Consider the following 72,089-nt stretch of genomic DNA (forward strand, 5'->3'; position numbering starts at 1 on the left):
AAGCTTCAATTGGTTAGTAGAATTTAGTTCTTTTTACTTGAATTTTATGTTTTTGGAAACCCAATAGCATGAACTAGCATGCTCATGTTGAAATTTTTAGAATGATTGTAGTTAATAGAAATTACTATGGTAGAAAATCTAAGTTCTTAATATTATTTTGGTAGATTTTTAAAGTTGGAAGGAATGTGAGATGATTTGTAAAGTCAATTCATGAAATTGTACATTGAGGACTAAATTATGGAAAAATTTGAAAATATGGGGGGGTTAAATTGTTGAATTATGTGAAGTTTAGGGACTATTTTGGAAGTGTTCTTTGTGCTAGAAATTTTGGGTTGGATTACTAAGTTTTGTGAGCAATTAAAATATTTTGTACCATGAGTTTTGTTAGTATTAGCTTTTAAGGAATTAAATGCTATAAATTAAATTAGTGTGGTGTTAAGTTATAAAATTCAAGAATGTAGGGATTGTTAATAAATTATATGTATGTTTGATTAGCTATGGAAATTAGATAAAGATGTGATTAAGTTAATTTTGATGTTAATGACGAAATTGTGTAATTGCCAATTGTTGAGGTTTAAATGTATAAATATGATTTAAGGGTAATTGATTAAATTGAAATAAAAATTATGCTATTCAAATGGAGTAATTGAATTAAATTGTTATACTTAGATCAAGAGAAGAGTAGATCATGTATCAACCTAAGGGAAGGAAAAGGTCACTGAATAGCTATCTCCGATCCTTAGCATTTGTCGTATTTTGGTAAGTTCGCGGTCCTAGAACTCAAACATAATTTATTTAATTTAATTAGATAATTGTTAATTATTATTGAAAAATGTTCTTAATTGTGTAATTGGATAATTTCTATTGAATGAATATTCATAAGATTATATAATTATATATATGAAATGTGACATTATGGAATTAATCAATGTATGATTAGTAGTTAATTGAGGTGAATGTGATATTGAATTATGTAATGTGACATTATGGACTTGCAAGGGTGTAATTGATATTTTCGGTAATCTGACTAGCGTTGGGCACAATTATCTGTCGATTATTCGACTAGTGCTAGGCACAACTATTGTTGGTTATCCGACTAGCGCTGGGCGCAAAACTCTTGTAACACCCCTAACCTATCTCCGTCTTTAGATTAGGGTTAAGGAGCATTACTGTACCATTGAAAAACATTTAACCTTAATATATATCAATACAATAATTAAACATTACTTAATTAAATCACATTAAAATACAATCAAACATATGCATTTGTTCTCTAAATTTTTTATTGAGCCTTTGAGGCCCTAAAAACAGCTTAGAAGCAATTCAGGACTAATTTGAAATGAAATAGAAGATATGGGAAAAAGTTGGAAAAATTGGAAAATAGGGGTCACACGACTGTGTGACATAGCTCAGGCTGTGTAACATTCGAACAAAGGGACACACGGCCGTGTTCCAGCTCGTACCCTCACTTGTGTAACTCACTGGGTAGGGTCACATGGTCGTGTTGCAGGCCATTAACTCTTTGAATTACCACATACGACCGTATGCTAGGTCGTGTAACCCACTGACTGGAAACACTTAGAAATTTTATTTGACACACGGCCATGTCGCCAGGCCGTGTATGCCACACGGCCGTGTGACAGCCCACGTCCTAAGCCGTATGATCCATAATTTAACCCTAAATTCAAGCCATTTCAAGTCAAGTTCATACCAATCCATCCATACCATTTGGGCGTACATTCAAGGGATCAAAATATCATTCAAACACACCTAAACATGCCATTTCAAACATCCTAATTCATCTAACCAATATGCCATTCAAAGGCACCACAATTGTATCAAACATTATTGTAAAATCACACATTTACAACCTATTTCCATGAACTAACCTAAACACCAACACAATCATAATTCCAACTATTTCAAATATTATATATATGCATTACTTATCATATTTACAAGCATAAACACCAAAATATCAAGCCTATCATACAAACATCAAAGTGACCATTTATAACATCTAATTCCACCACAAAATATCACAATACTACAAGAGTTTTCTTACTACATGCCACCTTTAACCAACAACAAAACAAGCACAAAATTATTACCAAGGTATAGATGATAGTGTGTAAGCTTCCAAGTTGATCCAATCGATGCTACGATTCTAAGAGTCCTACAAAATCAAATAAAATGAATAAGCACAAAAAAGCTTAGTAAGTTCGATAAGTCAACTCATTTACTATCAATTACCAAATTTCCAAGGTACGTTAACATTTACTACACCGACATCAAGCTTGCTACGCACTAAGCCTGAATAACACCAGCACTAAGCCTGCTAAGCACTAAGCTTGATTAACATCGATACTAAGCCTACTAAGCACTAAGCTTGCTAGACACTAACTAAGCCTAAATAATACCGCATTTGAATATATAGTAGGATTCAACATTTAAATAACAATATAAATTAGAACTAAAAGATTAAATCATTAACATGGAATTGAATATAACCATGCATATACATAAAACGAACTTACAGGACTGGTTTGCAATAATCACAAAAGCACATGAACTACTCCGCAATCTTTTCTTTTCCACGATCATCAACACGTTTGTGATCTAAAAGAATAGTTTCATTTAATTAAGTAGTTCTAGAATTCAATGTAATCCATAATTCATATTTATGCAAAATTATGAAATTTCCCCTAACATATTAACTTTTCCCAATTTAGTCCTTAAGCTTATAACTTGAAATGTAACCATTTTAACCAAAATCCAATTTAACCAATGTTACAAGGGACCTTGAAATAAGCCATTATTACCAACATTTCACAATCAAACCCATGGATTTATACTTGTAACAATTTAATCCTTATTTCAAAAATTCATCAAAATCATTTAACAAAACATGTTTATTTAACAATCAAGATTACTAATCCATCAAATAACTTCAAAAAAAATTTAAAAATTCCATGGAAAGCCCTTCAATCTTTAACAGTTTTGCAAATTAACCCCCAGGCTAGCTAGATTAAGCTAAAACAAACTCAAAAACATAAAAATCATTAAAAATGGAGATTGAATACATATCATGCAAGGGAGAAATAAAGCTTGAATAAAACCCTAGCTAAACTTCTGTGAAGAATCAACTTTGAAGAAAACAAAAATGAAAAAGATGATGATTTTTAGCTTATTTGATTTTATGCTTATTTACTATTTTACCATTTTAACCTTATTACTAATCAAAATTTTGAATAAAACCTTGTCCATAACTATCCAATAACTCTTTAAATGGTATAATTATTATCTTAGTCCATTATCTTTCTTTTCCCTAACCATTTAGCCCTTTTAACTAATAAAATTCAACTTTTACAATTTTTGATTTAGTCCTTTTCACCTAAATAACTATTTAAACTCCAAAATTTCTTAATGAAACTTTTAAACGACCTTAATATAATCTTGTAGGAATTAAATAAATAATAAAATAATAATTTACTTGTCAGAATTGTGATCCCGAAACCACTATTTTTGACACTATTAAAAATAGGCTATTACAACTCTATTACGGTCAATCCGTCAAGCACTGGGTGCTAATAACAGGTTGTTTAATATTGAAAATGTTTGTCTGATCCCTTGATGATGGTTAGTAAATGAAAGATGGCTTGAATTTGTATATGAAATGTCAAGAAGACTTATTGTGCACTACGTGGTAATAACCAATATAAATATATTAGATATGTAAATTGGTGTAGTATTAACCTCTTATGTAGCTATTTAAATTAATCTATAGTTGATCATTCCATTGTGTTCAGGTTAGGTACTTATTTCGATTGCCAACTCAGCATCCAACATCAATTTCAAACTCAATGTTGGTGATGTATTTCTTTTTGTATTTCTTGGCATGTACCTAGGATAATGATATTTGAGTAATGGTATTTCGATATATGGTTACTTGCATAGAATGTCATATAAACTTTTGAGTTATGTTTGTCTTGAAACAAAATTTTGTAAATGGTTATGAACTTGATTATTTTGAATGTGTATGAATGTTGATGTGAATTGGTAAATGTTTTGTATATGGCAACTTGGTGATATTGGTTATATTTGGCTATTTGGCTGAAGTTTGATTGAGTATGAATGAGTGGATTATGTCATATGTTCTTAACTTTGTTATGAAATGTTAAACTTTGTTTGAGGTGCATTTACATGACATATTGGTTAGGCACATAAATTGTAGGAAATTGACTTGTTTTACTTGTTTCGGAAGTGTTTTTGGTGATGTTTATATGGATGTTTATGCTTGGTTTGTTACTTAAGATAGGTGGGATTTATGCCTTACTTAGGAAACAAATTTGGGTACACATGGCCTAAGACACAGGCTGTCACATGGTCGTGTGACTTACACAACCTACCCACACGACCGTGTGTCTTAATGATTTTAGGTGTAGGGTATACACGATCTGGCACACGGCCTGCGACACGACCGTGTGTATCAAAACAATTTTGAACATGGTCAGGCACATGGCCTGCGAGACGTTCGTGTGACCTTAATTCGAATATACATATGGGCAGACACATGGGCTGGCGCACGGCCATGTGTCTGGACTTCGAATGTCCACACGATCTGGGTTGTGACACACGACTTGGTCACATGGGCGTGTGTCTCCTGTTTTCAAAATCTTTAACTTTTTCTAACTTTTCTATTTTGTTTCGAATTGACCCCAGAATGTTTCCAATATATTTTTAGGGCCCTGTAAACCTGATTTAAGGCCCATAAATGCATCTTTAATGTAAATGGATTGTGATTTGATAATTTGTAAATTCAATTGAATATTTTTTTGTAAGTAGTTTTAAATGTTAGAAAAGTTATCGTAATACCTCGTGACCTCAATTCAGCGATGGAGACGGTTTAGGGGTGGTACATGTATAGATAACACATTGAATTAAGGAAGATATGGGAGAACTCTGTGTTAAGTAATGGGTGTAGTCTACCTTTCTAGAAGGTAGTGGAAAAATCAGTAAGTATGAAATAAGATTTTAAGTCTACTAATAAGGTAAACGAAATGGTTAAGGATTATGTAAAGATAACATTTAAGAAGGGACTTAGAAAGTGAAGAGATTTTAATTATAGTACGCTCAAAGGAAATAAACTGTCATTTGAGTTTGGACCCCGAATTTGGAGCTTAGAAGAGTGAAGGCTTAATGAATTTGAAAGGAAGATAAGTCCTTAAAAACACTGTAAGAAAGACATAAGTCTAAAATAAAAAAGAGTAATTACAGATTGTTAAAGGAAATCTATAACACCCATAACTCGATCCGATCTAAAATAAAAAGGAGTAATTACAGATACAGAATGCTACAGTCATAACCGGAATAAAACACATTCAATTCACATTCATTATCTTAAATAAACATAGAATACTTTATAAATGCATAATTATTATTAAAATATAACAAAAATTGTCCAAACATAGTCAATTCAATTTATGATTAACAAATCGCCATTTCTCAAATCAAATACAAGCTTATGTATGCTCCACTACCATCCATAATTTAACTAGGAGTAATTTGCTACATTCTCAAATTTTCAATTCAATTATAAATCAAAACAATTCAGAGTTCGATGTAGTTATCGTAAGTCAATATTCAATCATTAATCATAGTATATATGTGAAAATATAACTTAAATCAGGTTTATGGAACCTTAAAATTAGTTTCGAAACAAATAGGGACTAATTCGAAAAAAATAGAAAAATATAAGAAATCTAAAAATAAAAGTCACACAGCCATGTGGCTTGGACGCGTGATAGAGACCAGCCCGTGAGGCCTCAAATATGGTCGTGTGGCTATTTCACACGCCCATATTGTCAGACTGTGTACAATTCAAAATAGAGTCACATGGCTGTGTCATCAGGCCTGGGTAATACACTAAACTTGTGTGGAAAATCTTGCACCTAAAATCAATAAGACACATGACCGTGTGGAGTGGCCATGTGTGGCACACGGCCATGTGACAGCCCTTGTGCAACCAAATGACTTTATTTTCAAGTCAAACCAACCACCATCTCTTAAGTATTAAACCCAACAATTTCCTACCATTTTCACCTATTTAAATTACATCCAAACATGAAAAAAACATACAAAAAGTATACAACCTAAGTGCCTAACCAATGTACCCTCATTGGTACCACAATTCAAACATTTAGAATCTAAATCACATACATCATTTCCCAAATCACAAAACATGCATCTATCAAGCATTTCATAACCTTAAACGACAATTAAAACCAAACTTGCAAGGTATGGATCTTATCACTTATATATATATATATATATATAGTCAAAACATACCAAAAGAGCCAAATAAACACAATTACAACATCACCTAACTAAGCATGAAACAACATGCCTAATAACAAGTAAATTTAAACTCTTAGTACATGTCACCTATAACCTAATTCAAAATAACCACAATTTATACTGAGTCAAATAACGGATAGTGTGAGCTCCAACTTGAACTTCCAATCGACATAAACTTTTGACAATCTACAAAAAAGGAACAAACATAACATATATAAGCAAATATTTACCTAATAAGTTTGTATAAACTTAAAATTTAACTCACTGAATAAAAATCAACTTAAACAAACCATGTCTAACCACACTAATTAGCTCATGTGTTTTAATTGTCTCCTACACGCCACAAATTAGCTCATATGTTTTAATTGTCTCCTATACACCACAAATCTCTCAAGTTAGTGACGTTACAAATAGAACTATGTAACCGTTTCAATACATAACACTTATAAGTAAACACATATATCACTTCAATTCATCTGTCATATGTTCATTTAACACACATTAGAAAAACAACATCTAATCAATTTAACTAAATTACGAACTTACCTAGACAGAAATGATTACGAACACGAAACTTACGACTATTTTGCTACTTTGGCTTTCCACGATTTGAGTTTGATTGATTTGTTTCTTGACCTAAATAATAGTTTTCATTCAATTAATTCATTCAAAAATCTCAAATAATTAAATTTAAGCATATAAGCCATTTCATTATAAATTTACAAAATTACATCACATTTTACCCTTTGTGCAATTTAGTTCCTAAACCCGAAACTTTCAAATTAACCACATTTAATCAAAACCCATGCTAGCTGAATTTCTTAGAGACTCATTACAACCCATATTTATCACAATTTCACTAAAATTCCATAAATTTTATTATTTTAACAATTAAATCCTTAAATATTAAAATTACCAAAAATCACTTAACAAAATACTTTTATTTAACTATCAAATTCATGAGTCTATCAACTAAGTTCATAAACATATTTAAATCATTCATGTTAGGTCCTTAAACTTTTAATAATTTTATGAATTAACCCTCAAGTTAGTTGAACATAATTGCAACGATATTAAAAACATAAAAATTACAAGAAAAGAGTGAAAAATGGCTTACAATGCATAAAATTAAAGCTTGGCCAAAGCTTTGTTTATTTTGGCTATGGAGTTTCAATTCACACAAAGAAAAGAAGATGATGATGCTTATGTCGTTTATCTTTTTATTCTTTATTTATATTATAACATTATATCTATTATGAATATCTTATTAAGTGGATGTCTATCATAATCAAGATAAAGTTTTGATGTACTTTAAATTCTAATAGTTATTAGAATTAGATCTCTACTTCTTTTATACTTCTTATGCTTATAAATAGAGACTCAAGAAGCATTGTAATTATTCTTTTGATCAATAAAACACATTCTCTATTACTTTCATATTTTCTTTATTCTTTATTCTCTCATCTCTCTTTATTTTATAACATGTTATCAACAGATCTTGCTCAAAGTGATAGTTCCTTTTATCAACAATAAAATTTATCCTCCATGATTTCCAATATCTTTGACGGCAAGATGCAAAGGTTTTACAAGAAGTTTCTTTTATTTAATATTTCATATCTAATTATTATTTTTCATTCTTATTTCATTATCGCTACCATTGTTTTGATTTTTGATTAAGTTATTTTACTTTTTGTTCTTAAGGATGGTGAAAGATTTGAAATCGTTATCTATCTGAAATCGAGAAATAAGATCCACTCTCAAAGTCTGCTTTTTATATTTGCTTAGGGATGATATCTTTCTCTTCATTACAAAGGATGTTTATAATCATTACTTCTCATCTATGGTAACGTAAGTCAATCTAATCAACTTCTTTTGAAATTTGATTTGATTTCTATTAAAAGTTCAATTTATATAATTCACTATTCGTATCTCTATAAATTTATAAAACCATTCACGCATTTAGTTATTGGGATTTTATGTAGAGATAAATATTTTTCATTTTAATAGAATTGATTGGTTTAATTTTGATTTTATTAAGATATATGATTATTGCGGAATGTGAGTAAAAATACTTGTCATGAACTTTGTGATATTCACCACATGTGATAATTTCATATCATTGTAAAATTTGAAATGAAATTATGTCATAAAAGGTGGAGGTTAGAAAATGTTTATGTTTAAACATTTATAGCTATAAAGTTATTTTAATTTGACATTATAGTATTTTGTATTTTGTTGTGTTATGATATATAAAAATATTATCTAACCACAATGATTTATTAGTAATATGAATTTATTATTTGTTATGTTTAATATATGTTTTATTTATACTTATTCATTTTCTTTTATATGAATAAATAAAATTTTAGAAGATCGAAATTTTTATCATTCATGTTAAAATGAATTGCAAAGCTGTATATTAAGCATTCATTAAGGTTATATAATAAAATGAATAATAGCTCCTAAAGAGCTAGTATTGCCACAAACTATATATATATATATATAAAAGCTCTTTAAGAGCTAATATTTTACCTTCTTGTGATGCAAAATTTTGTAAAATATAATATTACTTTTCGATCAAGAAGATATATGTTGAAGAAAACTTTCATGTGTTTTACATTAAAACCATATTTAGAAATAACATGAGATACTCATATATTTGTATTATATATATTCCCTAAAGGAATACAATACACTATTTGATTGAAATATCTAATGTGCTCTTGCAGCAGCAATATTGTGAAAATGACTTTAATAGTATTTTCGAACAATCTCATACCTTCTAATGGCTAAGCAGAATAATAAGTTACTAATGAAAAACTATGAAATTCTCCCAACTAGTTTTGCTTCATTCCCTGAAATGAATGTAGCAGTACACAGCGATTATGAAAAATGAAAATATAAAGATCATGGTTGTTGTTGTAATTGAGGGAGTGATTGAAGAATAATCATGACAACATGAATCCACGCATGTTTTGCGATGGTGATTATGAAATAAAAAATCAATGGAGGCGTTTAGAAGTCTGTCCTACTAGATTTATTGCATTCCCTGAAGTGAATGCAAACATAAAGAAAATAAAAGATATAATCATGGACCACTAAAAGTGGGAATATTGTAATAAATAAGAGAACAATGAGAGTTCTCAATATAACTCTTCAAAGGGTAAAGATAACTTATATTATCAATGTGATATGAAGATTATTGGCCACATATGTGGCATATGAAAGATAACTTAATATTCTTTGAGGAAGGATATAAGAATGCAGTAATAAATTCTATCATTATAGATAAAAAAATATTTATCTTATTTGGTGCTAAAACAAACAAATATTATTTCAATATTTGATAGTATAAAATTAGTCGAAAGCTCTAGAAGAGCTAATAAATTAATAGCTTGTGACGATTAATCCATTGGTTTTAAAAGATATTTATAATGGATCTTATATTGAGATTGTGAATGAGGAAAATATTATATTTCATATGAATCACTATTGCTATAAATATCTATTTTGAAAGGATGAAAAGAGAGGATTAGGTTATTTATTTTATTTATTTTATAATCTTTGTGATTTTCTTTTGTCATCATCCCCATTAAAGGGTTGGAAGCAAAATATTTGACTGTGAAAGATCTATTTATGAGCAATAAAATATGATAATTCTATCTAAAGCTCGTTATGGTTGGATGCACTTGAAGTTGCAAAATTTTTTTTAGATATTTGAAAATTTTGGCATATTCCCTAAAGAGAATATTACATATAATCGTCTGGAAATTATATTTATTTTATTGACTTAGTGACATTATAATTGTAACACCGCAAATCTGACCTAGACGTTATGGCTGAATTTGAGAATGTTACGAAGAAGGGTTTTAAAACCAATCTTATCATGTTAAATTTCACGTATTAATTGTTACCAAAGGAGTATGTTTTAGGAAAACATATTATTATACTCTTTAATATGACCATCATTTGTTTGTCCTTTTAAGTAAAACGATAATTTGTAGCGGAAGTTTGAAAGTCATTTCATTTGAAAATCGAGCTTGTATTTTCAAAAAAAATTGTTTGCGTAAAACCATGATTTTGCCAAACGTCGCAGAATAAAAGTCAACAGTGCATCCCAGTACAAAAATTTAAAACAGACAATCTAGAGAGTCCCAAAACTACAAAACTCCCAAGAAAAACCATAAATTTAAAACCGTTAATTAAAAACAGTTCATGAACTAGTGATCGCCACTGAGTCTTCGTCGCACCAACCCGCCTATGCCTGAAGATTACGTGGACAGAACAAAAAAAATAGATGTGAGTTTTCAAAAGCTCAGTGTGTAACCCAACGGAAACCAATATGCATATTAACCCAGATTATCACATAATAGATCAGACATGGACATTAGTCCTTAACAGATTCGGATTATCAGAAACATATAGATATGCAAAGTCCTACCCCCATCCTCTACACACCATCTCCGACCATCCCAACAAACCATGTGGGGTTTAAAACACTCATCCATCCCTACACACCACATAGTGTCTATACGACACTTATCAGAATAATTTGCAGCCAAGTTGCCAGTATATCGGTGAAATGTCGCCTCACAGAACACTTCCTCCACATATACAAATCCAACCCCATATACAAATAAAAATAACAGATAAAAAGATATTACAGAATTAACATATCAAGCATGCTTATATACAGATAGCATACATTTTTATACAAAATAGTCAAATCATACATATCGATTTTCTTAAAACTCAAATCAGTGTATCAGATTAGCAGATTTAATGCATTAGGGTTTGTTTTGCCCTTACTGGTCCTATGGAAGGCCTACAATCGATCAGAATGACATGTCTGGCCCTAGCAAAAATTTAAAAATTTTGGGCACACATGTCCGTGTGGGCCCAAACGGCTTGGCGTACGGCCCACACGCCCATGCGACATGCTCGTGTAGGCCCACATGTTCGTATGGCCCACACACCCAAATCAGCCTAGGCTGTGTGACCCACACGGTCACACATACTCTCGTCACACAGTCGTGTGTCGCACACGACCTATCACACGGCCGGGCACACGCCCGTGTGGCATCAACAGGCCATTTTTCGGCCTTTGCTAAACCTCATTTTCTTGCATTTTTGTTACACACCTGGTTCGTTTTCGATGCAAAAGCAATCCTAAGACCACGAGAACCTATAATTCGATTAAGGATACTAAGTGAATAACCGAAACGATTTATAAAACTAAAATCCCCAATTCACCGAAGTGCTCACCTTTGATGAACAATGCTTCCCAAAATTAATTCGCCGCAGAATTGAACTTTTCCAGCCCTTCTCCTAAACAATCAACCAATTCCAACGTTTAAATCCAACATTTATTAAAATTGCAAACTAATTCCCATAATAGAAAATCTCCAAAATGCAACGTAAAGAGTAAAAATGCTACTTATGAAATGCTCCGAAAATAGAACAAACAATCTCAAGCACCCGTACAATGAAGCAAAATTAATGGACTAACAAAGCCACCATTTGACCAAAAGAAAGAGAGAGAAGGGAAAAAGAAGAAGATATACGAGAGATGGGAAAAATAGAATGAGAAATTCGGAAGGGAAATTTTGGAAAGAGAAATTAAAATTAATTTAAAAAATAAAATAAAATAAAATCCCTACACAATCTCCCAAATTAAGCCATGATCTCTCATTCAAACCAACTCCAACTGCCCACCAACTCATCCACTATCACAAACTTTCAATTCCATCCAACCTCCACCACATAACCAGTACACTCGCCTAGAAGCAAAAATAACATCCTTCGCTCACACGGGGGTTCAAACACGAGCCTTAGGGCAAGCTAACACCTTACCACTTAAACCAACAGACTCATTCTAATATGATTTGACTAACAACAAAATATAAGCCAAACCACCAAGGGATAGGCTAGGATAAAAAATATAAATATTTTCCAAAGGTGGGACTCGAACCCAAGACCTCAAACACACGATCAAAACACTTAGCCACTGAAACAGATACTCAATTATGACAAAATTCACTGAAACAAAATTAAATTAGTCAGGGCGTTACAATAATCTTCACATTAATTTAGACATTTCTAATAGTAAATGTCATAGTAACACTTATATGTGGATACAAAGTAAAAGGAATGATAGTAAAATTATTAATGTCACACCCCAAACCTGGCCTAGATGTTATGGCCGAGTTATAGTCACTGGAATGATAGTAACACATTGAAGTGTTTTTCGAAAACATAGTTTCAATTGTAAACCCGCTCTATATTAATTCTCGTTTATTGAAACTCAAGTTGTCTTTAGTAGTTTGTTGATCATATTAGTTTGTTACTATATTTAAAACATAGTTTGATGCGGAAGCTTTTACTTTATGGTACGAAAGCGTGGTGTTTTGAAAAAAAACATACATCTTTTTAAAACCCGCGTCCTACTTCTATTAGATATGAATTAAAATAAGTAAAATCCCAAAATTTAAAAGTTTAAAGAAAAAATTTAAAGAGGCCTTATTACAGAACAAATACCCAAAATAAATTTCTTATAAATAAAAAGTCAAATATAAAAGCAGGTACAGTTGTGTGGCCACCTTAGAGTCCCTCGCAACACCAGTCCCTAAAATTGAGGATTACCTGTAAGATAAACAGAGGGGTGAGTTTACGAAAACTCAGTGTGTAATCCCATATAAGAAAATAGCCAATGCATTTACAGTCTGGGCTTAAGCCCAATTTAATAACAGTTCAGTTCAGTTGGGCCGTTGCCTATTATAGTATCAGTATTAGTGTAGGCCTTAGCCTATTACAGTGACAGTAACAGTTCAGACATGTAATTAGAAATCCTACCCAACCAGCCTCTACACTCTACTCCATCCAGCCCAACACTCCATGTGGGGTTAATATCACCTACCCATCCCTACAGTCCAAAATTAGCCTCAGTTGCGGCACTAAATAGTATATGCAGCAGAGTTGCCAGTACAGTACATTTCCTCCAATAATAATCTCATTCCTATGCAACATATCATAAATGTATGCAACATATATATATCGTGACATGTTTATATATAGTCATACATAACATAGAGCATGCAGTTATTTTATAACATAGGGGCATAACAGTTATTTTACCACGTGGGGGATAACAGTCATTTTATATCAGTTTCAGAGTCTAGGTCTACTTGCCGATCCATCAGTAGGTCCATAGTTGTCTTGGGTGACCTGTGCAACCTTAACAGTCAAAAAGTGAAATTGGGCCCAAGGTCTATAATGCGGGCCCATGTGGGCTCATACACTCGTGTGGCCCACATAGCCCAGAATTGGTCTCGGTCATGAAATTACACAGTGTGACCTAATTTTCTACACATGCTTGTGTGGTTCACCCGTGTGGGGCCTACAAGCCCATTGGGCTCACACGACCCATTTCGGCTCAACATGGCCCAAAACGGCTAAAGACCACGATTCACTCATGGTGGCCTCAACAGTCTAATGTCCACGTTTTATGCATTCGGATTACCACACGAGTGAGTGTACGCTCGTGTAGCGTCAATTGTCATATTTTTCAGCTTTTACTGGTTTACGATTTGGGCAGTGTTTACACACTTGGTACGATTTTTGGTACGTACACGCTTCTGAGACAAAAAGCACCTCAACAATGACAATTCCATGTCTAAAATCAGTCGCGCTTAAAACTAATACCATTAAAACATTAATAATCAAACTCCAATTATGTTGCTTACCCCTACTGCTCCAAAAGATGTAGCCTACGGTTCCGAAGGTAGACCAAGTTCGTTGCGATTTGATGCTGCCAAACACAATTCGACACCATAGAGTGTTAGGAACTTAACAAATTAGTAAATAAAAATTCTCCAAAACGTTTGAGGCATAACTTCTCCCCCTTATCAAAAGACTTACCAATCGAATGCAGCCCACATTAAACCAGAATATCAACTTAAAGGAGAAGTCGACAGAAAAGAGAGAAAGAGGGGGAGTCAAGTATTCGGTTAAGGGAAGCAAAGAAGAACCAACGCCAATTTTCCCTTCTCAGAGAGAAACCGCAAATTAAGAGTGAAGAAAGAACAAGAATTCAGTAAAGGTTTTAGGGAAAAAAAAGAAACTGAGACGAGTAAACCAACGAAAGAAAACGAATCGGTAGGGATAGGAAATATAAAATCGGTAGCACAATAGTGATGTTAAGGAATGTAACGGTGGCAAAGGGAGGAGTTTGGGGAGCAAATAATTCGACAGAAAAAAAAAACAAGACTAAGAAAAATGGAGAGAAAGCCCTTCCAAGCCAAAATTTTGAGAGAAGAAAAGAAAAAATAAAATAAAATAAAAAGTATTCAAATTCAGCACCAAGTCTCATCATATCCCTAAAACTTCTCCTCAAAATCCTCACTACCAACCCAGCATAATTCTCTCAACAACTGAAACCAACCTTCATTCAAACACTTCAGAATTTCGGCTAGACCAAAATACCTACCTGGCACAAGAAATAAAATAAAACACTCCCTCGCACACACCAGGACTCAAACTCAAGACCTTCAATACTTGCCACTCCACTTATCCACCAGACTAGTAGGCCCATTCTGACATATTTCACTAACATTTATTTATAAGCCTACTGGCTAAAGATAGGGGTTTATTCAATTAAAAACAAAATTTGGCCCAAGCTAAGGCTAGAACTTGGGACCTCTCAAACACTTACCAAAACACTTAACCACTGAAGCAGACATGTATTTATGTCACAAACATACAAAAATAGATATATAAGGGATTTTTAGGGCGTTACAATTAATTTGTTACAATTGATTACAATTGAAACAGATGTTAAAGTAAACCAGAAGTTTACTAATACAAATGTATTTATTACTTGGCGTGACCAGTTAGACCATCCTGGATCATATATGATGCAAAAATTAATTAAAAATTCATATAGACATTTATTAAAGAACCAGAAGATTCTTTAATTTAAAAGAATTCTCATATGTTGCTTGTCCTCAATGAAAATTGATTATTAGAAACTCATTAGCTAAAGTTGAGATTTAATGTCTTACATTTTTTAAACGAATATGGGTCCATTCATCCACCATGTGGATGGTTTTGTTATTATATGATTTTGGTAGATGCATCTACAAAATAATCACGTGTGTTGTCAATTTGTAACCTGTCGTTTGCAAGATTGCTTGTTTAAAGAATTAATTTCAGATTATGCAATTAAGACAGTTCATCCTGCTAATACTAATGAGTTTATATCTCAATATTTTATTAATTGAGTTTGAAAACTTTTGTAAAAGTTTACGCATAATGGTTTAGAGAAATTATTGATTGAACACCTTTGATTAATGTCTAAACCATTACTTATGAGAACTAAACTTCCTATTTCAACATGAGATTATGTTGATTTACGTGTTGTACACATCAAGCCAATAAGTTATAAATACTCCCATTACAATTGGTTTTTGATAAAGAGCTAAATATTTCTTATATTTAAATTTTTTATGTGCGTATATGTTCCAATTGTTCCACTACAACACACAAAGATGTGTGAATCCTCAAAGAAAGTTGGACATATATATTAATTACAAGTTTCTTCATATTATTGGATGTTTTGAATGTATTCAAGATTTAATTATGACATTATTTGTGATTACAATTTTGATTCAATAGTTTTCTCGACATTAAGGGGAGAGAAATAATAACTTATAATGAGTTAGGGGGAGAATAATTTGAACCAAAAGTTCAACAAGGATAACTCATTACAAGTTAACTGTCAGATGTATTTACAAACTTAACGAGAATAACCAAGTTTATATTTTAATTTGAATCAAAGTCCCAGTAGGATAATCAGTTAGAATAAATAATAGATTGATCGGCTCCAAAGACGAATTTTTTTCTAAATGGTCATATAGTAGAGGCCGGTGCTCTAGAAGAGACCCAAGACATAACTAATAAGTAAAACTTCAGAAGAGATTCAGGTACCTGAAATTGAATTTTAAAATAATGAAGATAAGAGATCTCGATAAGTTATGTCAATTCGAGAAAATGTGGAACTGAATAATAAAAGTGGTCGACAATGATTTTGCATGCAATATTATTATTATTGAAATAATGAAATAAAATGATGATCTTGAATAAATCTAATGAGAAATATTAATATGAAATAAATTGATCAAAATAGAAAGATGCAACTCAAGTACAATTAAATTTGTGGAGTTTTTGGACCAGTAGTCCAAATATCTAAAGGTATAAAGCCAGTGAGGGTGCAATTGAAGTAGTTTTGCAAAAGCGGAATAAAAATATAAAGTTTTTTGTTAAGTCTTGGCATTGATTATGAAAAGATATAATATTCTTTTGTGGTGGATGCAATAACCTTTAGATATATTATTAAATTGACAATTCATAAAAGAGTTAACTTGTGTCTAATGGTTATTGTTACAACCTTTTATGAATCATTATATAGTAAAGTTTATATTAAAATCCTTGAAGGATTTAGGATGCTAGAAGCATATTGAAATTCTCGAGAAATTGTTCATTTATATGAATTGAAATAATTTGAACATATATGGTAAATTTGACTTAGTGAATAGTAGTTGAAGGAGGATTATAAAATTATCCAAAATACATATTTGTGTTTTATAAAAGAATCATGATTAAAGTTTGTTATGATTATTGTTGAATCTCCAGAAGAGATCAAAATATATTTCTCCCAAATTTCCCTCACTCATGACTTTTAAAAGAATGGTAATATAAATGCTTATCAAATACATTCAAATAGTCATCTGAAAAACTAGTATTCAAGATTGAATACGTAGAATATGAGAAAATATGTGATGTTTTCATGAGGATGAGTAAATATGCGTCGCACTCTTTTTCCCTTAACCGAGGTTTTGTCCTATTGGATTTTCCTGGTAAGGTTTTTAATGAGGCAACATGTTGTGTGTATTATAGATATGTGTACTCTTTTTCCTTCACTAGGAATTTTTTCCCACAAGGTTTTTTTTTTCTCTTAGTAAAGGTTTTAACGAGGCACATTATTTACCAATGGACATCCAAGGGGGAGTGTTATGAATATCTTATTCAGTGGATGTCCATCATGATCAAGATAAAGTTTTGATGTATTTTAAATTCTAATAGTTATTAGAATTAGATCTCTAGTTTTATACTTCTTATGCCTATAATTAGAGGCTTTGATGAAGCATTGTAATCATCCTTTTGATCAATAAAGTACATTCTCTATTGCTTTCATATTTTCTTTGTTCTTTATTCTCTCCATCTCTCTTTATTTTATAACAATATCTCTTAAATTAAAACATTTTAATCATATAATTATAAAATTTTCTACCCATTAACCGTCCACACTAATTAATTATGGTCAATTTACCACATAAGGCCTTCCAATCATGATGCTATAGCAATTAAGCATTAATAAACTCATCGCGATTAACTTTTGTAGCTTTTATGATGTAGTACTTTTACTTAATTAACTATCTAAACGTTAAAATTTTTAGACCAAACTTCAATACCTATATAGTCACTCCATAAATATGTAATAAAAATATTTATTCCCTTGGTTTACAGAAATGAGGTCTCGATACCTCATTTTCCAAAATCAACTGACTTTAAGGACAAACCACTTGTACCTAACTATTTGTTCACTTAGCAAAACTAATCAAATCAAAATTCAATATATTGCTATATTTAATAATAATGTTTATTGACTCACTTGTTGGATTTGTGACCCCAAAACTACTATTCCCTACACCACTGAATAATGAGCTATTACAAAATCTTTAGTGAAGTATCCCCAGAAGGAATAACCCAAAGTAAAACTCTAATATTTTTTTAAAATTAACATATATGCCTAATAATATTTTTTTCACACATTATAAATGTACCATATTCTAATATATAACATACTCAAATCAACCAATTAACTCTCACTATAATTCTTAATTCTAATACTCAAACTCTAAATGCTAAATATTAATGTACCCAACCTTAAGTCTTAAAATCCTAGAACTGCATCTCTAATGATAAAATTATTAAATGTTTTACGCTTTTTAATTTAAACATAATTTTAAATACATTTAAAGTTCACACTTCTATAAATAAAATAGATGATAGATAGCGTAAAACCAATTTAAGAATTTTCCATAATTAATTTACTAGTTCTGTATTCATATATAGGCAAAATTTGGTTACTTCGTCGGGTATACCTTTGGAGACGTATGCTCCCAAATAGTAATTGCTTATTAGAAAACAACGGAAAATTTTAAGATTAATTGCAATTATAAAATGATATAATATCATCAAGAATTTTATGTATGAGGTTCAGTTTTATTACTATCTAATAATGGAATAGTAACTTATTATTTCATTGTTTTAAGATTAGTAACTTGTATAAGTTAGTGTTAGGTTTAACTTATTACTTTCTTTTCGTTAATTACCATTATTGGAGCAAAGTATTCGGAATTACGATGGTGAAGATCTATGGTTCTAACTGATAGGAAGTTTGAAACAATAAGAATTGGTTCTGGTTTTTGAGACCAAGAATACTAAAATTGAAAAAAAAAGAAAACGCAAGAGTAAGAAGCTTGATGCTGTTTATGAAGAAACCTAAAGTTATAAATAATTATGACTTCTTGTCTTCATTCAATCACCAACACTAATAACACAATCCTTTGCGGATTCCCGTCAATATCTTTGTAGCTTGTAACACCCAACAGGACAACCATGGCGAATGGTAATTCAAGCTCCTACACCACAGGGATGGAGGGAACGAAAAGATCAGAAGAGATTTGCCTTAAATTTCCTCCCAACGTCATCTCTCCAGGGTTGGCTGCATTGCTAGCTCAAAAAGATAAGCATGAAAAGTTGATGGACTATTCTGGGCCGAGGCTTCATTTCCAGATGGTTGTCATTTTTGTTCTCACTCAAACAATTCATAGTCTGCTAAAAAAATTGGGACTTCCATTGTTCATCTCCCAGCTTCTCGTAAGTGCATGCATGCATGCCTCAAAATGATAACATTACTTTTTCTTTTCTTTTTTTCATTTTTAGGAAATCCAGGATTGTCTTTGACAATATTTTTCTTAATGCAGGCAGGGATATTACTCAGTCCTATGGTTTTCAGTGATCAACATTCTTTGGTTAACATATCAGAGGAGAGTGTTTCAGTTCTGGGGACAGTGGGAGCCTTTGGTTTTGTGTTCTTTTTGTTTTTAAGTGGGGTGAAAATGGACCTTAGCTTAACACTGAAATCTGGAAAGAAGGCCATATGTATTGGTTTGCTTACGGTGGTGGTACCTCTGGTATCTTGTATGACAACAATTAAGTTGCTTCACGAAGAAGGCAATGAGTTTTCAAACAAAAGTTTCTTTCTCGCAGTAACATATTCTGGAACTTCATTCCCAGTCATACATTGCCTTCTCAGTGACCTGAAAATCTTGAACTCGGAACTCGGCAGGCTTGGATTATCAGCAGCACTTATAGGTGACATGCTGACACTATTTCTTACGGTGTTTAGCCTATGGGTGAAAACAGGATTTGAAAAAGGAAGAAAAGAGGCTCTAATTGATTTTGGACTAGCTATGCTCTTTATTGTAATCGTGGTGTTTGTGTTGCGACCAGCGATGAAATGGATGGTGAAACGCACGCCAGAGGCTGGCCAAATCAAAGATATATGCTTTTATCTTGTCATTTTGGCATTCATGATGTCACCTAGGTTCACTGACCTATTTCGTATATATTTTCTATACGGTCCATTTATTTTTGGTTTGGCTGTCCCAGATGGACCCCCTTTGGGATCTGCTTTGGTCGAAAAGTTAGACCCCGTTATTTCAGGATTGTTTTTGCCTATATTTGCTACAACTTGTGGCCTGAGGTTTGATCTGTCTTACTTTAAGAACTCAAACTTATTTGCATATCACCAAGTCCTTGGAGCTATGGTAGCACTTATTATTAAATTTGGGGTCTCTCTACTAGTGCCCTTATTATGCAAGATGCCCACAAGGGATTCTTTGGCACTTGCATTTATAATGATATCCAAAGGCATTGTTGAGATGGGTTCTTACAGCATCATGAATGACAACAGAGTATGTATTTCTTATATTAATTGTTTCTGGTCTTCATTTATCTATATGTGTCTAATAATTTCTTGTTTGATTCCCTTAAACAAGTTCAGGTTATATCAGAAGATATATTTGCTCACATGACTATTGTGATCATTTTGGTTGCAAGCATCGTGCCAATACTTGTGAAAAGGCTTTACGATCCATCTAGGAAGTATTTATGCTTCCAGAAAAGGACAATCATGAACTCTAGGCTCAACCAGGAGCTTCGATTGATCGTTTGCGTTCACGTGCCGGGTAATGTCAATTCTATTATTAACCAATTGAATGCCTCCTGTCCAACTAGAGAAAGCTCCATTGCTTTGGATGTCCTTCACCTTATCAAGCTCAGTGGACAAGCCACACCACTTTTCATTACTCATGATAAGCAGAAGAAAACACTGTCCAGCAAATCATACTCCGAGAATGTCGTGGTCTCTTTCGAACAATTTGAACGGGACAATTGGGGAGCTGTATCAGTGACCGTTTTCACAGCAGTCTCTCCGCCAAATTTGATGTACGAGGATATATGCAACCTCGCCATGGACCGCCTCACATCCTTTATACTACTTCCATTTCATCGGAGGTGGTACATTGACGGGAGCATTGAATCAGAAGATCAAACTGTAAGAACCCTGAACTTCGATATCCTTGAAAAGGCGCCTTGCTCGGTAGGGATCCTTGTTGAAGGACGCCGCAATCTAAAAGGCTCAGGTATTAGAGATCCATTATCATCAGATAACTCCTCATTCTACAACATTGCTGTGATCTTCCTGGGGGGTCAAGATGATAGGGAGGCTTTAGCGTTAGCTAAACGCATTTCCCAGGACAAAAGTGTTCGCCTCACCGTAATCCATCTCAAAGCCGCGAATAGCTTAGGCGTCATCTTAACGGAGAATGATCGAATGCTTGATAGTGCGGTGTTGAACGATGTCAAACAAAGTGTATGCTTCACATACATTGAAGAACATGTAAATGATGGACCGGAAACTTCAAATTTTCTCCAATCCATTGTGGAAGACTACCAACTTATCATTGTTGGGAGACGATACAAGACTGAAGATCCTCAAACCTTAGGTTTACAAGAATGGTGTGAATTTCAAGAGATTGGGATTATTGGAGACCTACTCTCATCTGCAGATTTTATTCGCAATTATTCTCTGTTGATTGTGCAACAACAGCAACAAAGGACTGTTTAAGCCCCAATGCAGGTAGGAGAGAGCGTTCGATCGAATCGAGTGAAAAAATTTCGAGTTAATCGAGTTGATGACTCCTATTTTATCATCCTAACTCGATTTGAAATTTTCTCGAATCAAGTCGAGTGAGATATAATTTGAATCGAATCGAATATATTTGTTCAAGTTAAATTTTAAAAAATAACTTTGGCTCCTTGTAACTACTGTTACCAACCGTAATCAAATTTGTTATTAACTTTCATAACCTCATAATTTATTTATATACCAGTTAGCGTCTTTTCTTGCTAGTTGGTTCTAGGGGTGAGCAAAACTCGATTCGACTGAAAAAAATTAAAAAAAAATTCGAATTTTGAGTTAAACGAATCGAGTTATTCGAGTTAATCGAGTTATTCGAATCAACTCGAATTTTTTTTCAAATTTCGAGTTCGAATCGAGTTGAGTTTTCGAATTCGAATATCTCGAATAATTCGAATAATTCGAATATCAAACTATAATATTTTACAATTTTACCCCAAACTCTCAAACCTTTTTACTTTTCCCTCAAAACTTTTACTCCTTCTCACTTTTCCCCCAAAACTTTTACTCCCCTCCCCTCCCCTCCCAACCCCCCAATCTACCCAAAATCTATTTCCCACCAAAATTTTATTCTCCCATTTACTTTTTCTCAAAATTTTACTCCCCAAAACCCTTAAAACCTTTTATTTTTCTCCAAAATTTTTACTCCCTCTCACTTTTGCCCTAAAACTTTTATTCCCTTCCCATCCCACCTCCCATCTACCCCAAACTCTCCCCCCTCCAATTTTTTTTTAATATTTTCTCTCTAAAATTTTACTCCCCCTATTTACTTTCCCTCAAACTTTTATTCCCCAAAACTTTTTATTTTCCCCCTAAACTTTTACTTCTCACCCTTTACTCTTAAATAAAAAATCAAAATTATCCAAAAAAAATTACTAAACATAAATAGTAATAATTTTATTTATATCTACTATTTATATTATTAAATTAAATTTCACATTTTATATTATTTATATTATTTAATTGTTTAGTCATATTGAATATTTATATTAAAATTGAATTATTAATTATGCCATAAAATATTAGTGTTAAAATTTTATATTGGTATCAATTTCACATTTTATTTTAAAATAACTTTTATTAAAAATCATATTTTACATTTAATATATTTTTAATTCCAAAATACATAGTGACAATAATTGAAGATAATTGAAACAACTAAAGAAGCAAAGAAGCTAACCAAGATATAAAAAATTAATAAATAAATTATGAGGTGATGAAAGTTAATAAAAATTTGATTAAGGTGGACAAATTTTATTACGATGGGTGATAGTGGTTACAAGGACCCAAAATTATTTTTAAAATTTAACTCGAACAAATATATTCGATTCGATTCGAATTCCATCTCACTTGACTCGATTCGAGAAAATTTCAAATCAAATTAGGATGATAAATATGATTCGTCAACTCGATTAACTCAAAATATTTTTATTCGATTCGATTCGATTCGATTCGATCAAACGCTCACCCCTAGTTGCTTTTATTATCTTTTGATCATTGTCACTATGTATTTTGAAATTAAAAAATATATTAAATGTAAAAATATAATTTTTGATAAAAGTTATTTTAAAGATATAATGTGAAATTGATACCAACATAAAATTCTAACAAGAATATTTTATGATATCATTAATAATTCAATTTTAATATAAAGATTAAATATGATTAAAAATTCAATAATAAAAATAGTAAAAAATTTTAAATTTAATTTAATAATATAAATAACAGATATAAATAAAATTATTACTATTTAAGTTTAGAGTTTTTTTTGGATGATTTTAATTTTTGATTTATGGATAAAGTGTGAGAAGTAAAAGTTAAGAGGGAAAATAAAAAGTTTTTGGGTAGAGTAAATGGGGGAGTAAAAGTTTGGAGGGAATGGAATGGGTTTGGGGTAGATGAGAGGGAAGTAAAAGTTTTAGGGAGAAAGTGGGAAGGAGTAAAAATTTTGGGGAAAATAGAAAGTTTTGAGAGTTTTGGGGGGTAAAATTTCAGGGGAAAGTATAGGGAGGCTTAAAATATTCAAAACAAAATGGGAGGGGGGAATGGTTTTGGGGTAAATGGGGGTGGGATGTGAGGGGAGTAAAAGTTTTGGGGGAAAGTGGAAAGGATTAAAAGCTTTAGGGGAAAAGTAAAAATATTTGGCGGTTTGAGGTAAAAATGTAAAATATTGTAATTTGATATTCAATTTATTTGAATTATTTGAGTTATTAGAATTCGAAAACTCAACTCGATTTGAACTCGAAAATTGAAATAAAAAATTCAAGTTGATCCAAATAACTCGATTCGTTTAAATCGAAATCTTTTTCGATTTTTTTGAGTCGAATTGAGTTTTACTCACCCTAAATACAGGGGATCAATCTGTAGTAACATTTTTTCATTGTCACTAAGGACATTGAATGGGATATATGTGATGCTATAATTAATTTTACTTTAACTTTACATTTAATTATCATAAAATTATGTTTTTCATCTTATACTATATTCAACTAAAGATTCTAATTTGGTATAATTTAATTTTCTACTATTATTAATATTATTAATGGTACATCTTAAATTCAAATTACCAACATCATAAAAACAAATCTAAAATAATAAACTAGTAAAAAAACCATTTTGAGAACCATAATTTTATCTTTTAAATAACATAGAAAATTTTGAGTTTAGAGGTTTTCTTTTAAAAGAAAATTCATAGTAGTTAAATAATGATTTTTTAACAAGTGTTATTGATTTAGAGTGAGGTACAAGCTTAATAAAAATATTAAGATAAATTATATTAAATTAAAATAATAAAATTAAATCCTCAAGTTAAATATAATATAAGATTGAAACCATAATTTGACCTAAATTATTATGTTCCTTTAATGAATTGTAGGAAGAAATATAAAGATTGAACTTTAATATCAAAATTATGCGTTGAGGTAAGTTCTTAAAGTGGCGTAAATGTCAATTGGAAGTGGCCACTTCCATCATCCTTACCACAACTTAATACTTGCCATATTTGGAGTTGAAAATTTAGTGAAACAAAATCTTTAAGATTTGAATTGTTTTGATATTGTTGATGTTTGGAAGCTTGACTTTAAAAGAAACTATCTTTAAAGATTAGATTGGTTCGGAACAAACAATTAAACCCCTTGGGTTATAAAGAATCAATTCATATCACGTTAAAGATATCTTTAAAGAATGAATCTCAATTAATTCACTTTACATTGGACTTTATTAGTATATTGCTTTTGCTATTTTATAGCTACTATTATTAAGAGGTTGGATTGTAATTGATCTCTAGTATGTTAGCAAGTCACAAAAACTATTATATATAGAGAGACTTGTATAGGTTTTGTATGAGAGCATAGAGATCACTTGATTTTTCATTGAGGAAGTTATCTTGTGAATGAATTTTAAGAGTAAATAGATTGTGTTTACAACCTACTTTTTCAAGGGGAGAATCTAAAGGTGAGTGTTTTAATCTCTAGGAACAAAAGTGAGGTCTTTATACTTGGAGAGAGACAGGACTTGATTCACTTGTTCGGGATTAAAGATAGTGAAATTACTCACTGAGCTACGCTCCACAGATGTAGGGAAATCAAATTGTGTAAGCAATCCTGTTTGTTCATTATTTACTTTGCTTGTTTATTGTAGTGGTAATCTAATTGACTACTGTAGTCAGGCACTTCCATTCAACATTTGATTAAAAAACAATTAACAACTGTTAGGTTTCAAGAATTTGTATAAAAAATTAAAATTACTTTTGAACTTTGATCCAATCTGTTTATTTAATGCAATTGTACAAAAAAATGTTTGATTTTGATTTGATTGTATAATGTGTACAATTGAACCAAATTGTATAATAAAAACCGAATAAGAAAATTAAAATTTCAAATGTACATTTGCATATGGATCAAAGTTGTGTGTAATTTTAGGATTTAACCAAACAAAAACCAAAACTAGGCCACTTATGTTTTTGCCTCAAAGAGACGAATCAACATCAAATACATTTAGATATTTGAATTTGCATTTGCATTTTTAGTCTATTTTTCAACACAAAAAGATTTGAAGTTCTTCCAACAGACATAAAGAGCATAGAGTTATGGTTGGTTTTGTAACACCCTTAACCCTTATCCGTTACTGGAACAGGGTTACAGAGCATTACTAGAATTTTCTGATCAAATACAGATACTTCATAACATTTAACATTCATGTCATATATTATTCATAAAGTCCCTTATATGAGCCCTCGAGACCCAAAATATGCATTAGAAACAAGTCGGGACTAAATCGGGTACTCAAAGAATTTTTCGCGAAATTTCAAAATTTTTCTTAGGTGTAGGGGACACACGCCCGTGTGGTTAGGCCGTGTGGGCATTCGAAATGGGACACACGGCCGTGTCCCAGCCTGTGTACAAATTTGGGAGCATTCTGACTTGGGTCACACGTCCAAGCCACACACCTGTGTGCTAGGCCGTGTGAACATACTGACTTGCAAAAATAAGGTGTAGGGGTCACACGGCCAAGCCACACACCTGTTTGCCAGGCTGTGTGATCAATTCTGAGCATTCTGTTTTGAAATTTTAAAGATGCAGGGGACACACGGCCATAACACATGCCCGTTTATCTGCCCGTGTGGATAAAATAAGGTTATTTCCAAGCCTTATTTCTCACCCATTTAGTCTTCTACCTACATTAACATTTTAACATATTCAAAAACCAATCCATGACATTTAAACTAAACCAACTCCAAGTCATAAACATGTCATATACCTCATTTCTCAACATTCAAATTTACCACATTAATCAAAACATCTATTTGCTTACTTTTACCAACTATACTATCTCATCTCATACATCAATATGCCTATAACTTATCCATCACTCAACCACATCAAACACAACAAGCATGAAGAAACCACACATATTTATACATAACAAAAGTATGTCCAACTTAAGCCATTCCAATGGCTATTTATAACCAAAACACATATTAGCCATCAATGACCCAATTGAACCTATACATGCCATTATACCAAAACTTAGTTCGTTACATATACCGAAATAAGTTGAAGGTTAGTGTGATGATGCTCCGACCAGCTTCCAACCAATTGGAGCTTCCGAATTACTATAAAACAGGAAAAATAATACAGGGTAAGCATATTATACTTAGTAAGTTCGTATAACAGGAAATTAACTTACCATTCATTTACATTTAAAGTAAGCATGTAAAATTTATCCAAAAAATTTTGACAATTTGCCTAAACACATAATCTTAAGAAACATGTTAGTCATGTAATTCATGTGAATATCAAGAAACAAGGATGAGCTCATCATGTAACAATTTTCATGTACACATGTTTTCCACATAATATATTCATATAACATATACATTTCCATAATAATTTATCTCAAATTCAGATTATCCCATATCAGAACTTTGCCCATTGAATTTATTAGAAATATCGTTGAACACTCAGGTAGTACACTTGAAGTGTACAAACTATAATCAGTCAATTCATATTCAAGAGTGCTTATTAGAGCACATAATTGGGAAGCCCTCTCTCGAGCCTTATAACGGGAAGCTCATGTGAGTCATGTAATGGGAATCTTATCCGGGCTGTATAACAGGAAGCTCATGTGAGCCAATAACGGATAGCTCTGAAGAGCCATATAACGGGACACTCATAAGAGCTGTGGTGTGTCCACAACACATGCAAGATCACAACCGATCGGGATGCTCTAAAGGGATATTAACTGGAAGCTCGCAAGAACTATACAACAGGAAGCTCGAGAGGGCCAAATATTGGGATACTCATGAGAGTTAATAACGGGACGTTCTTTTGAGCTGTGGTGTGTCCGCAACATATGTAGGACCACAACCAATTTGGGAATCCTGAATCCAATCGAATTTCATTCATTCCAAAAGGACTTAATATTTGTCGGGCATTGTCATATATGTAATTAATTTCATGTACATGGAAATTACACAATTCATGTAAATACAACATTCAATTCAAACATACAAATATACACAATTTTAGTTACATGAACTTACCTTGACAAGTGTTCGTGAATTATAATCTATTAATCTGATACTTTTTCTTTTTCTCGATCCAATTCTGTATTTGGTCTATTCAGGTCTATACGAGTAAATTTAACTCAATTTAATACACTTCATATCTTAGGAAAAATTACCATTTTGCCCTATACTTTTAATTAATTTTGATTTCATCCCTAGGCTTAGAAAATGAAATTCATGCAATTTAATCCTTATTCTAAGCCTAGTCAATTTTACATATAGCATTTGCAGCCCATGTAATTCATAAAATTTAGAATTTTTCCATGAATTTTACATCTTTACAATTTAGTACCTAAATCACAATTTCATCAAAATTCACTTTATAAAAGTTATTTATCTATTAACAACATTTCATTTTCTACCATAAATTTCATAATTAATACATACTCATCCATCGAAAAACCCTAGTACTTTGATAACTTTGCAAATTAATCCCCGAGATAGCTAAATTAAGCTATTACGATATTAGAAATATAAAAATTACTAAAAACGAGACAAGATTACTTACCTAAGTAAGCCAGGTAAGCTTGCTTGAGTTCACTTCTCTTAGCTAGGGTTTCCATGCATTTAATTTTGGGAAAGATGATATAAAATGATGATATTAGATATTTATTTTATTCATCATCTTTTATTTATTTAGTTTCCAATTTAGTCCTTTTCTTTTCTTAAATTTTCATGGATGAATCATCATACTTATCTACTAACTCCTCTTAATGGTCTATTTACCATATAAGGACCTCCAATTTTGAATTTCATAGCTATTTGATTCTTATAGCTAAGAGAACTCAACTTTTGCATTTCATGCAATTTGGTCCTTTTATCAATTAAACATGTAATCTGTAAAATTTTTTAACGAAATTTTTATACGATATTTCTATCACACGGTAGACCATAAAATAATTTTAAAATAAATTTTTTTACGGACTCAGATTTGTGGTCTCGAAACCACTGTTCCAATTTCACTAAAAAACGGGCTGTTACAGGTTTGTTTGCTTTCATTGTTGTTTTCTCTATTTAAAATCTCTTTAATAATCTCCTATCTACACAATTCATTATTGATAAAATGCGTACGAAACAGGACCGTAAGTTTGTTCAAGTCACGGATTTGACTTAGGGTTCTAGATGAATGAAGGAGAACTCTGAGTTTGATTCAACTTGGAACACACACAAACCCAAGTTACATATAAAAGAATTAAAGGAAACAATTAAAATAGCAAAAATTAAATAAATCAAATATTTGAATAATTAAACAAGAACAAAATGGAAAAAAGAAGAAAATAAAGAAGATAGATGAAAGAAGATGAAGATGGCATGTAGAAGTCCTAAGTGTTGGAAAAAAAAATCCAATTTGAAAACGGTGTCTTACATAGCGAAAAATTAAATTTTTAAAAACTGACTCGGTTTGTGATAATTATTGCATCAAACCTTAGACAGAAATTGTACTTATGTTTTTGAATAAGCAGATCCTTGATGTTTTTCGGGCTTCAACCAAACGATCTTCTCCACTATTCTCGTACTATGAACTACTTCAAGTGTGAGCTCGAACCAATTGAATCAAAACACAGAACTAGAAAAAACTTCTTTTCCTTTTGGGGTGAAAACAAAAATTCTCTCTTCTTTAATAGAAACCGGTAGAATTGTTATTCTAGAAAATTATATCTAATAGTTGAGAATAAATTCTTGCTATTTTTTGGTAGAGTTCTCAAAGTTGTGCGTTAGTAGCTTTATTGGTGTCATCTATTTATAGAAAGAGAAAGTAGAACTCTTGTTGAATCATAGAAGTTTATTTCAACTAGAAAAACAATTTCCTACTTAGAGTAGGAGTAGGGTGGATGGCATCCTTTAGTATTCCTACTAGAGTTGTCACCCCTTCATATTCCATGAGAGGAGTTTGGGTCTCTCTCACATCGAGTCCAATTACGAGTACTTCTTGGACTTTTCAACCCAATACTTTGTAATTTGATCCAACCTGATTCTGTTTTTCTATTTCCCAAAATAAACTTCAATATTTTATATTAAATAATTTTCTCATCCCAATTTTACCCTCGATAAAATTATAACGATTTTACCACTGATAAAATTTAAGAAATTGTTATTTTGCCCGAAAATAGAGAGACTTTTATTCTCTTAGAATTAAATATATTTTCTGAAATAACGATTCTGTCGGTTTCTATTTGAGAAGAGAATTTTCGTTTTCTCCCCAAAAGAAAAGAAAGTTATTTCTAGTTTTTGTGTTTGATTCAATTTGATCGAGCCCACACTCGAGGCATTTCGTGGCACGAGAATAGTGGAGATGTCCATTTGGTTGAAAGTCGGGCATGACAAGGATCCGTCTATAAAAAACACAGGTAGATTTCAGTCTAGGGTTTGTTACTATAAATTTCACAAAGCGAGTTAGTTTTCAAATTTTTTTATTCTCCACTATGCAAGAAAACTGTTTTCAAATCGGATTTTTTCTAACACTAAGATCATTCAATATAAGCATCCCTCAAACACCAATTCATGCACTTCAACACCCTTAATCAACAATATATTAATGCCTTATCACTTACATATTAACTAGCCAATATATTACATTTCAAGTCTTAAATATATTTATCCATTCATCTATGCCATAGATAGTTGCAGCTTTTAATATATTTCAAACCATATTTAGAGCTCATATTCATACCACATCCTATCGACCAATTTTATACACCCAAATTCTATCCCAAAAGTACAAAGACATAATCTAACACCAAAATCAACCCAACCTAGGTACATGTCGCTTAACTAACGAAAGAAAATACACAAACACTATTGAGTCTGAGATTATTGGCTAGATGTTGAAGTCAATACTTGTAACCTCAAAATTGGACCTAACCTGCACGCGAAAAACAAATCTTACCTTGAGCAATAAAGCACAATGGTATTTCTATTATATGTGTTAGTATAATGCAAAATTTGAACCAAATGTATATAATAAATCTCAAGTAAAAATGTTAACTAATTCACATACAAATTATGCAAATCTTCAAACTGTACAACAATTTAACCATTATCTTTTCATATCGGCCCTCAGGCTCGTTTAACCGGTTTACATACCTTTTGACATGCTATTAATATTCAAATTTCGTAAATGAATACTTGTAGTGCAACACGTAACATTTGATCATTTCCAATACCAATAAACCAATTAATGCATTATATCCCCTTTTAAACTGACTCAAACTCAAACAGATACACAGATATCAACCAACATATCAAATTTGACACCTAGTGCCTCATAGGAAAGTCCAAAGTAAATATATTGCGCCTAGCGTTCATCGGTATAACCGAAGTTAAAGTTGTTCCTAGCACTTGTTGACATGTAGTTAAAGTAACTCATACTCAATCTATCCTATGGCATGCCAATTATATCCGACTCTGTCCGAGCAGTTAATAGGGAAACCAATTTCCAATTAATCAAATAGCTCAAATTATATTTCATCATTTTCAATTCATCAAGCGATTAACCATTTCATACATAACATAACATGATTCAACCCAATTCAAATTATATTTCATAATTTTATCATGTTTCACTATTTTCAATTCTATTCAATTTAGTCCTCTATCTCGTTAATCAATCACAATCATACCAATTTAATTCATAACCATTTTCAACGAACCTCAATATTATGTCGTGCAAAATAGAATAAATATGCAATAATTGAAGTGACTCAAACCATAAAAATACGACTCAAAAATTCAAATTACTCATCGTTGGCTATTGTCTTTTATTTCCCTCTTGATGTCCCGGTGTCGTCTTTGGCTACGAATAATAATTCGAAAATACAAAATATCAAATTCTATATCAAATCACATTCAATTACAAAGTCACACATATTCTACAATTTATTCAATTTAGTCACTAAAACTAGGACAAGCATAACTTTCAATTTAAAACCTCGGATTGAAATTCGATTTCACAATTACTTATTAGTGGCCTCCTATTTTTTATTCCTACTGTTAATTTTACATTTTATTCAATTTGGTCCCTAATAGGCAAAACTATCGTTAAGCTTTACAATTTAGTCGTTTTCTTAAACCAAGCTTAATTTCTATTAATTTAACACCTAAAATTTCAATTCTCAACAATGAAATTTTTAAAACTTTAACATTTTTATAAATTGGTACATGAGCTAACTAAATCAAGCTCTCATTACCACAAATCTATAAAAATTATAAGAAAATGATATAATTTTGTTTACCTATTGATGGTCGAATGTAAAGATACAAAAAATAGCTTCTTTCTTTGTTTTCTTTATTTTGGACGGTGGAAATGTTGAAGAAGATGATACTTTTCATATTTCCATCCATTATTTTCTATTTATATTAGGTTTATTTATTAATTAAACTTAATTAAATTAGTTAATTACATTAGTTTACTTAATTAGTCTTAATTATAACAATATAAATGACCATCATTATAGTCCACTAACTATAAAAAAACAATGGTTTAATAACAATTTTGGTCATTTGGATAGTTATCATTTAGGTCCTCAAGCTTTTTCAAATTAAAATCTATAGCAATTAAAATTTTACGATTTAGTTCCTAAACCTTAATTAACTACAATTTTACTAAATTACTTAACTAAATTTCGATTCATTTATATATTATTTCAATCTATATCTCTATTTAATTTTTACAGACTTGATTTACGGAAACGAGGTTCCAAAATCACATTTTCTAACACCACTAGAAATCAGGTTGTTAAATCCCATGTATTAAGTCCAATTGTATGTGCTTATTGAACTTTTGACCCAACAGTTTGTAATTTAATCCTACCTAATATTTGTTTTCTATTCCCAAAATAAATAATATTTATTTAACTAATTTAATTAATCAAATTATCTAAATTAATCTTCCAATTAAATAATTTTCTCAACCCAATTACGATTTCGTTAAAGTCATGACAGTTTTCTTGTAAAAGAATCCATAAGGAAATACATTTAATTTTCATATTCAACTAATTCATAATGACTAATTAATTTAATTTCATATTTAAACTTCAATCATTTAATTACAATTAATTAAATAATAATTCAAAAACCTTAAATTAATTCTCAAGTCATTTCTATACTCAATGAAAAAACACTTTCATTTGTGAATGCGACCTATTTCTCTAACTTTATCATTTCTATTCATTTCATTCATTTTGTTCTACATGCAATTCATTTATGGTTTCAATGAGCTAGTAGAAAGATTGATTGGACATTTGTAATTAAGGCTCAAGTAATTTATAATTAAGTTCTAAACTTTTGCCTATTAATTATAAACTTATTTAGTTACGATGTCATTCCATTATAATATCATGACTAAGCTCTCCTAATTACATATCATTACAAAAGCTACTTAATCGATGCTCGTCTAATGACATTATCATTAGTGTACTATTCTTATAGGATATTCTTAATCTCTTTAGGTTAAATTTGTTCTCCCAATATGATCATATTTTATCTTGTGGTAATCATTACATCTTTCTTCATGAAAAGTCAATTACTATCAAATAGTAATTAAGTCATTTATCACAAAAATAAATGACTCGTGACCATGTTTACTTTTCATCTATCATTTTAATGCCAATGAGAGGATATAATTTTTCCCATTAGTTGAGTTATGAACTCCATTATTATGAATGATACTGTAACACCCCAAACCCGTATCTGTCGTCGAAATAGGGTTACAGAGCATTACCTGAGTTTTCAAATCAAACGAACATAAATTTCAAAAATTTTAAACCATATCAATAAAGATATTAAATGCAAACCAAAACATTCATATTGTCCCTTATACGAGCCCTCGAGGCCCTAAAAACATGCTAGAAATGAGTCGGGACGAAATCGAAAACTTAGAGAAATTTTTAGAAAATAATGAAAATTTTTAAAGATGTAGGGGTCACATGGCCAAGAGATACGCCCGTGTCTTAGGCCGCGTGGAAATTCGATATAGGGACACACGACCGTGTCCCAGCCCATGTCCTTGCTCGTATGACTCACTAACTTGGGTTACACGGCCAAGCCACATGCCCGTGTGCCAAGCAGTGTACCCTTCAAAGTAACCCCACACGCCCGTGTGCCAAGCCGTGTGTTAGGCCATGTAACTGCCTGACTTGCAGGCTTTAGAAAGCTATAGGGGACACATGGCCGTGTCACTTGGGCCTGTGTCACACACGGTTGAGACACACGCCCGTGTGGACGAAAATAGACCATTTTACAAGCCATTTTTCTCACCCAGCATGGCATATACCTACAACCAAAATTGCACATATACACAAGCCATAAACAAGGGATCAAAATCATGCATAAACAAGTCATATAGATATAGTATAATATCATACAACCAATATGCCCTTAGGCACCTCAAATGACAATATGTAAACATGTCTAACTATGTAATCTAATTGACCCAAAATGATCAATTAACTTCCAACTAGATTTTCCTCAACACATATCATTAAATCTACTCACTAAAACGTACCAAATGGTACTAAACAATGTCATTCAACTACAAAGTACCAATACACAACTTTTCCAACAAGTTACAAACCATATATAATATGCATATTCAAACCATAATTTCAACTTCCATAATCCAAACATATGAAGCAAAATATCATGCCTATAAGGCTAATATTTACATGTCAAAACTAAATTCATTTCATCACCAAAAATATCATAACAGAAGACAAATCAAATGGTCATTTCAACAACCAAAACACATAGGCCAAACATTGATAAAAAATGCCTATAAATGCCATTACAACCAAAATCAAAACATTTAAAGTATTGATAAAGCTGATGGATAGTGTGATATAGCTCTGACAAGCTTCCAACCCAAACGAGTTTCTGATACATTATAAGACACGAAAAATGACACAGAGTAAGCATATAAGTTTAGTAAGTTCGTATAGCATAGAATATAACTTACCATTTAGTCATATAATAGGTAAGTAAACATAGTATATCCCAACATAATTTGGTCAAATGCCTAAGCACATATACACCAACCATGTTAGCCATGTAAATACATATATAAACCAATAATCATGGATGAGCAACAATTGATTAAGTTTCATATACATGTATCATCCAATTCAATTTTCCATATACCATGTAACAACATTTCCATATAATTCATATATATCCTTGTAATAGTTCGTATCGAACTCTTATCATTTTGTATCAGAACATTGCCTGTTGACCCATTTAGAATACAGTTGGATACCCGGGATAGCTCACACATGGTGTGCTAAATCATATAACTGTAATCTGTCAAATCCTGTACATGTATTCTCACACAAGTGTGAATCGGTATGCTCACACGAGCTGTGAAAATAGGTCTGCTCACACAAGCTGTGGGTCAGAATGTAGCTACACGATGCTGCTCACACGAGCTGTAGAGTATCCGTAACACATGTCAGACCTCAACAATCGGTAGGATGTTCAGGACCAACACTCGAATCATGTAAACCCTAATGACATGTCATTTATATCCTACAAATTCCTAAGGTTCAAACGGGGCTCGGTAATCATCATACGTCGCTAGATATGCAACCAGTATGTACGTATAGCAATTTATAATACAAGTATAATTTAATTAAAAACATATACACAAAATTTAATTACACGAACTTACCTCGACGAGTATACGTAGATAAAAAAGTGATTAATCCGAGACTTTCTCTTTACCCCGATCTAAAGCCGTACGAGGTCTGTCTTGATCTATATGGATAAATTTAGCTCAATTTAATATATATTTCATTCAATTTAACCCAAAATCATTTTTGGAAAAATTACTATTTTGCCGCTATACTTTTAATTTCTTTACAATTTAGTCCTTAGCTTGTAAAAATGGAAATTTATGAAATTCCACCACAACCCACTATGGTCGAATATCAACTAGGTCCTTAGCAAGTCTCATATTTCATTTATTTCACAATTTCACAATGTAATATTTTCTATTTTTCAATTTAATCCCTATTTGATAATTTTATCAAAAATCACTTAACGAAAGTTGTTTATTTAACAACAACTATCCATTTTCTTCCACAATTCATCAAAAAACATGCACATTCATTAATGAAAAAACACTAATAGTTTAACAGTTTCACAAATTAGTCCCCGTGCTAGCTAAATTAAGCTACAACGAACCTGAAAACATAGATATCATTTAAAACGGGACAAAAATACATACCAATCAAGCAAAAATGAAGATGGCCGAACACTAGATTAGGAGAACAATGAATCTTCGGCGGTGGCTTGATGAAATGAAGAACATGAATGCCTTTTACTTATTTTAATTATCATTTAATTACTAAATTACTATTATAACCTTTAAAAGCATTAAAATTTACACAAATGTCAAGTCATCACATTACACTATCTTCATTAGTGGTCTAATTACCAAATAAGGACTCTTACTTTAAGGTTCTATAGCTATTTAATACCTTTAGCTATTAGAACTCAACTTTTGCACTTTACGTGATTTAGTCATTTTTATCAAATTGAGCATGTAAACAGTAAAATTTCTTACTGGAAATTTATATACAATATTACTATCATGTTGTAGGAAATAAAATAATAATAATAAAATAAATTTTTTGACTTCAGATTATGGTCTCGAAACCACTTTTCTGATTTCACTAAAAACGGGTTGTTACAACTCTCCCCCTAAAGAGGTTCGAATATTGCTTTTTCATAGTTTCCTCGAGTTCCCAGGTGCTTCTTCTATCTTGTGACATTGCCGAAGAACCTTTACTAAAGCTATGTTCTTATTTCTCAATTGTTTAACCTCTATCATGTAATGACCCGTGACCATGTTTACTTTTCATCTATCATGTAATGCCAATAAGAGGATATAATTTTCTCATTAGTTGAGTTATGAATTCCACTATTATAAATGATACTACATATTGTAGAAGTTGTATACCCAATGCACCAAATTACAATTCCTTATCTATTTAAACTTAAGCTTTTACTTACATGAAAGTATACGATTCATGCATACATAGTCCATCATCCACTTAGGATTAAGGTATGTCACACTATGAATATCAAAAGTGAGTAAATCCATAAACATATTTAGGATCTATTCTACTTGGATCCTATCCAATGTACTATCAGTCTAGTTTGTGACATCTAGTCTCTACCTTTTGAGAGTCATCTGCTCTGATGCTAAAGACAAAACATCTCTCCAATCAAAATTGATAGACGCCATATTAGTTTTTCAATCTGTTTTCCCATTTCTATTTAAACCAAAGACATGTTTAGGTTTATCTACTAATACAAGTTGTCTTTCTGTATTACGATCCGACTATGTAATACCGCTTAGTATTAGTTAAACATTAGATAACTAGTGAGTCAATATTTACTTCCATTTTGCTTTGCCTGCAAAAATATTGAGAAAAATATATAAAGGGTATTAATGTAATTAATGAGTGTTATTGTTAAAACAATTTATTCGAAAAATATAAGTATACAAAATAAATATACTACACATAAGGCACCAGATCCAACAATGGTCTTATTGTCTTAAGACACTACTAAAATTGTGTTATACTGTGTTAGATTCGAACCCAAACTTTGTAATGGATCTCGTGTAACCCTGCGACTATTAATTTGAGATTGTTGGACACTTGTAATACTTGAATAGAATTTAAAAAGAAAATAATTTGAATTATATTATGTTTATATATATGCTTTATAAATTTGTAAAATGATTCATATTAGTTTGAGTTGCTTCGACAACCTAACGTGACATCACACCTTTGGATCCGACGACGGAGTTGAGTGTGGGGTGTCAAACTAATCCTGTTGAGGTATTTGGCTAGTCTTCCCCACATTGCAATCTTCAAGATAGGAATCTGAATTCATTTTTTTAAATGTGTAATTTATCTTATCATTACATCTAATATTTTTTAATATCTAAATATGATTTTAATACTTCAAAAGATGTAAAACTAATTTAAGATTCTTCACTAATTAACTTAATAACTCTATTCAAATATAGGTAAATTTGATAACGTCGTTGAGTCTACATACGGAGACATGTACTATCAAATAATAAGTTCTTTGATCTTGTTAATTTGTTTTCGTTAGTAACCAATTATGGCAAATTATTGGGGAATATGATGATAATGAAAATCTAGACTAAAAATAGTCATCCTGATTAATTTTTTTTTTATCAATATCACGAGCCTTTCCCTAATATTTCAGGTTTAAACAAAACTGGTTTTAGAGAATATATCTGTGTTGATATTTTATTAAGCATATATTTAGTTTAGAGAAAATATGTGTGTTTATATTCATGTTTTTTAATATAAGTTGTTACGTCTTAATAATTCTGGAAGTTCATGTATTAATGCAATATTCATCATATTTATTTATTTTAGTTCTAAATTTAATTAAATAATAATTATTAATATAATTAAAGGTTAAATTTTAGACACTAAAAATGAGTTTTTAACACAAAGAAGTTGGGCAACGGAAAAAATCTGTTAATGCTGGGGCGGGGGAGGTGGGCACATTGTAGAGGCAGACGAGTTTTACCGAAGATCTATGGTTCAACCGATACGAACTTTTAAACAAAAACTAGTTTTGGTTTTTGAAACCGAGAACAATAAAACTGAAAAAGAAAAAAAAGCAAGAAACTTGGTGCTATATATGAACAAAAAAATTAAAACTAATGTTATAAATAATTCCAATTTGCTATATTCATTCCATCACCAACACTAACAAAATCCATTACCAGTTCCAATCAATATCTTTGTACCTTCTAACCCCTGCGAGAGGACAACCATGGCAAATAGTAATTCAAGCTCCTACACCACTGGAATGGAGGAAACGAAAAGATCGACAGAGGTTTGCCTTACATTTCCTCCCAAAGTCATCTCTCCGGGCTTGGCTACTATACTGGTTGAAAATGATAAAGATGAACAGCTCATGACCTATTCTGGGCCGAGGCTTCATTGTCAGATGGTTGTCATTTTTGTTCTCACTCAAATAATTCATAGTCTGCTCAAAAAATTGGGACTGCCATTGTTCATCTCCCAGATTCTTGTAAGTGCATGCATGCCCTCAAAATGATAACATTTTTATTCTTTTTTTTAGGAAATTCTGATAAAAGGGTTGTCGTTTGTCAATAATTTTTCTTAATGCAGGCAGGAATATTACTCAGTCCTATGCTTTTCAGTGATCGACATTCTTTGGTTAACATATCAGAGGATAGTGTTTCGGTTTTGGGGACAGTGGGAGCCTTGGGTTTTGTGTTCTTTTTGTTTCTAAGTGGGGTGAAAATGGACCTCAGCTTGACACTAAAATCTGGAAAGAAGGCCATATGTATTGGTTTGCTCACAGTGGTGGTGCCTCTGATATTTTGTATGACCACAATTAAGAATCTTCACCCAGAAGGCAATGAGTTTTCAAACAAAAGTTTCTTTCTCGCAGTAACATATTCTGGAACTTCATTTCCGGTCATACATAGCCTTCTTAGTGAGCTAAAAATCCTGAACTCAGAACTCGGCAGGCTTGGATTATCTGCAGCACTTATAGGTGACATTGTGACATTAGTTCTTACCGTGTTTAGCCTATGGGTGAAAACGGGAATTGAAAAAGGAATAAAAGAGGCTCTAATGGATGTTGGACTGGCTCTGCTCTTTATTGTAATCGTGGTGTTTGTGTTGCGACCAGTGATGGAATGGATGGTGAAACGCACGCCTGAGGCTGGCCAAATCAAAGATATGTGCTTTTTTATCGTCGTTTTGGCATTCATGATGTCACCTAGGTTCACTAAACTATTTCGTGTATATTTTCTATTTGGTCCATTTATTCTGGGCTTGGCTGTCCCAGATGGACCCCCTTTGGGATCCGCTCTAGTCGAAAAGTTAGACCCTATAATTTCAGGATTGTTTTTGCCTATATTTGCTACAACATGTGGCCTAAGGTTTGATCCGTCTTACTTTAAGGACTCTACCAAGTTTGCATATCACCAAGCCATTGGAGCTGTGGTAACACTTTTGATCAAATTTGTGGTCTCTCTTCTAGTGCCCTTATTATGCAAGATGCCTACAAGGGATTCTTTCGCACTTGCGTTTATAATGATATCCAAAGGAATTGTTGAGATGGGTTCCTACAGCATCATGAATGACAGCAGAGTATGTATTTCTTCTATTGTTGAGATGATAATTGACATAAGTAGAGGTGTCTAATGCTTTCTTGTTTGATTCCCTTAAACAAATGCAGGTTATATCAGAGGATATATTTACTCACATGACTATTGTGATCATTTTGGTTGCAAGCATTGTGCCAATACTTGTGAAAAAGCTTTATGATCCATCTAGGAAGTATTTATGCTTTCAAAAGAGGACCATCATGAACTCCAAGCTCAACCAGGAGCTTCGATTGATCAGTTGCGTTCATGTGCCAAGTAATGTCAGTTCTATTATCAACCTATTTAATGCCTCATGTCTGATTAGAGACAGCTCCATTGCTTTGGATGTCCTTCACCTTGTCAAGCTTAGTGGGCGAGCCACACCGCTTTTCATTGCTCATCATAAGCAAAAGAAAACACAGCCCAACAAGTCGTACTCCGAGAATGTCGTGCTCGCTTTCGAACAGTTTGAGCGGGACAATAGGGAAGCTGTATCAGTGAACGTTTTCACCGCAGTATCTCCACCAAATTTGATGTACGAGGATATATGCAACCTTGCCATGGACCGCCTTACATCCTTTATAATACTCCCGTTTCACCGGAGGTGGTACATTGACGGGAGCATCGAATCAGAAGATCAAACCATAAGAAGCCTGAACTTCGACATCCTTGAAAGGGCGCCTTGCTCGATAGGGATCCTTGTTGAAGGACGCCGCAACCTAAAAGGTTCCAATGTTAGAGATCCATTAGCATCAAATAACTCCTCATCCTACAACATTGCAGTGATATTCATGGGGGGTCAAGATGATAGGGAGGCTCTAGCGCTAGCTAAACGCATTTCCCAAGACAAAAATGTTAGCCTTACCGTAATCCATTTCAAAGCTGCAAACAGCTTAGGCGCCATCCTAACCGAGAATGATAGAATGCTTGATGATGCAATGTTGAGTGACATTAAACAAAGTAAATGCTTAACATACATTGAGAAACAAGTAAAAGATGGACCGGAAACTTCAAATTATCTTCGATCCATTGTGGAAGACTACCAACTTCTCATTGTTGGGAGACGATACAAGAGGGAAAATCCTCAGACCTCAGGTCTACAGGAGTGGTGTGAATTTCAAGAGATTGGGATTATTGGAGACTTACTTTCATCTGCAGATTTTATTGGCAAATATTCTTTGTTGATTGTGCAACAACAGCAACAAAGGACTACTTGAGCCCCAATGCATAGGATAGGATAAATCTGTAGTAATCTTTTTTCGTTGTCACTAATGACATTAGATAGGATATGTGTATGTATATATATTGTTTTGACAGTTGTACAAATATAAATATATTCTATTCAGGGAATAACTAATTTTAATTTAATTTAGTTATTAATTATTACAAAATTATGGTTTTCATCCTCTACTATATTTAACTTAAAAGATTTAGTGATTGTAATTTAATCTGCTATAATATGATTTTCTTTTATTACTAAAAATATTAAGGAAAAATATTTAGTACAATCGCCAATGAAGTTTTTAGACTTCACTAGTAGGGTGAGGGTGATGATAAATGTCCTATAGGGATATAAAAAATATTTTAAAAATAAATATAAAAAATAGATATATTGTAATTTTAAAGGCTGATTGTGAAATAAAAATGTACATCGATAGTGTATCAAATACTAACCGTACTATTAGTGGTATGTCTTAGTTCATATTACTAACATCATTAAAAGATTAGCTTAATATAACATTTGGTATCTAACCTTTAACACATTTTTCCTAATTTAATTTCTAAGTCTTTTGTTTTGTCCAATCGATACATAAACTTGTCATACGTTATACAAATTACTCAAATTCATTAACAATGTTTTTTGAGGAAGCAAAAATAATCAATGTATGTCCGAGATGTAGTAGATGACATGAACTAATTTTTTTTTGTATTTTAAATGTTCAATTACATTTAGTTTATTTATTTTATTTTATTTTATTTTAACATAATGATTTTCTTTTATTTCGAGTTTTAAATTTCTTGTTTTCTTCTTCAATATTTATTCTTTAAGCATAGCTCAAAGCACATTATTTGAATTCATATTTCCTTTGATAACGACAATATTTTTGTGGAATTTAAGACTTTGTGAAGACCAAGTCATGCTTTAAGCATGTAACACCCAGTTTTTTGTGGGTATTAAGTTTTGGCAAGTAGGCTGAGAATAATCCATGGAACGCGGCTCTATCCACCCAATAGTTGTTTTGGCGTATAAGATCGGGCACATAGCAAACGTTAGAATATTATGTAGGGATCGAACTCAGAATGTGCTAAGTTGTAAGGAAGGGGAGTTTGGCAAAAGTATTGAGAATTTTGTAACTTGGAGTTATCGCCGAAGGTATTGTATGCCAAGTCCATTGAGTTACTGTGCTAGTTACATTAAAAAAAAGTTTTGATTACAAATTGATAGAATCGAAGAACCAAGTATATAATTTATTGGATTTTCAATTAGATTTTAAATTAGGTTCTCTCTACAGTTGTAAACCATTTAGAAATGCAGTGCTGAAAGTTTTGACACTGTCAAGTTCCAATAAGGACTTAGGTTAAATATGTGGATATTAAGGGTAGAGAAAGGAGGGAGTTTTTCTTCTTTATTCTAAAGTATTGTTATCTAAATATGGAGGAACCAAAAAGTATTTCCTTCCCCTTTAAACTGGAGTTGTAAATCTGGATCTTTGTTAGTGACTACTCCATGTCAAGGTAAGTACTGTGACCTTACATGTTAAAGTTATGAAAGATTAAGTCTGAATATATGCATGGATAGTAAAATGAAGAAGTAAGGCTTTATGTGAGGGTTATCTAGGTTTAAGATGATGGTAAAGGTTACAAATGAGTTTTAATGGTATTCTCTTGTTTAATAAGGAGTGGTTATTGTAGTTTCTTGTTGGATCTGGAGTTCAAACTGCTATTTGTGGTTGTCAAGTGAGTCTTTATGCTAACTCTTATATGTGTACTATTTGTACTAAAAGATCTACAGAAAACTAGTTAAAAAGGTGATGTCAAGATCTTGAAATTTATAGTATGATATATTTGTGACTATATAAGAGACCACTTAAGGATATTTATGATTATGTGTTTGTTGAGGATGGTATGTACATCTGGTATAGATCTGATGATTCAAGTAACATGATGGGGAGTTTGATTGTATATGTGTGTCTTAGATATATGCTATGATGTATATTATGTTAAGAGTAAGTTAGTGATCTAAATGGTGAATGAGGATTGTGTTAATACATGATCGGCCTGTCAAGTGAGTTCGTGTCTGTTCACCGCGGTGTTGTCAAAAGGGGTCCGTCAGGACTTTAAACACGAACTCTAAAAAGCAACCCCATGGCCATGGCACCTTTTGAAAGGAATTAAAGGACAGTTATTACCCAATGGGGTTCTCTGCTTGTCCCAAGATGATAATGGGAAAACCTCACATAGCGTGAGTTTAGGCAAATCTATATCGTAAACAAGTCATGAAAGAAATGCTTTTGTGGCGAATCATGAAAGAAATGCATGTGGTGAATCATGAAAGAAAAGCCTTTGTGGAGAAATATGAAAGGAAATATTTTGTGGCGAATCATGAAAGAAAAACCATTGTGGCGAATTATGAAAGGATAGCCTCTGTGGCGAACCCTACAAGGATAGCCTTTGTGGCATACTCTGGAGGGGCTGCCTTGTGGCGTGTCTTAATAGGACTCTCAGTGAAGAGGTTGAAAGATGTTGTTTATAGCGTGTCACGGTAAAGCCTTCATGGCGTATACTAATGAATTTCCCTAGTGGCGCATTCTGTATGCCTCTTAAGCGTAATCAATGGAGTCAATAAGAACAAAGTGTATCTATGGACTGTATGGTAAATTATTATGTAAGACTAAGACTCAGTCGAAAATAACGAATTGAAGAGAAATAGAGATGTAATGTGTAATACCCCTAACCCGAATCCGACTCCAGAACAGGATTACAGAGTATTACCGGAGTTTACAAAATTAATTATCAGACATTTCATTTTATCTAGCATTCATATTAGAAACCAATAAAAATTATACGTATTATCCCTTAAACGAGCCCTCGAGGACCAAATTACGCATTAGAAACAAATAGAGACTAAGTCGAAAACTCAAAAAAAATTTCGAAAATATTTAAAATTTTCAACACTGTAAGGGTCACATAGCCGTGTGTCCAGGTCGTGTGACTCACACGGTTTGGAGACACGCCTGTGTCTCAGGCCGTGTGGGCATTATGTTTTGTGCAAATTTAAGATACAGGGGACACGACCACACACGGTTGAGACACACGTCTGTGTCTCTGCCCGTATGGACGAAAATAGGTCATTTTACAAGCCATATTTCCTAATCTGTTACTAACCTAGCCCCACCAATTCGCAAATCTGCAAACTATAATATGGCATTCAACATAAGCTAAAATAAGTGACTAATCTCAATAATTTACATATAGACCAATATTAAACAAAATACCTATACATGTCATTATGACCAAAATTAAAACATTCAAAATTACCGATAGAACCGATGGATAGTGTGATATATCTCCGACAAGCTTCCAACCTAATCGAGCTTCCAATAATCTAAAAAGTAAAAGAAAATAATTACGTAAGCAATGAATGCTTAGTAGGATCGTATAAAGTTTAATCATATCAATTCATTTTAAATAAGAAATTTATACATATCCAGAATAATCCAATATTGATACCACAATATTCATAAAGTATATTCAACAACTTTAACTATTCCAAATTTCTAAATTTTCATTTGCATTTCTTTACTTTCCTCACTCATTCCATATGCATAACTTACTAATCATAAACATACCATACCACCATAACCATAAGCTAATGCATTTGAACTTAGCCGCTTTTTAAAATTAATCATATGATAAACCATTTCATAAGAAATTGCATAATTTAAAACTTACCACTCTTTCATGAGCACAAGTATATTTTCATTTGAGCATTTAACCTTTCAACGCATCATATAAATAAACATATTACCATTTAACCAGTAGCTTGGCATTTGTCTAAACATCAACAATAACACTTGTTAGCATACTTGAACATGTTTCATATAAATTCAACATTGATAAACTTATTTTATCAACATATCACACTTGAATTTATTACTCATCACAATTTCAATCGATGAATACACTTATTTCAGATCAACACCAATAATAACATTAAGTCTTCAAACATTAATTTCATATGTCACTTATCAGATCTTACCGAATCGGGGAACGGCTTACGGATATGAGTACACCATATTCAGAAGCCCAAAGGTTGCACAGAAGCACATAAGTGCTAAACAGAAACCCATAAGGGTTGAACTGAAGCTCGTAAGAGCTGAAGCGGAAACCCATAAGGGTTAAATTGAAGCTCAAAAGAGTTGAACGAAAACCCATAAGGGTTAAACTGAAGCTTAAAAGAGCTGAACAGAAACCCATAAGGGTTAAACAAAAACTTATATGAGTTAACTAAAGCTCATAAGAGCTAAACGGAAATTAAACATGAAAGTTCGCAACAAATGCTGAACCTCAGTTTACTTGGGTAATTTGCTATCAATTTCTCCTTTGCACTGAACGACTGTATCAATCCCGCGTTCCACTTTAGCTGAATGTTCATTCCAATTCATAATACAATAATATTTCAGTTTTATTCAATAATATATTACATACATAATAAATTTAAGAACATTTCATTTTCAATAATATATTAAATATGTAACATCTTTTAACAATTTCTAGATAATTATTAAACTTTAACCATACGAACTTACCTAAATTGAAGTGAAATATTTGCAGGAGTTCGGGGACTATTCCGCTATTTTTTTATTCATGAGTATCTTGAATATTGTTCTAAAATATAAATTTTCGTATTTATTAGCATATATTTCAGTTCCAATTCATTTCACAATTTATACCCTTCTATTTTTCAAGTTTACATAATTACCCCAACTTTTATAACTTTTACAATTTAGTCCTCAACTAGTTAATCTATCAAATCAATTAATTTTTCTTGATTAATAATTTATCCAAATATTGTAGGCTATCATAAAACGCTTAATAAAAATAAATTTAATATCAAACCCTAATATTTTAACTATTTTCACAATTTGATACTAATATCAATATTCAACAAAATCACTTTACATTATCATCATACAACAAAATTAATGCTCTAAACCCAGTTAATATTAATAATTTATTTCAAACATTAATTTAGACAATAAAACAATTCATTTCATGCAATTTTGGTCATTTTACATTTTACAAAATTACCCTAAAATTTTACTTTTATTCAATTTAGTCCCCGAGCCTAAAACATGCAAATTAGCCATTTTAATGTAAACCCATGCTAGCTGAATATTCATATATATTTTCCTCCTCCTCCTCCTCTACATTCCACATCCTTAATGTATATAACATGCTTATATGTAACATCATTTATAATTCAACTATTTACTTATATATTCATTCAAAGTTGTCCACTTGAGTCATAGTCACTAAATTATTTATATCTTGAGCTACTGAATTCTAAATTAAGATCTCTTGATTTTTGTGAAACTAGACTCGATATCATTCTACCATAAAATTTATAATTTAATTCCTAATATCTTGAAAAATCATTATTTACTATAATTTCACTTTAACATCACTTTGTAACTAATTCATTAACACTTAACATTTCATTTAAACTTCCTAACACAATACTTTATTTCACATATAAACTTTTGTACACTTTACAATTTAGTCCTTAAAAAATTTAATGTAACTTGAAATTTTCCCACACATTCACTTTTTGTATCATCACGCTTCATTTGTATTCTCTTTAAACATTCAAATTCACATAACCTATTTTGTTTACTTTACAATTAATTCTCTTCTTCTACTACTTCAATATACCATTTTAATTTTCATACATAATATTAGCACATTCACAATTAATTCAACTAATTTAGCATATTCTATACTTAATTAAAATTTAAATAAAATAAATTTCTTGAAGTACTTACCTTGTCTCTTTAATTTCCTCACTTTTTCTACCATTTTCTCCACTTTCACTTCCAATTTCTCTCTTCCAAGATGATATTTTAACTCTCTAGTGTCTCTACTTCATTTCTTATTTTGGGTGGTTATGAAAATTTTCAAACAATTTGAGAGAAAAAGTGGGATTTCATAGTAAAGGACCAAATTGTAAAGAAAAGAAAATTTATTTTCTTCCTCTCCTTTTCACGTTGTAGCATGGAAAGATGAAGAGAATTCTTCATCTTTCTTTGCTTATATACTAAATAAAATAATAATAAAATAAAATAATTAAAAATCAAGTCAAAATATTAATAAACTACTATTTATTTATTTAATTTTAATATAAAATATCACCAACATCATCATTACTCTTCAAAATTATCTTCCTTGCTAAATGACCATTTTTCCCTTTTATGATTTTTTAAAATTTCATCCTTGAGTCATCACTTAATTTGGTAAAATTACGATTGAATCCCTCATATATCTTCACCTATTCAATTTGGTCCTAATTCATCCATTTTCCTTAGTTTCTAGATCATTCCACCCTTAAAATATTTGCACTATTAGTCCTTCAAATTACTCATATTTACACTTTAACCCCTCAAATTTTGAGTACTTACTTTTAGGTCACAAAACTTTTCTCAACTTTGTGATTTAGTCATTTCTTGGAATTAATATATCATAATATACTTTCCAATGTTGACATAACTCAAAATTTCCCTTTTTGTCACTTTATTCCCTTATTTTACTATATCAAGGATAATATCTTACTTTCTTACTGTAGTAATTTTTGGGGTATTACATAATGTGTTACCATTGAAAATGTATTATGACTAGGGGCATGAATTTGTATGACCAAAGGAAGTACCTGTGATCTGCGCATGTGTTTTTTCTAGAATTATGATGAGGTGATGACTCAGACATTAAAAGATGTAAGTGATGCATCAAAGACATTTTTAAGAAAAAAGAAATAGTTTCAGAGTGAGACATAGTATCAGACAAATATAATGGAATAGAACTTGAGGAAGTATTTGTCAGAGACAAAGTTGAAGGTTAAGAACGATGAGAACATCTATATAAATTATCGGTTGAAATGCGCAAATATGACTCAAATAAATGATGTTTTCTCACTAAGCTCTTATGAGCATACACGAGTTTATACTTTTGTTTTAGGTTGAATGTGAGTATAAGCCAAGAGGAACGATGCCAAGACTTGATATGTATGTAATAGACTTGATATGATATGTTTTAGGTTGAAGGAAAGGGTGTAGTGGGTTATTATGCATACAAAGCAAGTTTGGCAGCGTATTCAAAGTCTGAATTGTCATTGAGAATTCCATACTTGATATGTATGTAATAGATTAGGATTTCAAATCAAATATCATTGTATTTTAATTACCACGTGTTGTAGTTGCATTTACTTCTTGTACATGTTTATGTATTCAAGTTAGAAATTTTTTAATTAAGTCGTAATTGATTGTAATTCCTATAAGTAGGCTAAGTTTGTGCCTGTATTTGTTGGTAATACCCAATATCAAGATTCGGTTATTCAGATAGGGTTAAGGATGTTACAAGTTTGGTATCATAGCGTGATTTAGTTGATTCTTAGACCACGAAGGTGAAGACACCTTGTATGCATAATACACCAAATCTGGTAGAGTTAGTCAAGTATGTTGAAATTATTCTATTATGTGATAAATCTATTAACAAGAGTTTAATGAAGAGAAATGATGATTAGACAAAGAGGCAAGAGAAAAGAAAATGATGGTTTCATTGCTAAAGGTAAAATACATTAACTAAGAAAATAAAGAACATAATTATACAAAGGAAATTTCAGTCCTCACCCTCATTAGTCTGATCAGTGGGTACAATTGGGATCTCTTTAGTTGGAAAAGGATCTTCCCCATCATGTTCTTCAATAATGGGCATAAGTGGAATGATAAATTCATCTGATTGTTTCCATTATTCGCCCTATGGATGATAAACATTAAAGTTAAGTGACTTAGTAGAAAAGTCTTTTAAGCAGTCAAAATGTACTCTTCTAATATCAAGAGGACGTGCGGCCACTTGGGCATACAAAATCAAATTTGATCTCTATTTTGGCAAAACCTTAATAAGATTCTTTTGAGTATCCTCTTGAAACTTTCTAAATGTTTCCTTGCAAGATTGGCGTAGCCTCTCTAACTCTGTCTTGTGACTTTCTTCTTGACCTTTAAGCTTCTCCACTAAGATAGATTTCTCATCCTTCAAGTGATTGATCTCTTCTTTCAACTAATTATTCTCTGCTTGAGCATCTCCGTGCTTACCCTTCAGAGTTGTGATATGTTATATAATCTTAAACTCAAATTTCTTGAATCTTTTTTTTTGGCAGAATTCAGCCAAAGCGTCTTCACCTGATTTCACAGATTTTTCTAAAATTACTTTCATGTTGTTGTAATGCTTACCTTGAGAGTCACAGTCCAAAGACCATGTTCAATAGACATGATCTTTGAGATTTGAGCCATCAATGATAGGGGACCCTCTCGAATGTAAGGTAATAGGAGAAAGCTTCGCTTAATTGTAAAGGTAGCAAACTTAGTTGTTGCTGAAATATGGAGCTGAGAGACGTGGGAAATGACACTGACTATAAAAGATCAGACTAATGAAGACTTTTTCCTGATTCATTAGGGAAAGTATTACGTGTTTAAGGAGGTGAGACAGTTGACTGAATTAAAGGAATCATCTCTGTGGGATTCCCTGACAATGAGGGATCAGGAATGTGTATGGGAGAACCTGTTTGAGTGGAGGACTCTTCAGGTGCTAAAGGAATCTCGAGAAGAGCAGGAATCGGAAATGAGTGGGTGGATGCAGTAACAGGCTCCTTATTTCATTTATGCCTTACTAGTGGAGGGCATTCACTACTTTCAGATTCTTGAATGCTCTCATCTAATTTGGCCCTTTTCTTATCTTTCTTGTTACTGTCTTACTTGGTGGAGCAACAGTAGTCTTCTATTTTCCATAAGCTCCCTTAAAAATCAAAGAAATGTCCATGTTCTGAGGATGAGAATGTGATGAAGATCATGCACCACCAACAGGAGAATTAGCTTGATCTGAAGTAGAATCTGTAACAAGATTTGTTATAATTTTCCAATTTCTTAGGTGAAGACTACAAATAGTGTAAAAGTATAATGGAGGCTCACAGATGCACCTCAATAAGATGTACATTGAATTGGTAGATCGTGATACATGAAAATAGTTGTGTAGCCTCTGGTAAGGCAAATGTATAGTGCAAACTAGATTGACAAATCACGACAAAGGATACAAACAAAGTAATATGAATGGAATATATTACATGAATCTGACTAAGGATTTGGGTATGTGGATGGCATGAAGAAGGTTTATTTGTATGGTTATATGGGTGTAATTTATGCGCCAAAGGAATATTAAATCGACGTATAGACTGACTGTGTAGAGTGCTCGCCATAGGGTGAACTGTGTAATTGCGTTTGAGTCTTTGATATTATCTATTGAAGTATTAGTGGTTATTGATAGGACTTCTTCTAGAACTCACTAAATTTTTTTGAACTTACCCTGTTTTTATTTTCCTTCTCAGGCTTACTGTTGAAGGAAGACATCCTGTTAGACTACGCCAGAAGATATCTGCTGCTGTGAGACTTCTGTTATTTTGTACTATGCATGACATATTGGAGGGGTGACTGGTTGTAATTTGAGAAGAAATTGTACTCAAAACCTATGTTGATAAACTATGTTTTAATGAAGCTTTATTTGAGATATGAAATGATTTTCCAGTGTTATATTTCATACGATGAAAACTATCTTATTAAAGCTTATACGCCACATGGCTTACTTTTATTTTATTATTTTATTAAATGTTTAATACGAAACCCCAATTTTACAGAGTATACGCCAAAAATAGTTTTAAAGATAGATGATTTTTTTTGTAGTGACACATCATACTCAGATCCTCCTAAAAGGTTGGATTTGGCATATTACAGATTGCTTTAATTTATTTGTGTTGGAATGATTTGATTTCCTTAGTTGGTTTTATTTTATTAAATGATCTTCTATGCTTTTCAATCTATTTATGCATACAAGTAAAATCATGATTAAGTTTCTATTACATGATTAATGTGAAGGAATGTATGAATTAATTAATTAATCGAACAAGGTTTTCATTAATCGACATAATACTTGTATGGTGTAATAATTAATCATGTAAGGATTAAATCATAATAATACCAAAACTATTATTACCTTACAAAACCACAGAAATTGTTTTACTTATGAATTTTTAAATCTTTTAAACATAGAAATATGTGAGATAGGTTTAATAATTAATTAAGTTTAATGTTTTACTAAGTGTGATTAGGGTTAATAAATGTTTGATTTAGCCATGGAATTTTCGTAACATCTTTTAATAAATTAAATAATTCTAAACTAGGAAGGATGATTATTCGACATTCATATGCTATTGTGATAAACTCTTAAGACTTGCCTAATTTTTGGTATTCAATTTCATACTTAGATAATCTTTAGTTTATTAATTTAGAATAGTTAATTCACATTTATTTGTTTGCCCCATATTTTTAACTCATATTATTTTACTTAAACCAATTTGTATAAATTCTAACTTCTCACAAAAAATTGGTTAACAGTCACTGTGGAGACGATAACTCAATATACTTGTCACAAACTGTGTAAACTTGCATATTTTTGTTGTTCCAGTGCTAATTTCAAGTTTGAAAACTCAGTTGACTTGCAAAGAGTTTTTGGATGGGATTCAGGCATTTATGGGTTGAGATGTTTGTATAGCTTTCGAAGATCTATCTCTTAGCTTCGAAACAACTTTTCATCATTCGATTTCGAGTTTTGGAGATCAAGTTATGACCATTTTAGTGAAGACTATGAGAACAGAGTCTCTAGAGGGGATTATTATGAAAATTACGAGCTTGGGGCTTTTAATTCGAGTTTAAATCATATTGGGTTCGAATTTTAGGCTTAGTTTTTATTATACATGAGTCCAATATTATATTTATTAGGTTTTATTATTTATTTATACAAAATTTTAGATTTTTTTAAAAGTATTTCAAGTTAATTAGGAGTTATCTTTCTTAGCCAACAAGAAAGTTTAGTTTAAAATACTTCTTGTTTAGATTAATAGAGTTTCAATATACTTGAGAGTTTTATTTAAAATATAATTAGCTAGCCTATATAAGGGCCTCTGCATTGTTCATTAAAGATACAATTGTTTTTATTAATAAAGTTTTTAACTCTGGGAGTTAGTTTCTTTGTGCAAGATTTCTTTCTTTTGATTTTTAGAAGTAGTTTTCTTCTCGATTTTCTTCAAGTAGTCGTGAGAATTCTTTTTTTATCCTTCAATTTTCCATGGATTATTTCATGGAAAGTTTATTAGAGCCGTTAATTGAGTTTCACTCAATCCATGCATGTATCATTCCCCCTTTCCTCGAAAAGATTCGTCCCCGAATTTTTTCTTTAGCTGAACAAGAAAAAATATTTATCATAGGTATGGTTTAATCAAGCTCTTCTCAAATGATCAACAAATTCTTGAAATAATGAAATAAGTCTAGTAGACAAATTCAAGTTAAAGTTAGTGAAAACATAATCATTCATCTATTTCAGATAGGTTCTATCTTTCTTTCCATTCTCTTTTTCAATGTGAATTGAACTCCCTAATTTTACCTCATAAGAATTTTCACTCACCAAAGTTGGACCATTAAATTGACTTTTATCGCTCAAGGTCTCTTTTCTCTTAGTCTTTCTCCATGAATCATCCTCATTTCCCTTTAACCCCTCAAAAAAATTTTGAACATATTCATCACAATACAACTATGTAGGAGGAGAATAGATGTCTAACTCATCCAATTCATAGACTCTAGGAAACAATTCTCACTATCAATTTTTTCCTGCTCACAAAGTTCACTATCTATGTCATCATAGTTTGCACTATTACTATCATCATAGCTCACACTATTACTATATAGACAAAAAAAATCACATTTATTGTCTTCACAAACGATGTCACTCGAAGTTTCTTGCTTATTTAAATCATCTTATTCAATGATAGCAGTAGACAAAAACTTCTCAATAGGCTATGTGTCATACTTACGTTCCTAAGCTTGCAAGTATCATGTGACTATTAGCATCAATTAAGTTGAGAAAGTTTGGATGTTTTCTTCAATGAATATGTTGGACATTTAGAGTCTTTATGACCGTTTGCATCACACCACATGCACTTGATATGTAACAGCCTATTTTTCAGTGGTGTCGAAAACAGTGATTTCGGGGCCACCAAATTCGACGAATAAGTTCATAAATATTATTATTTAATATTTACGAATCAAATGTGATTTTTACAAAGGTTTTTGATTTGATAATTTATGTTATATAAACGATTTATTAAGTTCAAGTGGTTTTAGAAAATGAGGTATTGGGAACTTATTTTTATAAACTAAGTTGTAAATATTTTATAAAAATTTACGGAGAGTCATTAAGGTGGTATTAAATTTTGTTAAGAAATTTTAATATTTCGTAGTTAATTAAGAGAAAATGATCAAATTAAAAAAGTGCATTCTGTGAACTCCGCTTCCGTAAATCAAACTAAAAATATTTACAAAACTAGTGTGTAATTAATTAGGTTTCAATTAAGTGAATTTGCTTGAATTAAAAGTAATTAGGTATAAGGACTAAATTGCATATAGGGTGAAAGTTGAATTATAGATTAAAAAATTTAAGGGACGAAATAAGCAATTATGCCATTAGCATTAAATGAAGCAAGATAAGGATGAAGATATTTATAAAATTTAAAGTTAAAATATATATTATATTAGATTATATTATATTATATTATATTATATTATATTATATTATATTATATTATATTGTAATGATAAAATAAAGAATAAATAAAAAGAAAGAAAGATAGAAGCGAAACAGAAAGAAAAAGAAAGAAAAGAAAAAGGAAAGAAAGGAAGGAGAAAGCCACGGCCTTAGGGGATTCAATTGTTCACAGTTCAATTGGTTAGTCAATTTTGTCCAATTTTCTTGTAATATTTATGTTTTTAGAATTCTGGTGTTAAATACTACCCGACCCATGTCAAAATTTTAGAAATTATTGAGTTTTTAAGTGTTGTCTATGTTGAATAATTTTAGTATTAGGGATTAAATTGATAGATTTTAAGCTAGAAATGAAAAGGATTAAATTATAGAACAAATTGTAAATTTTGAGTAATAGGGACTAAATTGTGAAAATTTTAAAATTTAAGGATTTAAGTGAAATTAGAAAGTTAAATCTAGTTTAAAGTGGAAATTAAATGAAAATATAAAATTGATTGTGAAGAAATAAATGTATTATGAAGAAATAAAGTGGAAATTGTGAATATTGGTTGTATTAGAAAAGTGAATTGAAACCTTATTAATTGTATCGGGCTGAGTCAGATATAGATGGCATGCCATAGGATTGGAAGAGTTCAGGGATTTCTTCGACTTCGAGTCGATAAGACACTGGGTGTCAATTTAATACTTCGGATTAATTCGATGAGGCACTGGGTGCCAATTTACTTTGGTTTAACCGATGAGACACTGTGTGTCAAATTATTACTTCGAATTATCCGATGAGGCACTAGGTGTCAAACTGGTGTGTTTTGGTTGGATCCATGTATCCGTCCGAGTCTGAGTCGTGTTAATAGGGGTAAATGAATAATAAAGTTTTATAATTGATATTGAAATGGTATGGTATGAGAAATGGAAGTGAAATAGTGAATTGAAAATAGAATGTGAAATATGTTGTAAATATATGGAATGTATGAGTATATCCTCATAAAATGACTATGGAATGGATATTGCAATTGTATAATGAAATATGAAATAAATTGAGAAAAGCTATTTATATAGAAAGTATGAGAATTGAGATATTTGTGAATCAAATGAAATATGATATGGTTGTTGTAATAATTGAATATTAATTTGTGTCTATATTTCAATTGTATATTTGTAATTTCTTATTTTTAAATATTTGGATTATAGAAATACCACTGAGTTTATACTCAGCGTACGGTTTTGTTTCACGTGCGCAGATTAGGTACTTAACTTTTGATCGTCGATTCAGCATCCAACAACGATCTCGAACTCAAATGTGGTGATGTTTATCCTTTGTGTCGGCATGTACCTAAGGTGTCTAAATAATAGTTATTTTGTGGTTTGATTGTAAATGAGGTTATAAGCTTAATATTAGTTGGTTTTATACATATAAATATGTGTTTGTTTTTGAAGCTATATTATGGCATGCTAAATTGAACTAAATCTAGATAGGTGCATGTGAATTTAATTCTATGTTTAAGTGCTCATGAACTAGGAAAAATTGATTTGGATTTGATATGTTTATAATTTGGATTAAAATGATGCTTTGATGACTTTTTTTGATGATATGATATGTTTGAAATTTCTGTCTGTTTGATCTGTAAACTCCGATAATACTCCGTAATCCGATTCCGACGAGGGATACGTGTTGGTGGTATTACATTTAGTGGTATCAAAGCTTTGCAGGTTTAGTCGATTCTCGGACTAAATCAAGCTCGGAATTGAGTCTAGAGGTACATATCATAATTGAGTCGAATTGAGTCAGATTTGGATACTGATATATTTTTTTTTTGTTTTATAGTCGAAAATGTTGAATGATTATAATGATTTTGTTGATGATAAATGTTATATTATACGTGTGTATATATGAAAGTCAAAATTTAAAGCTTTATGACCTTCACCCCCTCACCTATACAGTCTTATACAACGAAATTTATAAGATTTATATTCATTAAGCTTACAAATGTGAAACTGAAGAGTTCAATAGCTGAATGAATAATAACACGGCCAGAGCCGAGGATGGGTTAGCAAGTAAAGATATTTCTAGAAGAGATGTCAAATTTTTCTGAAAATTATTCGGGATACGCAATGTCATTATGAAGGAAGAAGTTATTCACGAGTAATTGACTTATTCAGGTATGGTATTTAAAGAACGGGTTAACCAGAATTTCTTCTAAATTGATTTCTTTAGTGATTGGGATAATGTGGGATCATTGATGATTGTAGTAGCCAGTGGGATAGTGTTGAAATTGCAAAGATATCTGAATGCAGCTGTTATAGTCGAGTATCTTATAGTGATCTATTCTGGGTATTCTATATGTTCATTTATTCTCAGAGGTATATGTAATAATTCATCTTCAGAGGTGATTCTTATCATAAGATAACGTTAGCTAATCATAATGTTAGATGGAATTATTACCAGTCTAGTTTATTCATGATCGGCATTGCTCTATCTTTCTTTGGTTTTCTAATCTATTATGTTCGATAGAAGACTTGATGATAAGACTCATATGATGTTATTTTCTATTTCTACTGGTTGATGTTCTGAATTACATATATGCAACAACTGTTTCTAGTGCTTATGAGCGATATTCTTCTTCTGGACTTTCTCTGGGATATCATCGATCTCTTTATCATTCAATATGGTTTGTATTCTCAGAAATTTAGTATAGCTTCACATCTTGGATTTCATTATCTCAGTATTCTTATCGTTCTTATTGTTTAATTTATTAAACATGGTTCATCTGTAAAAGATATTCATTGGCTGAAAGTAATTATATTTATTACTGTTATAAATCCTGGTTCGATCATGGGAGCTCGGTGATATAGATCTCAGATTATAGAAGTTGTATTACTAAACTAGTTGTTATTGGGACTACTTTCGGTTTTCCTCTTCTATTTTGGAGTGCACTATTGATGTTAAGGTATTGTTCTATCTATACAGTTGAAACGTTGGTCCTATTATAGCACTATGGTTTTTAATCTATCTAATGGTTGTGGTTTCGGTATAGTTCAAAGCTTCGATGTTAATAATTGAAATAGTTTTATTATATATAATTCATTTCTAGCTTTCATGAAAGGGTTGACATCGGCAAAAGAGTAAACGGTGGAAGATTGAGCTCAAACTTGTATATTGGTTTTCATTCCTCAGGTAATCTTAATTAATGTCAACAAGTTAAAATGGGATGTTATGTTTCGTTTAAGTTGATGCAGTTTTTAAAGATCATTAATCAGTATTCTGAGAGAATTATGATAGATTGTATGTCTGGGTTGTCTTGACAACAAGAAGAAGGGATTATTCTGAAATTTTATTATCTGATAGGTAAAATCGACTCAGTTGTTTTAATCAAAGTGGGTTATTTATTGAAAAGTTAATTGAGTTGTAACACCCCAAAATTTCTAATTTCGTTATTGTAAAAATATGACACAAAATATATGTCTGCTTTAGTGGTTATGTGTTCTAGATGTGTTCAGGAGGTCCCAAGTTCAAGTCTTCGCTTGGGAAAATATTGGTATTTTGAATGAATTAGGCATTACTCTTGTTTAGTAGGCTTTTATTTGATTGTTGGGTAAATTACATCAGAATGAGTCTGCTGGTCTGGTGGTTAAATGGTGTGTTATTATGGTGGAGGTCTTATGTTCGAATCCCTATGCAGGCAAGGGTATTATTTTTTTTGCTCAGACTTCGGGATAAAGTTGTGTAATAGGAGGATTTTGAGTAGTGGATGTGTAGTGGGAATTAAGGGAGAAGATTAAGGGATTTTGGGGGTTATCGAGATTTTTTTCCCATAACTAAATTTTGACTCTCTTTTCCAAAAAAAAAAATTATGTCGTCTATTCTTCTCCCTCTCCTCTTGCCAAAATTCTCTGAGTTTTTCCATCTTTCTCTTCTTTTTCTTCTTCTTGATTTTTCCCTAATCCATTTATTTTCCTTAGTTTTCGCACGCGGTTAGTGTTCGCTTAGTTTCGGTAAGTGTTTCTCTTCATTTCTGTCATGAATCTCTTAGCGACTAAAGTGGTAATGTTTTTTCTCTACGATTTGGGTGCAGGGAGAGGCTCGGACTGGTGAATTCAGTGTTCTCGTCTTAACAATAGTTAAACGGAGGGTTATCGTTGGTGGTAAGTTGGGTTTCTATTCGTTCTTGGTTGTCAATTCACTTGTAAATCTATTAAATTGATGTTGAGTATCTTGATTATAGGCTTTGGAGTGCTCAGGGACTATTTTAGCATAAAAAAACTAGGTGTGTACCTAAAACGCAAAAAAAAAGGGATTCGTCGAAAAGCCAAAATTGCTTATTGTTTGGACAGCAACAGTAGGCTATATTTGAAAAAACGCCATAAATTGTGGAAATCGAATTAGAGGATGAACAAAATATGGAATTAAAGCTTATTGAGTCTAGTTTCTCATAGAAGAAACAGTGTAAGTAATGAAATTGTAAATCGTGAGGTATAATAAACTTTGTGAGACAAGGTCAGATTGAATTCGAGTTCCCCTATTCTGACTTTGGAAAATCATCAAAAATTGGAGAAGACTAATTAGGGGTTAAAATTACATGTTTAAATTTTTAATGAGTCTATTTTCAATAAAAAAACATCATCCAAATTTTTTACTAAGAGATAATTAATTTTTAGCAAAGAAGGGACGAAGCTGTCAGACAGCAAAATAAGGGTAAGTTTGAAGATTTTACTGTACTTATTGGCTAAACCAAAAATTCTGAAAATTTTATGGTAGAAAGGTATTTGAGTCTAGTTTCAAAGACATTAAGCGGATCTTAAGTTGGAATTTTGTAGCTCAAGATATAAATAATTTAGTAACAGTGACTCAAGTAGACAACTTTGAAGGAATATATAAGTAAATAGTCAAAACATATATGAATAATTAACTAGCACGGGTTACATTAAAAATGGATCACATGGCCAAGGTCAATTTGGGCCGAGTGGGCCACATGGGAGTGTGACCCATTTTTCTGAAAAGTTTTGTAAGGTTGTACGGGTCGCCCAAGTCGACTATAGGGTCGGTAAGCTTTACTTAGACCCATATATCTGTGATCTATCTGTCTGATTTCTATACCGAGCATGACTGATGTTATCTGTATGTATGTACAATTAATTGCATAATGGCATGACATATTTTGTATGTTGCATTGCATCGGGGTGGGTTGATGATATTTGGAGGAAGTGTCTGAAAGGCTATTAAACTCATATCCGCATACTCACCGCAACCTTCGATTATGTCTTGCATTTGGCACAAAGATGGTGTGTAGGGATGGGTGGCTTGATTTAATCCCCACATAGTATGTAGGGTTGGACGGAGATGGTGTGTAGGGATGGGTGGCTTGATTTAATCCCCACATGGTGTGTAGGGTTGGACAGAGATGGTGTGTAGAGGTTGGTGAGTAGGATTCTGATTTACTTTATCTGCATTTTGTATCTGATATGAGCCAAGTCCCTAATGTATTTCTGAGACTATATCTGAATGGGCTAAGGCCCAAACTGATTCTGTGATGGATACAGGCCCCAGACTGTATCTAACTGAATTCTATTGATTATCTGTATGCATGTTTTCTGTGGGGATTACACACTGAGTTTGCGAAAACTCACCCTTTCTCTGTTTAATCTGTACAGTTAATCCCCAGACTTGACGGGTCGGTGCAGCGGAGAACTCGACGGTGGGCACACGTAAATTTTAGATTGTTTTACTTTAATCCCTAGAATTTATTACTTATTTGGGGTTTTTGATGTATCTTCTGGACTATGGACTATTTGGCTTTAAATTTGGGACTTTATACTGTTTTTTATGGATTTTTTTTTAAAACTGCAACTCCACAAAATACGTTTTTTTTCTAAAAAAATAAGGTTTTTCGTAAATAGAAACGATTTTCCCTGAATTAATTGGTTACAAAAGCCTCCACTAAGAGACAAGTTTTAAAGCAAATCAACTAGTTTTTTTTAATTAAATAAAAGCTAACTTCCTGTAACAGTTTTTAAACTCAACAATCTTGCCTTCAAATCCATTTCCATGTGACATCGCCAGACTCAGCCATAGCGTTTAGACCGGGTTTGGGGTGTTACACGAGTTATATGCATTTGAGTCTATCCTCAAGTCCGGGAATAAATTTTATGCATTCATGGGTAAATAGACTGATAGTCAGAATATGAAATTCAAATTCTAGAAGACTTGATACAAAAAAATATACCTATCAGGTCAGTTTTAATCGGGAAATGTTATTATGGGTTAAAGTCGTCCCGATTGTTGAAGTTATCGCATTTGTGTAAAATAATATTGCTTGACGCTTTCTTGGAAATAGGGGAACAAATATCAGTTGAAAGTTACAGATGTAACCATGACAGAAACATTAGTCAGAGTTTGATAATCCGGGTTTCTCGGTTATGTTTCGGCAGACGATTACTGGGAATTTCTCGGTAGTTATACTACTAATGATAAAGTGATGACAGGAGAACATCAGAGCTACTCAGTTAAGTTCAGGTCTAGTATCAAGTTCTAAAAAGAGTTCTGATATGAGTTCGGAAATGATATGAGTTATGATTGATTTTTATGGACTTCGATTGAAAAGGTGGAAGAAAGACTCAACTTAATATCTTGTACTAGGTAAGAAGTTTCGAGGACAAAATTTTTGTAAAAAGGGAAGAGTTGTAATATCTCGTTTTTCAGTAGTGTCGAAAATAGTGGTTTCGAGGCCACCAAATTCGACAAGTAAGTTCGTAAATATTATTTTTTAATATTTACGAGTTAAATGTGATTTTTAAAAAGGTTTTTGATTTGATAATTTATGTTATATAAGTGATTTATTAAGTTCAAGTGGTTTTAGAAAATGAAGCATCGATACCTTGTTTTTATAAACTAAGCCATAAATATTTTTATAAATATTTACGAGTGTCATTAAGGTGGTATTAAAGTTTCGTTAAGAAATTTTAACGTTTGTAGTTAATTAAGAGAAAAGGACAATATTTATAATAAATATTTACGAAGCTATTTGGTGTAGTTAATTAGGTTTCGATTAAGTGAATTTGCTTGAATTAAAAGTAATTAGGTATAAGGACTAAATTGTATATAGGGTGAAAGTTAAATTATAGATCAAAGAAAAATTTAAGGACTAAATAAGCAATTATGCCATTGGCATTAAATGAGGCGACATAAGGATGAAGATATTTATAAAATTTAAAGTTAAAATATATATTATAATATTATAATATTATATCTTAATTATTAAGTACATATATTATTATATTATATTATATTATATTATATTATATTATATTATAAGGATAAAATAAAGAATAAAATAAAAAGATAGAAAGATAGAAACGAAATAGAAAGAAAAAGAAAGAAAGAAAAGAAAGAAAAAGGAAAGAAAGGAAGGAGAAAGCTACGGCCATAGGGGCTTCAATTGTTTAAAGTTCAATTGGTTAGTCAATTTAGTCCCTTTTTCTTGTAATATTTATGTTTTTAGAATTCCGGTGTTAAATACTACCCGACCCATGTCAAAATTTTAGAAATTATTGAGTTTGTAAGTGTTTTCTATGTTGAATAATTTTAGTATTAGGGATTAAATTGATAGATTTTTAAGCTAGAAATGAAAAAGGATTAAATTGTAGAAAAATTATAAATTTTGAGTAATAGGGACTAAATTGTGAAGATTTTGAAATTTAGGGATTTAAGTGATATTAGAGAGTTAAATCTAGTTTAAAGTGGAAATTGAATAAAATATAGAATTGATTGTGAAGAAATAAAATTAGTCTTGGTTTACGGACTAAATTGGAATTTAGACAAATGTTGAGTAAAAATTGAAATGTGCAATATGAAATTGAATTGTATTGTATTGATGAATTTTAATTGTTTAAATTCCATAGCTAACGTCAGATCGAAATCCTCAACTAAAAGGGTAAAGATAAAGTCAATGAGGAATAGCTAGAAATTTCTAGTTTGTATTTCTATAATCCGAATTTAGTTGTTAATTGTTATAATTCAATTTAATGTATTTGGTAAGTGTTGAGCTGAGAATTATTGTGTTTTGCAATTGAAATGGATTGATTTAGTATATGATGAATTTATTGGATTTATATTGATTGAATTGGTATATATATTGAATATATTGATTATTTGAATTGAAATGAATATTGGTTGTATTTGAAAAGTGAATTGAAACCCTATTAATTGTATCGGGCTAAGTCGGATATAGAGGGATTTCTTCGACTTCGAGTCGATGAGACACTGGGTGTCAATTTACTACTTCGGATTAATTCGATGAGGCAGTGGGTGCCAATTTACTTTGGTTTAACCGATGAGACACTGGGTGTCAAATTATTACTTCGAATTATCCAATGAGGCACTGGGTGCCTAACTGGTGTGTTTTGGTTGGATTCGTGTATTCGTCTGAGTTCGAGTCATGTTAATAGGGGTAAATGAATAATAAAGTTTTATAATTGATATTGAAATGGTATGGTATGAGAAATGGAAGTGAAATAGTGAATTGAAAATAGAATGTGAAATATGTTGTAAATATATGGAATGTGTGAGTATATACTCATAAAATGACTATGGAATGGATATTGCAATTGTATAATGAAATATGGAATAAATTGTGAAAAAGCTATTTATATAGCAAGTATGAGATTTTAGATATTTGTGAAACAAATGAAATATGATATGGTTGTTGTAATAATTAAATATTAATTTGTGTTTATATTTCAATTGTATATTTGTAATTTCTTATCTTTAAATATTCGGATTATAGAAATACCATTGAATTTATACTCAGCGTACGGTTTTGTTTCCCGTGCGTAGGTTAGGTACTTAACTTTTGATCGCCGATTCAGCATCCAACAACGACACCGAACTCAAATGTAGTGATGTTTATCCTTTGTGTCGGCATGTACCTAGGGTGTCTAAATAATAGTTATTTTGTGGTTTGATTGTAAATGAGGTTATAAGTTTAAGATTGGTTGGTTTTATACATATAAATATGTGTTTGTTTTTGAAGCTATATTATGGCATGGTAAATTGAACTAAATCTAGATATGTTTAAGTGCTCATGAACTAGGAAAAGTTGATTTGGATTTGATATGTTTATAATTTGGATTTAAATGATGCTTTGATGACTTGTTTTGATGATATGAAATGTTTGAAATTTCTGTCTGTTTGATCTGTAAACTCCGATAATGCTCCGTAACCCGATTCCGGTGAGGGACACAGATTGGGAGAGTTACATGATAGCTCATTCTCTTTGCTCCACCATAAATTTTCTTGTTGACTAAGAAAGATAAAACTCCTAAATAACTTACAATATTCAAAAATATTCAAAATTCGGAATAAATAAATAATAAAATAATAAAACCTATTAAATACAATACTGAGCTCATATATAATAAAAATTAAACTTAAAAATCAAACCTAATATGATTTAAACTTGAATTAAAAACCCAAAACTCTTAAGTTTCGTAATAATTCCATCTAGAAACTCTGTTCGCGCAGTCTTCACTAAAATGGTCATAACTTGAGCTCTAGAACTCAAAATAGAGTGATTCAAAGTATGTTTCGAAGATAAGAGATTGATCTTCGAAAGCTATGAAGACATCTGAACCCAAAAATACTTGGATCCTATCCAAAAACTTGTTGCAAGTCAACTGATTTTTCAAACTTGAAAATTGGCACCTTCGATAAATGAAATTTAATAAACTTCACCCAATTCGTGCACGTATTATTTATTTATCATAGTTATATTTAATATTTAATTACATTTAAATAAAATTATTAGTATTTATTTACAAATTTGTAATATTTTTTATTTAATTTGGTAATAATGTATCATATCATTATTCATTAATGATACATAAAATTTATACACATGCATCAAATATTATTCTTTATTTTCCTCTCCTTTTCAACAAATATAAAACGAGTATTGCCAAGTGGGCTTGATATCAACGATTTTATTGTTTTACTTTAGTTGAGTGAAGTGAAGCAATGATAAGTAAATATCTAACGATAAGTAGTACCGAATTTTGTTGAAATTTAGTGCTCAAGTTTTATGGTTTGATGTTAAAATAAAATTATATTATAAAAGACTTACTTTGTATAATTTAAAATTAAATAAAGCAAGTAAAACTATATTATAAAATACTAAGATGTCTTGGCTCTAGTCTCTCTCGCTCTCTGTTGGGCTTTTAGGGTTTGCGAGTGCCAAGTTTTTAGTCTGTCTTGTATACAAATAATAATATGCCTATAGCCTAGCTACCACCTTTACGAATATCGATTTTCATCTTCCACCAATCATGAACCATCTTGTACTATGATTCAACTCACAATCAACAAACTTAAAATTGCTATGTTTCATCTGCATCACAGAAATTAGTCCTCAATTGTCGCATGAAGAATTTTTTTTTAATGGACCGTACAGCTTTGTTGATGTCAACATGAAATTAAAATGGATCTTCATTTATCATACATACCCAAATTACGTGTTTTATACCACCAAACTATTTATCAATGAATCTTAGTGTAATAATAAAGCATATTATATTTTTAAAGGGAGATGCAACTTCGATATTTTGATATAACATTATTGAAAAGGGAAACTATGAATCTTTATAGACCGTAAAACGGACATAGAATACAAAAAATTACATGATTTTAACGGCTTCTTTATTTTGATTTTTAAACATTTCAATACTATTACACAAATTGTTTTACTCGCATTGATTGTATATATTTATTGATAATATTGTTGATTGAGTTGATGTCACAAGTCAACTCTATATTAACTCAAGATTGATTAAAGTGTTTTTAAGTAAATTAGCACTCTACCTATTATTCAATACATTTTAATACTATTAAACAAATTGTTTTACCAACATTTTGTTTATTAATTTATTGATAATGTCGTTGATCTGAACTAGATGTTACAAATTAACTCAAAACCAACTCAAGAGTAAATTATCACTCGCCTAAGATTCAATTGTTAAATAAATCTTTTACAACTCTATTCTGAATGTGGAATCTTCCTATCACCAACATAATAACATTTTAACATTTTGAAAACATATTAAATAATATTCCCTAACCGGCTATAGGAAAATGACAATATAAGTTGCATTTAATATTCTCAGTTACATGTATTTTCTATTTAAATTTATTTTCACTTAGAATTTAAACCATGTGCTCTAAATTTTTGACTTCCATACACATACAGTATCATAATATTACTAGTATATATTAAAATTTATTGAGTTTAGTTAAACTTCCCTTTAATGAATTGTAGAAAGAAAGGAAGTTTCTTAATCTTGAACAACTTTCAAAAGGCGTTGCCCAAATAAAAATCTACTATTGTTCCCCTAATGATTCAAATCTGACCAATCATTAGCCACCAGATCAGTTAAGGTCCATCACAAGAGATCTGTAATTTTAGGAATTAACCTAACAGAACATAAAATTAGGCCACTATTGTTTCACCTCAAAGAGATGGATCAGCATCAGATACATGTGGATATATGAATTTGCATTTGCATTTTCAGTCTATTTTCAACACACAAAGATTTGAATATCTTCCAACAGACGTGAAGAACATGTTTCTCTTTTATGTGGGTGAACTTGCCTGTCCATTAGAGTTATGGCTGGTCTGTTTGCTTTCATTGATGTTCTTTCTCTTTAGAATCTCTTTAATCTCTGTTTCTTTCCTATCTACAAACTCCATTATGTTATTAAAGCTAGTAGATAGGATGGAACGCCGAGACAATCTCGAAGGCTCAATCTCCTCAACCTCTGCTTCCTCGTCTTCGGGGCTAAATCTACGGTACTGAGTGAAGACTCTATAGCAGAACAGCGTAAGAGCCAACACACAAGCAATGCCGCAAATGAGGAACAGGCCCCAAAAGCTACTTAGGGAGAGCTTATTTTCTTCTTCTTGATTGATTTGAATTGAGCACTCAGTGTGTGTTAGCCACTTATTATGGAATTTTTGGAGATCACCGCTTTCCGAGAGTTGAAGGATAGCAGTTGAAAGATCAACTGCAAGAGGAGAGTCCCTTTGGAAAGCCTGGCACCATGAAAAACGAAAATGAGAAATACATATGTTTGCTCTATTGTAGCTCAGTGATTTGTAACTCAAGAAAATAACGAGAAGTTTAATGTTGAAGCTTACGAAGCCCAACCCGCTTTTTGTAAATTCTTGCCCGACAGTCCGATATAAGCAATTGGTGCTGGTTAAGAAGAGCTCAATGTAAGGAAGTTCATCGACAATGGCAGCTACACCACCCGCCTTTGGTCCAAGATTAAGGGCTCTAAGATATGCTTCCGGATCTTTCAACTTAACTATCCTAGACCGTGCTATATTGAGCTCGTCAACCAAATAGTTCAATGCAAATGAACCTTCTTGAATTCCAATAGGTTCGGAACTTGAGATCAAGCTATCGATCCCTTGAATCCCCGATGTCAGCTGTTGCACAGTAAGTATTGATGTCAAGCTAGCCGTGTAGCTTGAATTGATAATCAGAACGACAAACAGCCATATGATCAGCACCAAACGTCCCAAAGTGCTCACCGTGTTTTCTCCTGCATCAAGTTAAAGCAAGAAGTGGTTTACGAGTTTTTGGCACAGATTCGTATGATAACATAAACACCATAGATGACTATAATGATTTTACTTACTGTGCGAGAAAAACATTGTTGAGAAGCTAAACCTGGAATTATGAAAAATAATTATCAATATAATCATTGTAAAGTTTGTCAAGTTAATAGAAGGGATCTCTAATTGTATGGACCATGCAGTTCACAGCCTCAGCCAACATGTAATGTGACCATGATGTATGATACAGAAAAATGCCAACTCTAGTAAAATTATGCTCTATAAGATTATGGTTTTCAAGGACACTGTACTTTATCGATTAGATCTAATCCGTGCATCCATTTTCTAGCAGTTAGACATATAGCAGCCAATCTATTAAAATGAGGACTAACCAAAATATTGTTATAAGCTGTTGTCGGGGAGGACCACGGAATTCGTGATTTATCCGGTGCTCAAGAATCCACACTACCACACCCACAAAAAGAAAAAGTGCAGCAGTGACAAACCACATTTCTTTAGTAAATGGCTTGAGAAATGCCCACGGACTCGACTTTGCCTCTTTGACCGGCGCAACAACAACAAGTCCAGATTCCATGTAAGGCTGAGTAAAATCTACAATTTTCGTCCTGTTCATAACAATTGTAATATCTCCAACTGCTGCATCGTATTTCTGAAGAGGAAAGGAGCAAGTCAGTATAATTACTGGCACCTAAGGAACTGAAATCAGATCATGCAATACCAGCTAAGTTACTCACATTTTGGGCAACCTGGCTAACAATTTCGTCATAGTTAGGATTTCTGTTACCATCTCCGAATAACATATACGTATGAGGAACAGCATATGGGAGCAAGTTTATTGCAGCTTCAAAGACATCGATGCAGTATCCTTTTACACCTTGGGGACTATTGTCTTTCGACACAAACTCTTTGTAACCTACACGGTTGGGCACGGCAATTCGTAACGGCTGTCCATTGTTGGGGAATACCCATCCTCTCGGCACTTTAGAAGTTTCACCAGGCCATTTTACACCATAAAGATGTTGACTGCTGGATGAGATATTGGGAGGCTTTGTATATAAGCTCTCTGGAGGGACAATAGAGAGAAGCGAGTAATTTGACCAATAACCAATTCTATGAGTCCCAGTTCCACCAATGTTAAGAACATCAAATGCTGGATGAATTAAATCTCTCTGTTGATTAAATTGAATCTGACCACTTACACCGGAGAAGTTCATCCGAAGAAGTGTCTGGAGAAGTTGTTGGCCTCCGTTAAACACACGAAGCAACGAAAGGTGTAGTGTGGTGCCATTTGTATCGCGCAATTTCGGGTCATTAGAGAAAGACAAATTTCCACCTTCACTGAGAAAAACTTCAAGGGCATGTGCAGCCAGCCAAACCGAATCATAAGCATAAAGTGCATAAGAATTGAATCCTCCAGGACCCGTACTCCCCTTATCTTTTAGGTTTTTCCATCTAGAAATAAACCTCTTTTTGAGATTAGTATCCGGGGTGTAACGACGGAGAGCAACAACCCCTTGCAAGAGATTCATTGTGCTGGGATCAACTGCTTCCCTCGAATCTAAATATGAAGGAAGCCAATCTGTAGCAATCCAAACATAACCACCACTCATCATATTAAGTCTCTTAGCAACAGAAAAGATATTCAAACCAGTGTCGGGATTAACATGAACAACGAAAACTCGTGACTCCATCAGGTTTACCTCAACTAGCAAGTCATTGATCTTACTTTCGGGGTCTTCAGGGCTAAAGGAAGCCTTGTAAGAAATCTTGGCGCGTTTCTTTGCCAAGGCATCACCCAAAACAGAAATCCCATTTCTTCCATAATCATCATCCACAAATATTGCTATGACCTCCCTCCAGCCGTAATAGTCTAAAACATCAGCGATCGCATACATCTGGAAGTAGTCACTATGTGTAGTACGGAGGAAATACGGGAACTGCAGGTAAGCAAGAGTGGGATCTGTTGCCCCAAATGAGAGAAGAGGGACATGAAGCTCATTAACAACATGGGAGATGACATGAGCTATCCCGGAAGATTGCGGACCAATTGCCACAACAATATCACTTTCCATCAGCTGCAAAGCTACATAAACAAGGACAGCATATTAGCTTTAATGTTTCCACTCTTTTTAGAGAGATCAGAAAAGGAAGGACAACAGAAGTAATGCACATATAATCCTAAAGGATTCTAGTATTCTTCAGCTACTCTATATTGCAGGAAAGTTCCATACAGAACAATGCACATATAATCCAAATAAAAAGGAAAGCAATCGGATTGGAAGATCATGGCCAATCTAGATTATGAGTTTAATAACTTTTGTTCCTGGTTTTAAGCTCTGCCAGGTGAGCAGGTTTCTGATGTAATCACTTACAATGCCACCATATAGATTTCAAAGTTACAATAGCCACAACTTATATCAAACATTTTGAAGGCAAAATCCAACTGCAGAATTGCAACATAGTAACAGTAAGATCAATGAACTACTGAAACAATCAATGCCTTTCCCTTCTATTCATCGCATTACTTGCGATCAATACCAGGCATTTTAAACAACCCTATAATATACTGATATATGCCAAAAGCAATAGCAGAAAGAGATACCCAACACAAAGAAAGAGCTATCGATTTCAATTCATTATCACCATTCATCAGTTTCTCTCTTAGAAAATACTGATTTTCTATCTAAAAACAGTTAAGTTTAATCCCTTGAATGATACACTCAATCCAGCAATGTAAACAGATAAAAGAGTATATGAAGATCAATTAAAATTGCAGGGTAGAAGAAAAAAAATACCTTCCATGGTTCCAATAAACCCACTGCAATTTGTATCCCGCAAAATGAGTTTCAATTCTATCCCATTAAGAATGTTTGGACTAGAGTTGACATCATCAATGGCAGCTAGAAGTGCAGGCTTTGTTGCTCCCCCAATGACCGAATTCAAAGTGAAAAGAGCTCCAATATTTATAACCTTTGGATTCGAAGAAGATGATGTATTACCAGTACTGCAAAAAGCTTCCAGAGGGAACCATATGAAGAACCAAAGGCTCAACAAAACCAAAGTTCTTTTCATGAATACTGAAATCAGCAAAACCTCTTTCATGTTTCTCCAAGACCAAAAAACAAAATGACTTTGAGAGTGAAACCAGACAACCTATTTTTCTGCCTCAAATTGTAATGAATTCAAGATACCAAACACCACCACCTGCCAACAAAGGTTTTTACAGAAATCCATAAGAAATCCACGCAATCCTAAGGATGAAAACCAAGATAAGGTTCTTACATAAATTATCAATAAAAAAGATGGGCGAAAAGAACAGTGGAACAAGAAAAGGAAATTTTTTTTTTCTTTCTAGACTCCAAAGTGACAAACCAAAAAAAGAATCCAACTAAAAATTCAAGCTTTTTAACACTTACAGGGTCCAAAATCCACATATGGCATGAAAAGAAAAATAAAATTAATAAACCCAAAGCATATTCAAAAGAAGAAAGCTTGGGCTTAATATAAATTTAATATTGGCTTTGTGTTTGTGGAGGATGAAAAGGAAACCAGTAACGGGAATTTAAATATGTGTAAGTGTTCAAACTGTAAAGGAAAAACACCACATGTTAGCCAATAAACAAAGTTAAAAAGAGAAAGGAAGTTTGTGTTTTGAGTTAAAGATTGAAGAAAACTATGACCGTTCACATACTCAGAGCTTCACCAACAGTCTTACATGGCTTAAGCAAAGAATCATTCTCTCTTTAGAATTTTTTTAAAATACGAGATTATATAAAGCAATTTAAATAAACAAAATATGTGATTTATTTCAACTTATTATTTTAAATATTAAATTATAATTAATTATAATTGATATTGTTTATATTAAGTAAATTAACATGACTTAATGCACACTTTACTCCATAAAGTTTTTTTCTGTTCACTTTAGTCCTTAATGTTATCAGACGTTCTAATTTAGTTTTTTTCTTTTGAATATTAATCTCATTATCGATTCTTATCATATCTGCTCTTTTTGATATAATGACTAGAACTACCCATAATCACTCTCTAACCCTTAGATAGGAGAACAGTGCAATGAAGAAAAATGTTATAAATCACATTTACTAGAGATTGAACATGAGATGATTCTCTTGAAAGGATACCACCTACAATAATTGTTTTATTATTCAATTTATTGAAATTTATAATTGGTAGATATTTTATGTGATAAAATTGGATAAATTTTTGTACTAAAACAATGTTTTTTAAAAAATTACTTTAAGTGTTTTTATCATCTCAATACAAAATATTTGTTTCTAGATCAATATTTCAAAATAAAATTTTTAAAAGTAAGTGAAGAGGATACCTAAATGTTAACAAGCACATATTTGTTGTCTTAAAATATTTGGATATTTTTAAATCCGTAATATTTATTATCACAGTTGCAAATTAAATACCCATAAATATCCTAATATGCCATCATTTTTCTAAGTTCATCACTATTGTCGAGTGTTTGACCATTCGAAAGAATTTTAGTACAAAATAAAAAGAGCATGTGTATGATGATGAATAAAGGAAGTTTACTATATAAATTAAATAATGAATTGAGTCAAATAAACAAGCCCTCGGTAACACTGATAAAATATTAAAATTTGATGTAAAAATTATTTAATTTTTATTAAAATACTTTTAAAATATAATTTTATAAAATCAATTGTATTACTATGTACAATTTTTATATCATTTTAATATTTTAAATATCTATAATTCTTTTTCAAGATACCACAATTTTTTACTATTTTTAAAATTTTGAATAATTTTTACAATTTTTACTATTTCTAATAATTTTATAATTTTTTATAATACCTTACAATTTCTAATAATTTTATAATTTTTATAGTTGTTTTATAGTTTTTATTATTTTTACAATGTTTTAAAATCCTAAAATGTTTTTTTTAATTTAAACTATTATTTATATTTTTGGTAATTTTTGGTAATTTTTAATATTTTTAAATTCTTTTAAGTTTTCTCGATGATAATGTCATTGTGAAGTTATCGTATGCCACATGGCAATTTATGATTGACTGAATATTTTAATTGGTTCTTTAATGTCCAAAGGACTGAATCGAGAACATTTAACAATATTAGAGACTAAACTAAAAATATCAGATAACGTTACGTACTGAAGTGGAAAAAAAAAATTTAAGAATCATAGTGAAAAAGGGCTTAAGTGTGTATTAAACCTAATTATAATTAGCAAGTGGTGTAGATAAATTACCATTACGATCACCTGCTACACCGTCTTGGTGGCTGCAATTAAATCCCATCAAATTGGGATTAGATGCTCCGAATATGGGTTTCAAAATTTTCTAGAAATTTGTTGTAACCATCATAGCATCTGTTGAAATGGACTTATCTTACATATCTTTCCTAATTTTATTTTGTTATGAATAAGGCCTAATTGGCTCTAATCCTTTTTTTTATTTTTAAAATTATCAAGATAATAATATTTTGTTCTTGTTTTTCTTTTTTAACTTTTATTTCTTTTAAATATCTTTTATGCAAATACATGTTATTTTCAGATGAGTTTTT

General features: G+C 31.7%; 3 protein-coding genes across 8 annotated transcripts; 2 read left to right on the forward strand and 1 right to left on the reverse strand.

Moving 5' to 3' along the window:
* The first annotated feature begins 19,095 nt into the window (after positions 1-19,095).
* On the forward strand, positions 19,096-21,670 carry LOC105781959 (cation/H(+) antiporter 4). The gene is made up of 3 exons (XM_012606472.2): positions 19,096-19,356; positions 19,464-20,456; positions 20,546-21,670. Exons 1-3 carry the CDS (start codon positions 19,096-19,098, stop codon positions 21,668-21,670), a joined length of 2,379 nt encoding a protein of 792 aa, XP_012461926.1.
* A 16,960-nt stretch (positions 21,671-38,630) lies between these two features.
* On the forward strand, positions 38,631-41,198 carry LOC105781420 (cation/H(+) antiporter 4). The gene is made up of 3 exons (XM_012605961.1): positions 38,631-38,891; positions 38,993-39,985; positions 40,074-41,198. Exons 1-3 carry the CDS (start codon positions 38,631-38,633, stop codon positions 41,196-41,198), a joined length of 2,379 nt encoding a protein of 792 aa, XP_012461415.1.
* A 23,928-nt stretch (positions 41,199-65,126) lies between these two features.
* Positions 65,127-70,256, reverse strand: LOC105783557 (glutamate receptor 3.4). Of its 6 annotated transcripts, none has more exons than XM_052626810.1 (7): positions 70,234-70,256; positions 69,314-69,722; positions 67,253-68,601; positions 66,890-67,167; positions 66,581-66,612; positions 66,075-66,484; positions 65,127-65,969 (listed from the first exon to the last, which is right to left on the reverse strand). In XM_052626810.1, exons 2-7 carry the CDS (start codon positions 69,618-69,620, stop codon positions 65,511-65,513), a joined length of 2,835 nt encoding a protein of 944 aa, XP_052482770.1. In that variant the 5' UTR covers positions 69,621-69,722; positions 70,234-70,256; the 3' UTR covers positions 65,127-65,510. The 6 variants fall into 6 exon arrangements, with proteins under 6 accessions (XP_052482770.1, XP_012464550.1, XP_012464549.1 ...); XM_012609096.2 differs by having other exon boundaries at positions 70,210-70,252; XM_012609095.2 differs by lacking the exon at positions 70,234-70,256 and adding an exon at positions 69,935-70,201.
* Between the last annotated feature and the right edge of the window lie 1,833 nt (positions 70,257-72,089).

This window comes from Gossypium raimondii, chromosome 13 (genome assembly GCF_025698545.1).
Source record: "Gossypium raimondii isolate GPD5lz chromosome 13, ASM2569854v1, whole genome shotgun sequence".
NCBI lineage: Eukaryota > Viridiplantae > Streptophyta > Magnoliopsida > Malvales > Malvaceae > Gossypium > Gossypium raimondii.

Coding starts and splice junctions, on each gene's coding strand:
- LOC105781959 (XM_012606472.2), top strand. CDS start 19,096: ATGGCGAATGGTAATTCAAGCTCCTACACCACAGGGATGGAGGGAACG. Junction 19,357..19,463: donor TGTTCATCTCCCAGCTTCTC/GTAAGTGCATGC, acceptor TTCTTAATGCAG/GCAGGGATATTACTCAGTCC. Junction 20,457..20,545: donor GCATCATGAATGACAACAGA/GTATGTATTTCT, acceptor AAACAAGTTCAG/GTTATATCAGAAGATATATT.
- LOC105783557 (XM_052626810.1), bottom strand. CDS start 69,620: ATGAAAGAGGTTTTGCTGATTTCAGTATTCATGAAAAGAACTTTGGTT. Junction 67,168..67,252: donor TTAGCCAGGTTGCCCAAAAT/GTGAGTAACTTA, acceptor TTTCCTCTTCAG/AAATACGATGCAGCAGTTGG. Junction 66,485..66,580: donor AACAATGTTTTTCTCGCACA/GTAAGTAAAATC, acceptor AACTTGATGCAG/GAGAAAACACGGTGAGCACT.
- LOC105781420 (XM_012605961.1), top strand. CDS start 38,631: ATGGCAAATAGTAATTCAAGCTCCTACACCACTGGAATGGAGGAAACG. Junction 38,892..38,992: donor TGTTCATCTCCCAGATTCTT/GTAAGTGCATGC, acceptor TTCTTAATGCAG/GCAGGAATATTACTCAGTCC. Junction 39,986..40,073: donor GCATCATGAATGACAGCAGA/GTATGTATTTCT, acceptor AAACAAATGCAG/GTTATATCAGAGGATATATT.